Source organism: Taudactylus pleione, unplaced genomic scaffold (genome assembly GCF_031769625.1).
Source record: "Taudactylus pleione unplaced genomic scaffold, aTauple2 ptg000672l, whole genome shotgun sequence".
Lineage (NCBI taxonomy): Eukaryota > Metazoa > Chordata > Amphibia > Anura > Myobatrachidae > Taudactylus > Taudactylus pleione.
In genome coordinates, this window is record NW_028285074.1 from 70,287 (window position 1) to 131,900 (window position 61,614).

At 42.3% G+C, this 61,614-nt stretch overlaps 2 protein-coding genes across 2 annotated transcripts; one reads left to right on the plus strand and one right to left on the minus strand.

The window, feature by feature from the left end:
• Nucleotides 1-27,357: 27,357 nt before the first annotated feature.
• Nucleotides 27,358-29,107, plus strand: LOC148478166 (lutropin subunit beta-like). Its single transcript, XM_088455845.1, has 2 exons — nt 27,358-27,528; nt 28,877-29,107. Exons 1-2 carry the CDS (start codon nt 27,361-27,363, stop codon nt 29,105-29,107), a joined length of 399 nt encoding a protein of 132 aa, XP_088311971.1. The 5' UTR covers nt 27,358-27,360.
• A 2,453-nt stretch (nt 29,108-31,560) lies between these two features.
• On the minus strand, nt 31,561-51,382 carry RUVBL2 (RuvB like AAA ATPase 2). The gene is made up of 15 exons (XM_088455847.1): nt 51,062-51,382; nt 49,455-49,503; nt 47,092-47,147; nt 45,778-45,919; nt 45,091-45,220; nt 44,850-44,916; nt 43,984-44,090; nt 42,673-42,766; nt 42,468-42,591; nt 41,864-41,958; nt 41,619-41,737; nt 41,027-41,146; nt 40,180-40,309; nt 38,521-38,635; nt 31,561-31,728 (listed from the first exon to the last, which is right to left on the minus strand). Exons 1-15 carry the CDS (start codon nt 51,074-51,076, stop codon nt 31,703-31,705), a joined length of 1,389 nt encoding a protein of 462 aa, XP_088311973.1. The 5' UTR covers nt 51,077-51,382; the 3' UTR covers nt 31,561-31,702.
• Between the last annotated feature and the right edge of the window lie 10,232 nt (nt 51,383-61,614).

Below are 61,614 nucleotides of genomic sequence, written 5' to 3' on the forward strand. Positions count from 1 at the left end.
TTAAATACTCTAGAGTCAAGAGTTAGCGATGTAGAAGACAGAGTCCAAAACATTCAGGATGGCACCTCCTCCCATTCTTCTACTATTCAGGCTCTCCAGGATAAGATTGATGACCTGGAGAATCGACACCGTAGAAATAATCTACGGTTCATTGGAATCCCTGAATCGTATAAAGGCCCACAACTCATTGATTTTCTTGCCAAGGATTTACCTTTGGCACTAGATATCATTGATAATTTGGGTACCCCCCAAATAGAGAGGGCTCATCGCTTAGGCTCAGAAAAGCAGGGAGAAAACAATAGACCCCGTCCTGTCATAGCAAAGTTTTTAGACTATAGAGCTAAGGAACAAATTCTGACAGCATATAGAAAGTCTAATCCCCTGTCAATCCAAACACATAAAATTATGATTTTCCAGGACTTTTCAGTATTGGTCGCTCAGAAACGCAAAGCTTTCTCTGAGGTATGCAGCTTTCTTCATTCCCAAAATCGCAGATTTGCTCTTCTATACCCGGCCAAATTGAGAGTATTTGAAGATGGCCGCCCAATATTCTTTGAGGACCCTGCACAAGCAAAACGCCATTTTTTGCCTTCTCATTTACCTCCTAGATCACCCTGATCATAAAGGAGTAAAAAAAAAAAAAAGTTTAATACTAGAAGGATAATAGTGGATAACACTGTAAAAAACGCATAATTAATATCATTGTGGGAGGAGGAGAGAGGGAGGGAAAGAAGAAAAAGAGAAGAAGAGATACACTTTTACCTTTATTAACAAAAAAAAAATAATAATAATATAAAAAAAAAATCTATATATATAAATATATACCTCTACAAACTCATCTTAGAGAGTTACATCATAGATTAATGACAAATATAATAAAATATCTCAATTAAGATATTATAGTTTAATGTGTTCAGAAAATTAATACTGTGAAGGGTTATACATCGCTTTATAAGATCAGATACCCTTACCCCCTTAGGGTGAAATTAAAATCTATGTTACTGTTGGTTTGGTGGATAGTCTGGATAAGTGCAGTCAATCCCAGGCTGCACCTGTCCTCTTTTTTTGTTGGTTGGAAAAATGAAAAGTGGAGAAATGTGAAGCAAGGAGTCATATGTGGTTTTGTTGTATTTGTATTCTATCAATGTTATGTGCAATATGTGATGTTTTATGTTGAAATCCGTCTGGCGATTGCCCAGAGGCCTACATGCACCAAAATAATACTGGACCTTCCCCATACGGCAGATATTTCTTGGGAAACTAAAATACTCCAAAATGTAAATGTCGATTGGAAATACGAACACTAGACCTCGAACAGATGAGGTGTCAACCCGTAGCCCAGTGGGATTAAAACTTGTCTCGTGGAACGTTGGGGGATTAAATTCACCTATAAAACGTAAGAGGGTCATAACGCACCTTAATAAACAACATCCTGACATAATATTTCTACAGGAAACACATTGGCAGTTGGGGGATGAGGCTGTCCTCCGAGCTCCGTGGATAGGCACATGTATCACGGCCTGTCACCATAATAAATCCAGAGGTGTCGCAATTATGTTCAAACATGATTTACCATATAATATCTTGAATCAAATCATAGATAAACATGGGAGGTTTATAATATTAGATATTGAAATTAGACACTCTAAGTTTACTTTGATAAATATATATGCACCAAACTCGGGCTCCCAGTCTTTTTTTAACCACTTAACCAAATTATTACAACAAAGAGATAATTATCCATTAATTATGGGTGGAGACTATAATATAATACTGGATCCACACATGGACAAGGCCCCCCCACCCCCTAGACAAGATACAGCTACTTGGAAAATACTCCCATCTCTACTAAATACACTAAATTTGATAGATCCTTGGCGGCTGCTAAACCCTACAGATCATTCATATACTCATTTATCAGCAGCACACGGCTCCTTGTCCCGAATCGATTATATCCTACTGTCGGACGTTTTGATGGCTAGACTAGAAAAAGCAGATCTGGACAATATAGTAATTTCAGACCACGCCTTAATATCAATAAATCTAACCTTTCCCTATGATATATATCGAGATAACATTTGGCGTTTTCCAGTAAATATGACTTCATCAGAGGATTTTAAAATATATTTAAAGTCAAAGTGGTCTAATTTTGTAGATGACAACATTGAGCACTGGGACAATCCTAGCCTAATGTGGGAAACATCAAAAGTTGTATTACGAGGACATATCATTAGCTACATGGCCAAACGTAAAAGAGACATGTCAGCGAATAGACACTCCCTGACCACAACGATGCGCCAAGCATTTAATGAATATACCACAGATCCCTCCCCAGATAAATTAAGCCAATATAAACAAGCCAGACAATTTTTAGAGGATTTTCTCGTTATCCAGGCTAAACAAAACATAGAGATCTCTAAACACAAATATTATAGGTGGGGGAATAAAGCAGGCCGTTTTTTAGCTAATATCGCTAAATCAAGAAAACCTAGGAACCATATCAAAGCCATTATTAACCCCACAACTAAATCCCTTGTCACTGACTCACAGAATATTCTTTCATTATTTAATGAATACTATTCCACCCTTTACTCCTCGTAAACCATTGATATTGAACAGCAGAAATTGTTGTTAGATGAGGCACGCCTTCCCGTGCTTCAACCTGATCAAAGAGAGGCTCTGGACGCTGACATTACTGAACAAGAACTCAGAGATACCATAAAAGCATTACCGGCTAAAAAAGCCCCTGGACCGGATGGTTATTCCGGGGAATACTATAAAATTCTCCAAGATGATGTCTCCCCATTATTATTGGATCTCTACAGACATATCCACCGTAATTACCCTTCTCTTCCGTACTTTAATAACTCACATACCATTCTTTTACCCAAACCGGAGAAAGATCCTCTTTTATTAGGTTCCTACCGTCCCATTTCTTTGTTGAATGTAGATTTAAAAATCTTAACAAAAATAATGGCCACACGTTTACAAAATATGTTACCGTCATTGCTAACCGAACACCAACTAGGATTCGTATCCGGCAGACATTCAGTAAAGGGTATTCGTGCTGCTTTAGCCGCTACCATTGCATCTAGCAAAATACCTAACGCTCAAAACATGCTTCTAAGTCTTGACACCCACAAGGCGTTCGATACGGTCCTTTGGCCACACTTATTTGAAATTTTTTCTCGAAGACAATTTACCCCTGATTTTATCGGACTGATCCGGTTTTTGTATAATTCACCCACTACTTCATTACTAATAAATGGAATATGTGGCTCGCCGATAAAACTGGGACGAAGTACGCGTCAAGGATGCCCACTTTCACCCCTACTATTCAATCTTGCAATAGACCCTCTTCTCCGTATTCTTCAACAGTGGACAGAATTTCGTGGGATTAAGATAGGCACACATAATATCAAACTTACAGTTTACGCAGACGATGTTCTGTTATATATTGCTGATCCTCAATTTACCTTGACGAAAATTATACACAGGATTGAACAGTTTGGTGATATTTCGGGGCTTAAAATTAATGAAAACAAATCTACTGCGATGTTATTACATCCCACCCTGCACATCCCGTCGTGGGGTTCCTCATTCTCATTTTCCTGGGCCTCTTCACATTTGGATTATCTAGGTATCCAAATACCAAAAAATCCCGCTCTTTTATATGAAAAAAATGTCACTCGTACTATTCGAAATATTACAGACGAGCTTCGCAGTTGGCAACACTTAACACTATCATACTTGGGGAGAGCGACTTTAATAAAAATGATGACATTCCCTCGCCTTCTATATGTGTTACAGGCACTACCTATTTTACTCACATCAAAAGACATTCAACTTATTAATAAACTATTTAGGTCTTTTATACGGCAGAATGGTAGGGCCCGTATAAGTCTAAGGAAGCTATGTCAACCTAAGGCAAACGAGGGAATAAACTTCCCAAATATTCTTGACTACAATCACTCATCACTGTTGAGGATATTGATAGATTGGCTGCACGATAGGGAGGTTTACGCTAATACATCAATAGAGTCACAATTCCTACCCACTATGGATTTAAAATATTTTTTACACATACATGATCAAGAAGTACCAATAGAAATCCAAGATAATCCTTTGCTCATGACAACTAGACGTCTGTGGCATATTTTACGTCACAAACAACGACTGAACGCATACAAATCAATATATCTCCCATTAGTGCGTAACTTGGATTTCCAAGAAGGAAAGGCAACATATCCCTTTACAATTTGGAGGGTCGGAGGTGTGCATACTGTAGGTAATTTGATGGCACTAGATGAGAAAAGACCCCTGACGTTCCCAGAGGCAACGGAAAAATTCGAGACATTAAGGGTATATCCCCTGGCATATTTCCAGGCAAAACATTATATCACATCAATAATGCGGGTATTCTCACCCTCTGACTGGAATAATCCATTAGACAGATTAATAGGTAGACAGAACCCCAACAAGAAGGCCATATCTATATATTACAAATTTCTTGGCGAAGAATTGGATCATACATTGGTCAGCCAAGGTATGCGACAATGGTTGACTCAATTCCCAACCCTCACAATAGAAGACTTAGTAAAAGGGTTATCAAGATCACGTACAATGCTGAGTGCTAGTACATATAATGAGTTATTTTTAAACATTTACCATAGAACTTATCTGTCTCCCCACAGAAGATACAGAATGGGTCTGTCAAACACTCATACATGTCCTAGATGTGATGCAGTAGAGGCAGACTTATATCATTGCATTTGGCAGTGTCCAGTAGTCCAGGGCTTTTGGAGAAAAGTCAAACAAGACGCTGAACGACACTTAGTAAACTATGTACCCTTCACTCCTGAATGGGCGATATTGGGTATTTTCCCAAAGGGGCAGAGACTTACCCAAGGTAGCAGAAAACTACTAATAGCAATAAGTGCTGCAGCTAAAAAAACTATATTGCAGGAATGGATCCAGTCCACTCCCATAACCTTCACACTGTATAAAGAAAAATTGCAATTTATCTTCAGAATGGATTGGGTAGAGACCATGTTTAATAGAGAAAGGAAGGCCTCCTCTTTTTTCGAGACTTGGGAGAGTTATATCCCCACCTTGTCAAACACAATGCAAATGCAAATTTATAACTGTATGCGAAAAACACAGTGGTATGAGTCACAGCTATTGTTAGGAGACTCATTAATTTAACTACTGATAAGGTGGATTGTGCACTTAAATAGAGAATGTTGGCATGATTGATGGGCGGACGCCGGACGGAGATTTACTATGTTATATGTTTTCATATTTTTGTATTGAGAATTATTTAAATACAAATATATGTTGTATATATGATAAGAAATAATTGATAAAATATTTCTAAATGTTTAGTAAGAAAAGAAAAGGAAACATTCATAATAATTGTGTGACAGCATGTAAGACTGAGATTAAGATTAATGGAAAAAGATCTAAACAGTAATGGATTTCAAGTATATAATTTGAACTCGGTGTTATATGCATATTCTTTTCTTTGCATGTCTATTATGTATATGTAAATGATTTCCTTGCTTCGGTTAAAATAAAAATATAAAAAAAAAAAAAAGAGTAATGGTGGAAATAGGAATAGTAGGAACAGAAAGAGTAATGGTGGAAATAGGAATAGTAGGAACAGTAAGAGTAATGGTGGAAATAGGAATAATAGGAAATGTAAAAATAATGATGGAAATAGTAATAGTAAGAACTGTAAAAGTAATGGTGGAAATAGGAATAGTAGGAACTGTAATAATAATGGTGGAAATAGGAATAGTAGGAACAGTAAGAATAATGGTGGAAATAGTAATAGTAGGAACAGTGAAAGTAATGGTGGAAATAGGAATAGTAGGAACAGTAAGAATAATGGTGGAAATAGTAATAGTAGGAACAGTGATAGTAATGGTGGAAATAGGAATAGTAGGAACAGTAAGAATAATGGTGGAAATAGTAATAGTAGGAACAGTGAAAGTAATGGTGGAAATAGGAATAATAGGAACTGTAAGAATAATGATGGAAATAGTAATAGTAGGAACAGTAAGAGTAATGGTGGAAATTACTCTTACTGGTTCTACTATTACCATTTCCCCCATTACTCTTAAGGGTATATTTACTAAAGGGCGGGTTTTTAGAAGTGGAGATGTTGCCCATAGCAACTAGTCAGATTCTAGCTATTATCTTCTAGAAGGTGCTAGATAAATGTTAAGTAGAATCTGATTGGTTGCTATGAGCAACATCTCCACTTCTAAAAACTCTCACTTTAGTAATTATCCCCCTAAGAGTAATGGTGGAAATAGTAATAGTAGAACCAGTATGTTGACTCTTTAAGTTGCTTTTGCTTTCAGTCAGTATCTCCAACTCTCCTAGTATGGGATAAACTGTACCAGGGCCGGACTGGTGTGTGGAAGTGGTGCTGATGGGCTGGACCAGCCTGAAAGCCTGGCTGGGCAGCTGCAGCTCTCGGTACTGTGGTCAGCTGACATGCAGAGAGACAGGCGCACAGAGAGGCCACACCCTGTGACTAGTTGCACGCCCCTGTAAGGTGTGACCACACCCCTTCTTTGTACAAGGGATGCCGGGCTGTTCTATAGCCCCAGGCTGCCTCTGCCCTCTGCACTGTACATAGAGTCATCCAATGGTGGTCAGCACCCATTTTACAGAGCAGGTCTGCAAGAGCTGGCTCCTTACCTATAACAGACCAGAAAACCATGCACATATGTTCTTTCTTATCAGTTGTAGTCAGGGCCCGGCATCGTCTTTATGTCCGGTGTGATTACAGGTGCAGAAAAGTCATCATTACAGGTTTGGCAGAAAGACTCAATTCATTGTCCTACAAAAAGAACCAGGTTGTATATTTGCTGCCATACACTGGTGACAGGAGGCTCCCATGCTTGGTTTGGCTACATTTTGGCCTAAACCAACAGTGACAAACATTATACTATTCAGGGGCCTCAGACGTTACTATAAATTGGGTCATATGGTGGGGTCCTGAGAGAGGGCCACAGTTCGCCTCCAAGAAATTAGGTAAAGGTTATTTGCTCAGTAAGGGTTCTATTCATTATCACTTAATTTCTACAAAAGCAGGTGAAAATGACCAAATATCTCCTGCTTACCTTCTTCTCACGGAATGGCCGGCTGTAATTCATCAGGCTCCGAAAATACAATATTTTTGGGACTTGACTGCAGAAGCATTCGCCATCTTGAGATGGCGTCTGCTTCCTGCTTGCAGAGCACACCCCACTTCTTCCCTATGGAAAGGAGTCCCGGGTGCGAAACGGGCTCCTTTCCGATCCCTCCGCCCCTGTCCGGCTCCTTCCGCAGGACGCCCGGGGCTCTTGTGCGCCTGTGTGAACTCTAGGTCTCGCAGGCGCACTAGTTTCACTGCTCCGAAAGGGGAGACAGCTGATTCCAGAGCAATGATGAATTGCTCCGGCGCTCGTGTCGAGTTAGTATGCTAATTATCAGGGTCTCCGATAATTAACATAATGAATAGACTCCTAAATTAGTAAAACAAAAGGACAAATCCAGGATGTATATAACAGCCAGATGTCCCTGCATACCAGATATGTAGAGTAAATTGCAATAATACCACACAAGTCACACTATGACAGGCTGCCTGTCCTGTAACGTCAAAACACAAGGTGACTATGATGTAAGATCTGACCCAGCTACTTGTGCCCAGGTATGCAGCAACCGCTATGCAGGATAGCTAAGGTTTAGGCCCTGCCCCACCTGCGGTGTAGCTGAACGGGCAGGGTGTACTTATATAGTGAGTCAGCTATCAGCTTGACAAGAAAAGAAAAAGAATCCACATGTTTCTCACCTCACCCTTGGAAGCAATTTATAGCAGGAACAGTACGAGTAATGGTGGAAATAGTAATAGCAGGAACAGTAAGAGTAATGGTGGAAATAGGAATAGTAGGAAAAGTAAGAATAATGGTGGAAATAGTAATAGTGGGAACTATAAGAGTAATGGTGGAAATGGTAGTAGTAGGAACAGTGAGAGTAATGGTGGAAATAGGAATAGTAGGAACAGTAAGAGTAATGGTGGAAATAGTAATAGCAGGAACAGAAAGAGTAATGGTGTAAATAGGAATAGTAGGAACAGTAAGAGTAATGGTGTAAATAGTAATAGCAGGAACAGTAAGAGTAATGGTGTAAATAGGAATAGTAGCAACAGTAAGAGTAATGGTGGAAATAGGAATATTAGGAACAGTAAGTGTATTGGTGGAAATAGGAATAGAAGGAACAGTAAGAGTAATGGTGCAAATAGGAATAATAGGAACTGTAAGAATAATGGTGGAAATAGGAATAGTAGGAACAGTAAGAATAATGGTGGAAATAGTAATAGTAGGAACTATAAGAGTAATGGTGGAAATGGTAATAGTAGGAACAGTGAGAGTGATGGTGGAAATAGGAATAATAGGAACTGTAAGAGTAATGGAGGAAATAGTAATAGTAAGAACTGTAAGAGTAATGGTGGAAATAGTAATAGTAGGAACTGTAAGAGTAATGGTGGAAATAGTAATAACAGGAACAGTAAGAGTAATGGTGTAAATAGGAATAGTAGGAACTGTAAGAGTAATGGTGGAAATAGGAATATTAGGAACAGTAAGTTTATTGGTGGAAATAGAAATAGTAGGAACAGTACGAGTAATGGTGGAAATAGGAATAGTAGGAACAGTAAGAGTAATGGTGGAAATAGTAATAGCAGGAACAGAAAGAGTAATGGTGGAAATAGGAATAGTAGGAACAGTAAGAGTAATGGTGTATATAGGAATAGTAGGAACAGTGAGAGTGATGGTGGAAATAGTAATAGTAGGAACTGTAAGAGTAATGGTGGAAGTAGTAATAGCAGGAACAGTAAGAGAAATGGTGTAAATAGGAATAGTAGGAACAGTAAGAGTAATGGTGGAAATAGGAATAGTAGGAACAGTAAGAGTAATGGTGGAAATAGGAATAGTAGGAACTGTAAGAGTAATGGTGTATATAGGAATAGTAGGAACAGTAAGAGTAATGGTGGAAATATTAATAGTAGGAACAGTACGAGTAATGGTGGAAATAGGAATAGTAGGAACTGTAAGAATAATGGTGGAAATAGGAATAGTAGGAACTGTAAGAATAACGGTGGAAATAGGAATAGTAGGAACAGTAATAATTATGGTGGAAATAGTAATAGTATGAACTATAAAAGTAATGGTGGAAATGGTAATAGTAGGAACAGTGAGAGTAATGGTGGAAATAGGAATAATAGGAACTGTAAGAGTAATGGTGGAAATAGTAATAGTAAGAACTGTAAGAGTAATGGTGGAAATAGTAATAGTAGGAACTGTAAGAATAATAGTGGAAATAGGAATAATAGGAACTGTAAGAATAATGCTGGAAATAGTAATAATAGGAACTGTAAGTGTAATGGTAGGAACAGCAAGAGTAATGGTGGAAATAGGAATAGTAGTAACAGTAAGAGTATTGGTGAAAATAGGAATAGTAGGAACTGTAAGTATAAAGGTGGAAATGGGAATAGTAGGAACAGTAAGAGTAATGGTTGAAATCGGAATAGTTGGAACAGTAAGAGTAATGGTGGAAATATGAATAGTTGGAACAGTAAGAGTAATGGTGGAAATATGAATAGTAGGAACAGTAAGAGTAATGATGGAAATATGAATAGTAGGAACAGTACGAGTAATGGTGGAAATAGGAATAGTAGGAACAGTAAGAGTAATGGTGGAAATAGGAATAGTAGGAACAGTAAGAGTAATGGTGGAAATAGGAATAGTAGGAACAGTAAGAGTAATGGTGGAAATAGGAATAGTAGGAACAGTACGAGTAATGGTGGAAATAGGAATAGTAGGAACAGTAAGAGTAATGGTGAAAATAGGAATAGTTGGAACAGTAAGAGTAATGGTGGAAATAGGAATAGTTGGAACAGTAAGAGTAATGGTGGAAATAGGAATAGTAGGAACAGTATGAGTAATGGTGGAAATAGGAATAGTAGGAACAGTATGAGTAATGGCGGAAATAGGAATAGTAGGAACAGTAAGAGTAATGGTGGAAATATGAATAGTTGGAACAGTAAGAGTAATGGGGAAATAGGAATAGTTGGAACAGTACGAGTAATGGTGGAAATAGGAATAGTAGGAACAGTAAGGGTAATGGGGGAAATAGGAATAGTAGGAACAGTAAGTGTATTGGTGTAAATAGGAATAGCAGGAACAGTACGAGTAATGGTGGAAATAGTAATATCAGGAACAGTAAGAGTAATGGTGGAAATAGGAATAGTAGGAACAGTAAGAGTAATGGTGGAAATAGGAATAGTAGGAACAGTAAGAGTAATGGTGGAAATAGGAATAGTAGGAACAGTAAGAGTAATGGTTAAAATAGGAATAGTAGGAACAGTAAGAGTAATGGTGGAAATAGTAATAGCAGGAACAGAAAGAGTAATGGTGTAAATAGGAATAGTAGGAACAGTAAGAGTAATGGTGTAAATAGTAATAGCAGGAACAGTAAGAGTAATGGTGTAAATAGGTATAGTAGCAACAGTAAGAGTAATGGTGGAAATAGGAATTTTAGGAACAGTAAGTGTATTGGTGGAAATAGGAATAGTAGGAACAGTAGGAGTAATGGTGGAAATAGGAATAGTAGGAACAGTAAGAGTAATGGTGGAAATAGGAATAGTAGGAACAGTAAGAGTAATGGTGTAAATGGTAATAGTAGGAACAGTGAGAGTGATGGTGGAAATAGGAATAATAGGAACTGTAAGAGTAATGGTGGAAATAGTAATATTTAGAACTGTAAGAGTAATGGTGGAAATAGCAATAGTAGGAACTGTAAAAGTAATGGTGGAAATAGTAATAACAGGAACAGTAAGAGTAATGGTGGAAATAGGAATAGTAGGAACAGTAAGAGTAATGGTGTATATAGGAATAGTAGGAACAGTGAGAGTGATGGTGGAAATAGGAATAATAGGAACTGTAAGAGTAATGGTGGAAATAGTAATAGTAGGAACTGTAATAGTAATGGTGGAAATAGGAATAATAGGAATTGTAAGAGTAATGGTGGAAATAGTAATAGTAAGAACTGTAAGAGTAATGATGGAAATAGTAATAGTAGGAACTGTAAGAGTAATGGTGGAAATAGTAATAGCAGGAACAGTAAGAGTAATGGTGGAAATAGTAATAGTAGGAACTGTAAGAATAATAGTGGAAATAGGAATAATAGGAACTGTAAGAATAATGCTGGAAATAGTAATAATAGGAACTGTAAGTGTAATGGTAGGAACAGCAAGAGTAATGGTGGAAATAGGAATAGTAGTAACAGTAAGAGTATTGGTGAAAATAGGAATAGTAGGAACTGTAAGTGTAAAGGTGGAAATGGGAATAGTAGGAACAGTAAGAGTAATGGTTGAAATCGGAATAGTTGGAACAGTAAGAGTAATGGTGGAAATATGAATAGTTGGAACAGTAAGAGTAATGGTGGAAATATGAATAGTAGGAACAGTAAGAGTAATGATGGAAATATGAATAGTAGGAACAGTACGAGTAATGGTGGAAATAGGAATAGTAGGAACAGTAAGAGTAATGGTGGAAATAGGAATAGTAGGAACAGTAAGAGTAATGGTGGAAATAGGAATAGTAGGAACAGTAAGAGTAATGGTGGAAATAGGAATAGTAGGAACAGTATGAGTAATGGTGGCAATAGGAATAGTAGGAACAGTAAGAGTAATGGTGAAAATAGGAATAGTTGGAACAGTAAGAGTAATGGTGGAAATAGGAATAGTTGGAACAGTAAGAGTAATGGTGGAAATAGGAATAGTTGGAACAGTAAGAGTAATGGTGGAAATAGGAATAGTAGGAACAGTATGAGTAATGGTGGAAATAGGAATAGTAGGAACAGTATGAGCAATGGCGGAAATATGAATAGTAGGAACAGTAAGAGTAATGGTGGAAATATGAATAGTTGGAACAGTAAGAGTAATGGGGAAATAGGAATAGTTGGAACAGTACGAGTAATGGTGGAAATAGGAATAGTAGGAACAGTAAGGGTAATGGGTGAAATAGGAATAGTAGGAACAGTAAGTGTATTGGTGTAAATAGGAATAGCAGGAACAGTACGAGTAATGGTGGAAATAGTAATATCAGGAACAGTAAGAGTAATGGTGGAAATAGGAATAGTAGGAACAGTAAGAGTAATGGTGGAAATGGTAGTAGTAGGAACAGTGAGAGTAATGGTGGAAATAGGAATAGTAGGAACAGTAAGAGTAATGGTGGAAATAGTATAGCAGGAACAGAAAGAGTAATGGTGTAAATAGGAATAGTAGGAACAGTAAGAGTAATGGTGTAAATAGTAATAGCAGGAACAGTAAGAGTAATGGTGTAAATAGGAATAGTAGCAACAGTAAGAGTAATGGTGGAAATAGGAATTTTAGGAACAGTAAGTGTATTGGTGGAAATAGGAATAGTAGGAACAGTAGGAGTAATGGTGCAAATAGGAATAATAGGAACTGTAAGAATAATGGTGGAAATAGGAATGGTAGGAACTGTAAGAATAATGGTGGAAATAGTGATAGTAGGAACTATAAGAGTAATGGTGTAAATGGTAATAGTAGGAACAGTGAGAGTGATGGTGGAAATAGGAATAATAGGAACTGTAAGAGTAATGGTGGAAATAGTAATATTTAGAACTGTAAGAGTAATGGTGGAAATAGCAATAGTAGGAACTGTAAAAGTAATGGTGGAAATAGTAATAACAGGAACAGTAAGAGTAATGGTGGAAATAGGAATAGTAGGAACAGTAAGAGTAATGGTGTATATAGGAATAGTAGGAACAGTGAGAGTGATGGTGGAAATAGGAATAATAGGAACTGTAAGAGTAATGGTGGAAATAGTAATAGTAGGAACTGTAATAGTAATGGTGGAAATAGGAATAATAGGAATTGTAAGAGTAATGGTGGAAATAGTAATAGTAAGAACTGTAAGAGTAATGATGGAAATAGTAATAGTAGGAACTGTAAGAGTAATGGTGGAAATAGTAATAGCAGGAACAGTAAGAGTAATGGTGGAAATAGTAATAGTAGGAACTGTAAGAATAATAGTGGAAATAGGAATAATAGGAACTGTAAGAATAATGCTGGAAATAGTAATAATAGGAACTGTAAGTGTAATGGTAGGAACAGCAAGAGTAATGGTGGAAATAGGAATAGTAGTAACAGTAAGAGTATTGGTGAAAATAGGAATAGTAGGAACTGTAAGTGTAAAGGTGGAAATGGGAATAGTAGGAACAGTAAGAGTAATGGTTGAAATCGGAATAGTTGGAACAGTAAGAGTAATGGTGGAAATATGAATAGTTGGAACAGTAAGAGTAATGGTGGAAATATGAATAGTAGGAACAGTAAGAGTAATGATGGAAATATGAATAGTAGGAACAGTACGAGTAATGGTGGAAATAGGAATAGTAGGAACAGTAAGAGTAATGGTGGAAATAGGAATAGTAGGAACAGTAAGAGTAATGGTGGAAATAGGAATAGTAGGAACAGTAAGAGTAATGGTGGAAATAGGAATAGTAGGAACAGTACGAGTAATGGTGGAAATAGGAATAGTAGGAACAGTAAGAGTAATGGTGAAAATAGGAATAGTTGGAACAGTAAGAGTAATGGTGGAAATAGGAATAGTTGGAACAGTAAGAGTAATGGTGGAAATAGGAATAGTTGGAACAGTAAGAGTAATGGTGGAAATAGGAATAGTAGGAACAGTATGAGTAATGGTGGAAATAGGAATAGTAGGAACAGTATGAGTAATGGCGGAAATAGGAATAGTAGGAACAGTAAGAGTAATGGTGGAAATATGAATAGTTGGAACAGTAAGAGTAATGGGGAAATAGGAATAGTTGGAACAGTACGAGTAATGGTGGAAATAGGAATAGTAGGAACAGTAAGGGTAATGGTGGAAATAGCAATAGTAGGAACAGTAAGTGTATTGGTGTAAATAGGAATAGCAGGAACAGTACGAGTAATGGTGGAAATAGTAATATCAGGAACAGTAAGAGTAATGGTGGAAATAGGAATAGTAGGAACAGTAAGAGTAATGGTGGAAATAGGAATAGTAGGAACAGTAAGAGTAATGGTGGAATTAGGAATAGTAGGAACAGTAAGAGTAATGGTGGAAATAGGAATAGTAGGAACAGTAAGAGTAATGGTGGAAATAGTAATAGCAGGAACAGAAAGAGTAATGGTGTAAATAGGAATAGTAGGAACAGTCAGAGTAATGGTGGAAATAGTAATAGCAGGAACAGTAAGAGTAATGGTGGAAATAGGAATAGTAGCAACAGTAAGAGTAATGGTGGAAATAGGAATTTTAGGAACAGTAAGTGTATTGGTGGAAATAGGAATAGTAGGAACAGTAGGAGTAATGGTGCAAATAGGAATAATAGGAACTGTAAGAATAATGGTGGAAATAGGAATAGTAGGAACAGTAAGAATAATGGTGGAAATAGTAATAGTAGGAACTATAAGAGTAATGGTGGAAATGGTAGTAGTAGGAACAGTGAGAGTAATGGTGGAAATAGGAATAATAGGAACTGTAAGAGTAATGGTGGAAATAGTAATAGTAAGAACTGTAAGAGTAATGGTGGAAATAGTAATAGTAGGAACTGTAAGAATAATAGTGGAAATAGGAATAGTAGGAACAGTAAGAATAATGGTGGAAATAGTAATAGTAGGAACAGTAAGAGTAATGGTGTAAATGGGAATAGTAGGAACAGTGAGAGAAATGGTGGAAATAGGAGTAATAGGAACTGTAAGAGTAATGGTGGAAATAGTAATAGTAGGAACTGTAATAGTAATGGTGGAAATAGGAATAATAGGAACTGTAAGAGTAATGGTGGAAATATTAAGAACTGTAAGAGTAATGGTGGAAATAGTAATAGTAGGAACTGTAAGAATAATGGTGGAAATAGAAATAATAGGAACTGTAAGAATAATGCTCGAAATAGTAATAGTAGGAACAGTAAGAATAATGGTGGAAATAGTAATAGAAGGAACAGTAAGAATAATGATGGAAATAGTAATAGTAAGAACTGTAAGAGTAATGGTGGAAATAGGAATAGTAGGAACAGTAAGAATAATGGTGGAAATAGTAATAGTAGGAACAGTGAGAGTAATGGTGGAAATAGGAATAATAGGAACTGTAAGAATAATGATGGAAATAGTAATAGTAGGAATAGTAAGAATAATGATGGAAATAGTAATAGTAGCAACAGTAAGAGTAATGGTGGAAATTACTCTTACTGGTTCTATTATTACCATTTCCACCATTACTCTTAAGGGCGGGTTTTTAGAAGTGGAGATGTTGCCCATAGCAACTAGTCAGATTCTAGCTATTATCTTCTAGAAGGTGCTAGATAAATGTTAAGTAGAATCTGATTGGTTGCTATGAGCAACATCTCCACTTCTAAAAACTCTCACTTTAGTAATTATGCCCCTAAGAGTAATGGTGGAAATAGTAATGGTAGAACCAGTTTGTTGACTCTTCTTTCTTATCAGTTGTAGTCAGGGCCCGGCATTGTCTTTATGTCCGGTGTGATTACTGGTGCAGAAAAGTCATCATTACAGGTTTGGCAGAAAGACTCACTTCATTGTCCTACAAAAAGAACCAGGTTGTATATTTGCTGCCATACACTGGTGACAGGAGGCTCCCATGCTTGGTTTGGCTACATTTTGGCCTAAACCAACAGTGACAAACATTATACTATTCAGGGGCCTCAGACGTTACTATAAAGTGGGTCATATGGTGGGGTCCTGAGAGAGGGCCACAGTTCGCCTCCAAGAAATTAGGTAAAGGTTATTTGCTCAGTAAGGGTTCTATTCATTATCACTTAATTTCTACAAAAGCAGGTGAAAATGACCAGATATCTCCTGCTTACCTTCTTCTCGCGGAATGGCCGGCTGTAATTCATCAAGCTCCGAAAATACAATATTTTTGGGACTTGACTGCGGAAGCATTCACCATCTTCAGATGGCATCTGCTTCCTGCTTGCAGAGCACACCCCACTCCTTCCCTATGGAAAGGAGTCCCGGGTGCGAAACGGCCTCCTTTAGGATCCCTCCACTCCTATCCGGCTCTTTCCGCAGGACGCCAGGGCTCTTGTGCGCCTGTGTGAACTCTAGGTCTCGCAGGCACACTAGTTTCACTGCTCCGAAAGGAGACAGCTGATTCCAGAGCAATGATGAATTGCTCCGGCGCTCGTGTCGAGTTAGTATGCTAATTATCAGGGTCTCCGATAATTAACATAATGAATAGACTCCTAAATTAGTAAAACAAAAGGACAAATCCAGGATGTATAAAACAGCCAGATGTCCCTGCATACCAGATATGTAGAGTAAATTGCAATAATGCCACACAAGTCACACTATGACAGGCTGCCTGTCCTGTAACGTCAAAACACAATAAAAGCCAAGGTCAGCGCTATAATAAAAACATTGTAAAGGTAGGTTTTACCTGGATTTGGGTATAAAGTGGATGACCGCGGCTGGAGTCCTAAATGTATTACTGCTTGCAATTTGTGAAAAAGTTGCTGGAAAGTGCGATCTGGCCTCGGCCACTGGCAGAACGGTCACTCAGCTCGGTAGGGACGTGCCGAGGAGCCACAGTGCTATCCAGCTACTTGTGTAAGGTGACTATGATGTAAGATCTGACCCAGCTACTTGTGCCCGGGTATGCAGCAACCGCTATGCAAGATAGCTAAGGTTTAGGCCCTGCCCCACCTGCTGTGTAGCTGAACGGGCAGGGTGTACTTATATAGTGAGTCAGCTATCAGCTTGAGAAGAAAAGAAAAAGAATCCACATGTTTCTCACCTCACCCTTGGGAGCAATTTATAATGTAAAAGTCTCAGTACGAGACTTCCGGTTTCGGCTTCATGGAGTGAAGATGTGCTCCGTGCTGCTCCTTCACATCGCCGGCAATATATATATTATACAAGTCCGCTCCCGGACTCCAATATAGAAGTCTCGCCTCGGATCACTCACAATCGAGCGTCAGCCCTATAAAATGGACAAATTTCTGGCCAGTCAGCCCAACACGAGGGCCCCGCTGCCGCAGCAACAGAAGCGCCGTGCTGACAACAATATGGCGTCGGACGCCGATGCCTGGACATCTCCGGCTTCAAAAAAGGCTGCAGGGAGCTCTGCTGGCAGTGACCTACCACAGGTATGTGGTAATCCTGATACACCTATCTCATACGATGAAATAGTGACGGCAATAAACACCACGATGACCCCTCTATTAAACCAAGCAGTAGCAGACATCACAGCGCAGATCCATACCCTTACACATCGCGTTGCAGATACTGAAAACCGCATAGGCTCAGTCTGCCATGATTTGGCCGATGCGCAGTACACTATAATACAACTAAAAAAAGACAATCACCAACTTTGGAACAAGGTCGATGACCTTGAAAATAGGTCACGACAGAACAACACGCGGCTAGTCGGGTTACCGGAGACCGTTAAAGGCCTTTCACTCCACCAATTTGTGCGTGCTACTCTTCTAAAGCTATTAGGCATTGAAGAAGAATGCCGAGATCTTATTATTGAACGAGTCCATCGAATTGGTCCCACTCCAAGGTCAGCGGAAGGACGCCCACGAGTGATTTTGTTTAGATGCCTAAACTACATACATAAGCTGGCGATTTGGCAGGCCTCCCGAAAACAAAAATCTATTGTTTGGGAAGGGAAAAAACTTCATTTTTCAGGATTTTTCTGTTGAACTGACAAGAGCTAGAAAAGCATTCTCTCCTATATGTTCCCGATTGGTCAAAGAAAGGAAGAAATTTGCTTTAATTTACCCAGCTAAGCTTCGTATTTTTCGTGGTGATACTTACCTAGATTTCTCCAATCCAGAAGATGCACATGCCTTTGTCCAAGAGGAAAATCATGAAAATGCTCCTGATATATCGGATCCTGTTACCTTGCCACCATGAGAGATCGCGGTTCTTAAAGGTCCCTCCGTATTGCTATAATTTGTGAATCTCTTTGAATCTCGTGTATGGGCTTTGATTTTTGGAAAAGTTACAGAGTCAACAGTGGCTAATATCTTTCTTATGCCGGTTTGGACACGCTGTTCTATATATATATGCTGTCAAACAATCAAAAAAAAAAAATAATAATAATAGGATGGTTCGACTAATTGAATTGCTTTACAATGAGATCTATATGTATTCCTATTTTGCTCTGGCGTCACCTAATGAGATCTCAGTTTAACACGTTAAAAAATTGCTTTATTACTTATGTGAATGTGGTGATAACCTGTTTAGTTTAATAGCCGGTCAAAAATGGGAGCGTTACCCGGAAAGTGTTTCTTATTCTGATGCAGATATTATCTGTGTGTATTGTATTCTCCCAGAAGTCCCATGTAAATTCTCTGCTTTGGCCAAAACCATTGGCTATAGTTTTTTGTTTTTGCATGTGTATGTCTATCCAACATTGTGTAGTCGATCTCCTTATGTCTCTTCCCTCCCCCTCTCCTCGTTTATGCTTCATATTTGTTGATATAGGGAATATGCTTTCTCATTTATACAGCATTATATATCAAATATGTCTCAATTGACTATAGGGACCCTAAACATAGGTGGTATCAATTCTCCATGTAAAAGAAGGAAACTTCTTATATACTTATCTAAACACAATATAGACATCGCATTCATTCAGGAATCTCATCTGGTCCCTGCGGAAACAAATAAACTCCAAATGCTGGGATGGTCGTTGGTTGCGGCAGCCTCATATAATTCTAAAGCACGAGGAGTAGTTATTCTGGCCACAAAATCTCTCCACTTGACAGTATCGGCTATAGAAGCTGATCCTGACGGGAGATATGTCATAGCTTTTGTGTCTTATCAAAATGTTTCATATGTCCTGTGTAATGTGTACACCCCTAATGTATATTCCAAAAAATTTTTCCTAACACTCTTGGCTAAAGTCATTCCTCATATGGACCTTCCCCTTATAGTAAGTGGAGATTTCAATTTAGTGTCCTCTAACATATTAGACAAATCTCAAAGTAGGTCTAAGGTAAAAAATCTACCGAAATTGGGGGTTACCTCATTTGCTTCCAAGCTGCTTCTAGTAGATGTTTGGAGAGCATTGCACCCCATAGATAAGGAGTTCACATGCCACTCTGCGACTTATAATACCTTTTCTCGGATAGACTACATATTCTTATCTGAGTCCCTTCTTCCCAGAGTGTCAATTATAGAAATAGAACCAATCACTATATCAGGTCACGCCTTGGTTTGGTCAACAGTTAATATCGCGGTAGAGAAAGGATCTGTCTCCACATGGAAATTTCCCTCGCATTTAGCTCACTCCACTAAACTTAAATCCAGATTGGAAACGGTTTGGGAAGAATTTAAGTTTAATAATCTTACATACGCCACCTCGAATCCCCCTCTTTTTTGGCAAGCTGCCAAATCGGTAATTAGAGGAGCTATAATCTCTTATGTTTCTTCTGTACACAAGAAATACACCTCTACATATATTAAAATGCAATCATCCCTATCGGATGTGTTCCAAAAGTTCAAAATCTGTCCTACACAGATAAATAAACACACATATTAAACTGAAAAAAATAAATTCGATGAATTTTTGCAAACAATGGGAAATAGATTTTTATTCTTTGTGAATCTTAAATATCATAAATTTGGTAATAAAACAGGACGACTTTTGACTAATTTATTAAAAGGTACTCAACCTCCTATGCTAGTTAAACCTCTAAAAATGTCAGATGGTTCATATACCTCATCCAACTCTCAGATTACTAATATGATGCACAACTTTTATGCAATTCTCTATTCACATCCTACTCCTCCTTTAGACCCAGAGAATAGTTCTATATCCTCTACACTTGACCCCAATATATGGGAAAATATTGTTTATCCTCAAATCCCCCTTGAAATGGTTCAATCTCTGAACATACCAATTACGCTAACTGAAGTTAATACTGTCATAAAAGGTCTCAAAACCACCAAATCTCCTGGACCGGATGGCTTTAGTGGTGATTTTTTCAAACTTCTATTACCTAAAATAGGGGAAACTCTAGTTGATGTATATAATTCTATTATAACAAAGAAAACTCTCCCACTTTACTTTAATATGGCCACCATAAAAGTCTTGCCCAAATCTGGCCGAGATCTCTCCTTACCAAGCTCATACAGGCCTATATGTCTTTTAAATTTAGACTATAAAATACTAACAAAAATACTATCAGAGAGACTTAGGCCTCTTTTACCCAGTATAATACATAGTGATCAAACAGGATTCATATGTGGTCGCCATTCTGTTGTAAATATAAGACGTGTGCTGGGTAGTATGCAACATCTAAAATCCTCCCAAACTTCAGACCTTAATCTCAATATATCACTTGATGCCGAAAAGGCATTTGATCTTGTACTCTGGCCCCACTTGTTTAATTCGCTCTATAAATTTGGTATTCCACAACATTTCATTGACATAATTCAGGCTCTGTATACTGGAGCACAGTCCCACATAATATGTAACGGATATAAATCATCACCATTTCCCATCCAAAAAGCAACTAGACAGGGATGTCCACGGTCACCACTTCTTTTCGCCATAGCAATAGAACCTCTCGCCATTGCTATACGCTCTCATAATTTCATTAAAGGCCTAGAGATAGGTAAAAAAAATACTTAAAGTCGCATTATTCGCAGACGACATGTTACTATTTGTCTCAAACCCGATTAACACGATACCAGTCATTATTGACTTAATACATTCATTTAGATTCCTATCCGGATACAAGATAAATGTAGACAAGTCAGAAATCTTACCAATAACGGGATCCATATCCCAAATGACACATTTGAAACATATCCCCATCATAAACCAATTTGGGTTTAACACCTCAAAGATTAAATATTTAGGGATATATATTCCTTTCGACTTATCTCAGTTATATTTCGTAAATTACACATCAATGCTTTCTAAAATATCGCTTTTATTAGAGGGCTGGAAATGCCTCCCCTTGTCGCTTTTAGGTAGATTAGCAGTGGTGAAGAGTATAATCTTTCCTAAGATATTTTATCTAATGCAGATGATCCCATTACCCTCTCTAAAATGGACCTGAAACGACTTCAAGGAATGATTTCCTGATTCTTGTGGCAAGGGAAACGTCCACGGATAGCTATGTGTAAGTTGACTTTGACCAGGTCAAGGGGTGGTTTGGGAATCCCAGACTTCGCCGCATACTCATTATCCACCTCTTTTAGATACATAAGTAACTGGATATTGGAGCAGAACTCTTATACTGACTTTTTATTAGACTCCGCTTTATTTTCACCTTTTCCTCCTGGTGCTCTTCTCCATACTACACGAATGTGAAGATATCCCTCCTCATATCCTAAACATGTGAAGATATCCCTCCTCATATCCTAAACATGTGAAGATATCCCTCCTCATATCCTAAACATGTGAAGATATCCCTCCTCATATCCTAAACATGTGAAGATATCCCTCCTCATATCCTAAACATGTGAAGATATCCCTCCTCATATCCTAAACCATATAATGTTTCGAGACACATACTTTGCATGGTTCTCCATAAATAAAAAACTCAACAGAAATCCTCTCAGCTCACCCTACATACCGATTTGGGGAAACCCAAACTTTCCTCCATCCCTCCAGAACGCTAAATTTCGAAATTGGCACTTGAAAGGTTTAAAAAGCATAGCCAAAGTTTTCGACCCAGGGGGCAATGTGATGACATTTTCTAGTTTGCAATCCACATACCATATTCCTACCCAAGAATTCTTTATGTATCTGCAATTGAGACATTACATTCAAACGCTTCCTAAAACAATGTCCTTTCTTACACAAACAGATCCTATATCCTCCTTGCTAAAACATATCCTATTAATCCCCTATAAGACGAAAATGTTATTCTCCACTTTAGTAAATCTATCATATAAAACCCAATGGGACCAGATGACACTTTCTTGGAGTCAAGAAACACCATCCGCACCTATATCTGAAGATTTATTTCTATATTATGATAACACGTTACGAATATTACAATCTTCCTACCTCCAAGAAGTACATATAAGGGTTATATTCAAAGCTTATATAGCTCCCGCTCAGCGAAAGCACATGGTTGCCCTGGAAACAGGGCAATGTGTAAAATGAATAATGCACGGTTTCTTCATTGGTTTTTGGGACTGCTATAAAATTCGAAAATTTTGGATTAAAGTGTTAACTAGTTTAAATTCTTGCTTTTCCTTGCACCTACATTTAGATTGGCTAGCATGTCTCTGCTCCAATTTTAAAAACTGGGACTTAGGATCTAGAAAGAAGACTCTGATTCCACTTTTAACAATTTTCTTAACCGTAGCAAAGAAAATAATACTCATCCATTGGATATCCCCCTCTTCTCCCACCCTAAATGAGGTGAAACAGAAGGTTCTTCAAATATTATACTTTGACAGGAGATCCGCCATCCCAGATATTGAAAATGGAGTAATCAAATTTTATAAGAAATGGGGCTTATACATCGACACTCTGAATCGACAGACGGAAGAGCATATCTTTAAAGTATTTAATTCCACTGATTGGTTTCTACATAGAAGCCTATTGCTATCAAATAACTAAATATGGTCATAATAATTGCAGAATTGATGTTCTAAGGCAGGGGTTCCCAACCACGGTCCTCAAGGCACACTTACAGTCCAGGTTTTGAGGATAGCCATACTGGAGCACAGGTGACTTAATTAGTACCTCAGTTATTTTGATTAACCATCTGTGCTCAAGCCTGGATATCACCAAAACCAGGACTGTTAGTGTGCCTTGAGGACCGAGGTTGGGAATCACTGTTCTAAGGTGTTTATCTTTCTATTGGATACTGTCATGTGTTCATAGGGGCAAACTTATACTTTACTCCTCAATACAATAATATTCATATTTAAAAGAAAAGACATATTCCCAAAAAATTATTAGGCATATTTGTTTGTTCATATTTCGCCAAGCATTTGTCTGATGATTATTCCCATGTCCCTCCCTCCTCCCTCTTGTATCACGTGTTTGTTTTGTCTCATATATGTCCCTCCATTTTATTCAGGCATAAATGTCCTTATCATTGACTTTTTGGTCTCCAGGTTCTATGGAGATCAACATGTTAAGCTTCCTGTAGAGGTTTGGATATATTATACACACTAGCTATGTCGTACATTATATGTGTATGTTTCTGTATGTAATGAAAAATACGTCAATAAAACAGATTTGACAAAAAAAAAAAGTCTCAGTACAGATGTGGGGACTTGTTTTTAATTATCATATAAAAACCCATTATCCAGCAAATAATACAACTAAATATCTGCTGCTGTTTAAGTGATCATGTGTGGAGTTTGTATGTTCTCCCTGTGCTTGCATGGGTCTCCGTCGGGTACTCTGGTTTCCTCCCACATTCCAAAAATATACAGGTAGGATAATTGGCTCTTGACAAAACTATCCTGTGTGCGCATGTGTGTGAGCATGTGCTAGGGAACATGGGGCCTGATTCAGAGCCGGACGCTATTTGCGGACGGTCGTTCCAAAAAAGGGGCCGGCTATTTAAATTGAGCGCTCGCTCGGTTTGTTGACGCCTCTATGTCTGAGCGAGCGTCCGAAAAATGCGCTCGCTATTTTGTAAAGACGCCCCTTTGCCGTTCGCATCACACGTCATCTCCGGTATTTATTAGATTAATCGGGAACATCGAAAGGCATCTGAACTGCTCGCAGTGCTTGTGGTAGGATTTTCTTACCGCTATCACTGCGAGCAGTTCAGGCTAAAAGACAACCAAGTGACGTGGTCGATGACGCTGCTTTACTAATAATGCACTCTCATTAAACGCCCTTTTGACCATTAGGCACGCCTGCGTTCGGATCTCCACTCCCCCGTTTTCAAGCACCTTCCCCTGTTACCACCCACAAACGGTACATTCTGTCAATCAAATTAGCAGCCCCTCGCTGTTTTGCGAGCGCACGATTTCCGACCGCAATGACTGGTATGCGCATTATGACCCATACGCATGCACAGTTGTGCGAACATCGCTCAGAGCGAACGAGCGGCCGCTTACGAGCGGCTCTGAATCAGGCCCATGGAGTGTAAGCTCCACTGGAGCAGGGACTGATGTGAGTGGTCAAATATTCTCTGTAAAGTGCTGCAGAATATATGCGTGCTATATAAATAACTGGTAATAAATAAATGTCACGAGCGGGAATACCCCTTTAGGACCCAGCAGTAACCCCCACGGGCCACTCTGAGGATTACTCTGCTGTCTGATCATTGGGCAGGATTGCAGCAGGTGGCAGACTGCATTTGGCCCACAGCTGTAGTTTGGACACCCCTGGTCTAATGGTGCATACACACGGTCAGATATGATGAACGATAAACAATTGAACTATTTTTACTACGATTTCATCCAACGATGAACGATTTCTGACAGTGTTAAAATGAATGAAATCGTCCGAATCTGTCTGCAAACCCAGTCGATGCCAGAGATCGTTATGTGACATTCGGGAACGCGTATCGTTGGTCGATGCATGCCCTACATGTCAAAGATACGAGCGATTGAACAATTTTTACAATCGTTATTGTTCATATCTGATAAGAAATCTGACTGTGTGTATGCACCATAAGCAAGCTTTCCTCAGATCTAGTTTTACAGGCGTATTCAATGGAAAGATTGCATTAATTTTTCCTTTTATTGATGCAAATTCAATGTCTGAAATTCTACGAAATGTGGAAAATCTAATAAAAAGGAAAAGAAGATGGGTAACATGAGTTACTGCCAACTCGTTCTAAATATAGCATTTCCAGTTGGAAAACATTTACTGTGTTCAGTCTGAGATACATGATAAGAACATCAAGGTTTGGTAACAGAAAAACTCGCCTCATTGGCATCAGATTAGGACACGTTCGTCCTTTCTGGATTAATCTCATCATTCACTGCGGGATTTAAAATATCCGTCAAATATCACTTAGTAATGATTCACTAATCTGTACCGGGGAAATGGAATAAGAAGATCCCTTCAGCCTTCACACCCCCACACAAGGACCCACAATAGCAGATGGGGAGGTGTCATGTCTGAACATTTAAACAAGGGCTTCATTCAACAAACGGACCACTACGGCCCGGGTACCGAGCATCACCATTAGCCTCCTCTTGGTGTTCTCTATCAGAAGGTAAGTCTCCCGAACACCACTTTTAAATAAAGAAAAGACTAGTACATGGACTAATGGCGCCCTAAAGCAGAGGATCCCAAACTCCAATATTGCAGTCCAGGTTTTAGGGATATCAATGCTTGAGCACAGTTGGTTATATCAAATTGACTGAGGTGGTAATTAAGTCACCTGTGCTCAAGCATGGATATCTTTAAAACCTGGACTGTAATGATGGCGTTTGGGAACCTCTGCACTAATGAAAAGACAGGTAAATACTGGTTTATAGCATTTAGGTGCCACTGAAACGGTTAGGGCAATAATGTATTATTGTACATTCCTATAGTTTTGTAGCTATCCTATGGAAGTATAAGATCAGCTATGTTCTGCACGGTATGCTTGCACAGGGAACAAAAGAAATTAACAACAAACAGACATATAAGTACATATATAAACATACACGTGGAGGGAATGTTTTGCATATAGTATTTATTTTTCTTGTACCATATTGTTCCAAATCGGCAAAAAGTCCTGACGTTTTTGGGGAAATCAGCCTAACACCCCCCAAAAGGGGTGTTCACTATGGGTACCCCCGATTAGCCCTGTTAAAGCTATTTGGGGTCTTTGTATGGTCTCAATAGGCGCTATTTAGCGTCTTTGGGACAGGGGTGAAGAATAGCATTTAACAATTTTGGGGGGGGAAATAAGTAGTCCCATCAAATTTGGGGTACATGAAAATGGGTGCAAGCATATTTTAATGTTGCTAAAGTTAAGCATTAAAAAGCACCTTCAATCCCCCCCCCCAAAAAAAACTCCCCCATACTTCCAGACCCCCTAAAGGCTATTTTGCTAGTTTTTGAATTTGTACCCTCACTTTGAACTTTTCCGCCCATTTTTTCAAATTGCCTTTTTGGGGTGTCCTTTGTGGGGGCTTTTTTGCACTTTTTGACAGTTAGCATCAAAGGGGGTGTAAAAAGGGTTATGGGGGGATGGCGAAATTTTGCACCCCAATTCTGCACTTTTTTTTCCGCCGGGTATCCATTGGCGAAACTTTTCCGCTGGTTACAAGGCGCAAACTTTTCGCACCGGAAAAAAGTTGGACAAACTGAATACGGGGATAAGTGGAATCGGCAAAAATTAAATGAAACGGCTTTTCGCTCCAAATTGAATACGGCCCTGTGTGTGTTGCATTGTGACTGCACCAGGAAATAAGATTCACATTGTAATTTAAAGGGGAAAATAACAAATGTTTAGATTTAATTCTAGGTCAGCTTTTATTTGTATTGGACTCTTTATGGTGAATGCTACGTTGACATTTATTAATAACACGGACAATATTTTCTCTGTTAGTGTGTTGTGTGAGTATACACACCTGTGCTTGTGTGTAGAATCTAAATAAGACCCCGTGGGGCCCAAAGACAGACACTGGTTTGGGCTCCCTCTCTGTCAAAACAAATCCACATAGAAGCAGGTTAGAGCACCTGAGCCCTAGGCAGGAACATAGGCTGCTTAGTGATCCAGCTCTGCTCCCAAGGTAAATATGGTGCATCCGATAGTGCTGTACAGTTGGAGGGTGAAAATGCACCCACGTCTACATAAGCCCCTTATAGTTCATGTGCTGACCTATCATGGGATTGAGACGACCAAAATGTAAAAAGCAAAGTTATTTTAGAGACAATAGCTATTAATAACACCCATAGATATACATGTATAAAATAACTATAGGCAAATGAGCAGTTGGTCATGGTTTTGGCCTTTTGCTCACTAGACTTCCTATCAATAATCCTACGGTTAAATTCAATGTATGGAGCTTCCCATCTTAACACTCTTTAGATCATCTACTTCGGTCAGTGTACGACGGCTTTGACATACAAATGTAATTTCACTAAAAAGAGATGGCAGGGTGTTACTCACTACCTGCACCTCCAGTTGTATTTCAGGAGAGAAGCTTCGCTCTAGGCAAACTTTACAGACAATACTGACATTACGCTGGGTGGGAGGTTTATACTTTGGCACAGCGAGACTCTGCACATTGTCCCAGCTCCCTGGAAAATGATTTTGCAGTGTTGCCTCCCAGTTGTGCACGTGGTGTTATCATTACCAGTAAGTAACTTCTATTTACACTCTTATCCATCTAGGATGTTTAGTTCTCAAGTGATCGTACAACTTCTGGTTGTTTACTTGTCTGCTGTGCAAGGACACCGGCCATGTCATCTTACCAACACCACCATCTCTGCCGAGAAAGACCACTGTGCGAGGTGCATCACCTTCACCACCACCATCTGTAGTGGCCACTGTCAGACATCGGTGAGTCTTGTCTTATGTATGTATGTTATTGGGAAGACTGAATCGTTAGCAATTTGTGACCAGTTAAGACTAAGGGAGCTATGTTTTAATAAACGTGACAGTGTCTCTCTCACACACACGCACTGATGCACTTAGTGCTTCTTACAGTCACGCTCTCACAATACACAGTCTCTCTCACACAATGTGTACAACACCGACACTAACCTTTTTTTTCTGTGTTCTGCCTGCAGTTTCCTCTCCAGCATCTGGCAGTCAGTGTGTGTGTGTGTGTGGGGGCATGTCTGTGTCCCAATTGGCTGAGACTGTATGACCCAGACAATTACAGCACATCGACCCTGCCGAGGAGTTCCTGCACTGGTCAGGGAACTCCTCAGTGTTACAGGGCACTGGGAGCACAGCAGTTGTATGGACCAGTCACGCCACCTGATAGTGGGGTTATCCCTCAAGCAGGGAGTCCACAGGGTATTTGCCAGGCCAGTCCAACCCTATACGTTATTATCACCACCACTAAAACCATCATTCATGCACTATTCATTTCTCATATTGACTTTTGCAAGATCATTGTTTTATTAACAAAACTGACACTTCAACCCATCTTTAATAACTGACGGACTGATCATTTCCCCACTAATCCGACCTTCTCTGCACTGGCAGGCTGGTATCTCCATGATACAAATCAGAATTCTGCACCCGCTTACCATGCGCTACCCCTGCTGTACTCTCTGTTAGTGACCTATGGCTATCACACTCCCGTATCACAGCCTCCTACACTCGTCCCAAAGGCTTGTCCTGTGCTGCAATCAGACCTGTAATGCACCAGCCTAGACTAACTTCTGACTTACACAGCATTACGTGTGACCTGAAATACCCATCACTCCATTTTCTCAATGCACTTTACCTGTTTGCATACACTAGATCAGTGATTCCCAACCTCGGTCCTCAAGGCACACTAACAGTCCTGGTTTTAGTGATATCCATGATTGTGCACAGATGGTTAAATCAATATAACTGAGATACTAATTCAGTCACTTGTGCTCAAGTATGGCTATCCCTAAAACCTGGACTGTTAGTGTGCCTTGAGGACCGTGGTTGGGAACCCCTGCACTAGATGGACGACTGGTTCATACAATTGTAAAATCATTCTCTAACAGTGAAGACTGTACACAGTGGGGGCTGCACAACGTAATGCATGGCAGTCCCAGATCTATAGCAGAATGTATATTATCCTTCTTGTCTGAAACGCATGGAATATTGGTGACATCCGGAAAAGAAAGGCGATGGGTACAGTAAGCGACACCTACTGAATAGGCATTGTGATTAACATCATTGCTGCATATTGTATCCACAGGATGTGGTGTTCAAATCAGCCCTTTACCCAATCAAGCAGCAAATCTGCACCTACAGAGAGATCCGCTACGAAACCATTAAGCTGCCGGATTGCCTGCCCGGCACAGACCCCTTCTTCACCTATCCTGTGGCCGTGAGCTGTGACTGCGACCAGTGCAAGATGGACTACAGCGACTGTACCGTGGAGAGCAGCAAGCCAGACGTCTGCGTGAAGAGCCGCATGGATATTTAATCCTAGTCACATAAACACATGGGCACTTACTCAGTTGTCGTTGGTCACCAACCTTTTTATACATCCTGTATATTTAAACAAAATTAAAATGTGATCTTTTTGCATTTTTCCATCAGGCAGTAACACCTGTGTATGTGTGTGTGTATATACACATCTATAGTAAGGTGCAACCCTAATAAATGGAAGTGCGTCACACATCACTACCTCAGTCTTCGTAGTATTGTGCAAAATCATTGAAGTCTCCAAATGTTATAGTTCTTAAGACGACTGAACTCAAGAACTGAAATGTATAAAGCATGGTGTAACACTGTTCTATTTAACCGTGTGATCTTCCACAGGAACTTTACTAAAGAGTACACGAGTGAGGTTATGTCATCCTCATTTAATAGCAAGATTTAGGAGAAAATATTAAAGTGATTAAAGGTGCACATCCGCTAGCAGCCCTAAAAACAACTGCACGATTACGACATTGTAATCGCGCAGTCGTCTGACAGTCTGATGTGCCTATACTGACCGAGCAGTTATTCAGTGTAGGCACATCCATCATCCCCTACCATGCTCAACCTGACGTTATTGTCAGGTTGTTCAGCCGATGATTGATGTCGGAAACGTCCAGTGGGAGCGCGCATTGCTGGTCGTTTCCGACATTAATGTGCACGATTCTTGAGCGATTGAACGAGAACGATATCATTCAATCGCGCAAACAAATAGACAAGTGGATGTGTGCCTTAAATGGCTTAATCATCTGAAAAGGCACATATAGGATAATTACAGAAACATAAACACCACTAATTATTAGGGATGTGCAGGCTCGGATAGGTTCGAGTTTGCACGTTGAGTTCGGATTTTTCCCTCCAAAAAAACGGAACTCAGAAAGAGGCTAAACGTCATCTTACATGGACAAACATCATCATTCCTGGACTTTGTCCAGGAATGATGATGTTTGTCCATGTAAGATGACTTTGTCCAGGAATGATGATGTTTGTCCATGTAAGATGACGTTTAGCCTCTTTCTGAGTTCCGTTTTTTTGGAGGGAAAAATCCGAACTCAACGTGCAAACTCGAACCTATCCGAGCCTGCACATCCCTACTAATTATGTGATTGAATTCACTGATCTGTGTAGAACATTCCTGGTGCCAGAGACTGTAAGCCAATCAGAATTGGGAAGGCTTTAGGCTTCGGTGCACAACCAATAGGATGACATAAAAAGCCGCATTGCTCCCCTAATGCTGTTCATTTAGTAGTTTAAAGAGAATGGGAATCTAGCATAGTGGACAGACCTAGGAAAATAAGTGTTATGCTGTATTATGTACATTTCAGTAATACACAAGCTTTGAACCTCCTGCCCGGGGGCCTTATAAGGCCCTTGGAATAATTTGGTCTGGCCCTCTGAGCTTTTTTCGGCTAGCCTCATTTGGCTAGAATGGCACCCTGCAGCCAGAATCTATGCAGCACCTGGAGTGTCCTTAGGATGCTTCAGACAGTCACACCGTTGCCCTTACAGCTCCTGCAAGGAAGCACTGTCCCTGCTCAGAGTCCAAAGTATTGCTGTAATCACCGGCCCCGCCCCTGTGTGACATCACGCGGAGGGGGCATGGCCTGAACCAGGCCAGCAAATGTTATATATATCAAAATGGCACTTGGCAAAAAAAAAAAAAAAAGGTTCCCCACCCCTGAACTAGAGGAAGGTAGCCCCCCTCCTAAAAAAATGCATCGTCCGACTGCATTTCACTTCAGAGGGAAAGTATAATAGACTGTTGCTTCAAATGAGAATAGCAAGTATGACTTTCATGGAAATCTATACATGAAATCTTGTATGCTATGGAGCTATAGGGTACACCTGAAGTGACCCAAGTGTTTCTACTTTCTTTTCTTTGCTGCGGGGAACAAGAGCTTGTACAAGTTATACTGAAAGGACCAATGCATCATGGGTACTGCGACTGTCCTGAAGACTGAAGTGTCGGCACACAAAGCCGACAGGTGTGCTAGGCTGACATCTCTGCCGATATTGCCAGCTAGCATGCAGCAAAATCAGCAGTAGTGGTGGTTGTGTCACAATAGGGTTCCCTTCTCTATACACTTTGTGCTTTAGTATTCCTATTTATAATGCAAACACAACTTTACCTATTAAATAACTATCTTCTACCATACACAAATGTGTACAAACCTTCCCAATCTATAACAGAATCTAACACACGTTTGCACTTGTACAGGATCTTGGTAGAACAGAGTCGGCACAAACCGCTGTTGTGTAACCAGCCCTGATACACAAATCCCAAATGGTTCCTTGCTGTATTTCTAAATAACCACACATAGAAAGAAATATTGGCTGCACATAGAATAAGATGGTGACTAGGGGGAGAACATGACCTCTCAGGACTTAATGGGAGGCTTTGTACAAGGATATCCAGGATTTACTGGAGTGGAAAATCTCTAATAACACCAACAAATGTACAGTACAAAGACGGTATTTATTATATATAAAAGAATACAGAAAGCAAATGAAGGCATGTAACACGAGCTGACTGGGCCAAAGGAGGGGAAACAAATAGAACAAAACGGACAAGACGATAGATGAACCATTCCAGCAATCATCAGGAGGTGTCCATAGTATCTCCTTCTGCAAAGACAAAGAAAAGACCAGTCAGATGGGTATGCGGCCGACTTGTCGCCATTCATCAGGGCCAATTTATTAACGAGTTTTATCACTCACAACGAGTGATAAATATCATTGCATATGATAAATGGTGCTCCAGCCAATCGGCTCCCAGCTGTCATCTGTTTGAAAAGTGTCAGTTGGGAGCCGATTGGCTAGAGCACCATTTACCATACTCAAAACGCATTGATAAATGAGGCCCTGAGGTCGACAACCAATATGTACATATATTATTATTATCGTTTATTTATATGGCGCCCACAAGTATTCCGCAGCGACTTACAAAGTACATAAACAAATAGGTTGAGTTACAGTACAGTACAATACAATACAGGACATGGATAATATACATTGCTACACTCACGACCATAACACCCAGATAAGCAACAATGCAAAGCAACCAAGTGTTAGGTGCCCTGGTAGAGAGTAAGAAGTAGATGAAGGTAGAGTAAGGAGAAGCACAAGAGGGTAGAGGAGCTTACACTCTAAGTGTAGATATGCATTTTAGGTCAATAATGTTAAAATGTCACCAGAAGGTGACATTTAACATTTCGACACCAAAATGTTGCTTTCTAGGGTTAGGCTAAAATAAAAACCATATGTTGACGTATTTAAAGCCGCCTTTTTAACCAGGTCGCCCTAATTGTATGTCTACATACTGATTGTCGACCTAATGACCATGTTGATTTTCTGTCGACATTCAGTACCTGTACACATTCTGAATGTTGACAAGTTATACCACACCAGTCAGAAGCATGTACTGTGTATCATTAATCGTGCAGCATAATCTACATGGGTTAGACTTACCTTGTTCCTTATGGGTGTCGGGATTCTGACTGTCTGGATGCTGCTGTTGGTATTGTGACCAGCGGCATCCCCACCGTCGGGATCTCACACCCAACCCCTTTCATGTCTGTACCCAGCTTAACTTAGAGATGTGATTGTTCTGAAGGAACAGAGGAGACTATTCTCATGAATTAGCCCAGGGCACAAAATGGCTGCCCTCATGCTGTATGCGACAGGAACACTTTCGTCCTTAAGTTAGGAATAAGAGCAAATTATGGGAATAAGAGCACAAAACTGTTGCATTGCCCATGGGGTAGAGTTAGAATGTGCAGAGATATTTACAGTTGAGAAGTTCGTGTTCTAGCTTTATTGTAAATGCAGTCAGTGGTTTCCCTGCGTGCAAAAAAAAGTAAATGCATCGGCGCCCCCTGCTTTGCAAATTGCTCTTACTTAGCTCTTAGCGGGAACACTAAACAGGCGCCTTAGTAACTACCAAACTGCTATCAGCATTAGATGGTGCCATGACTAGAATGGCCATCAACATCCTTCCAGGAAAAATGTATAGGAGGTGCAGACATAGCATGCTGTGTACACCCCATCCAAGGAGGCAGAGTGGGAGCAGCCATACGATCCACAAACTGCTTCATTACCTGAGACAAGAGGAGACCCAAGAAGGCTCTTGTCCAGGGACAGGTAAAGGACTGGTGAGATGGCTCTTTATGACAACACACAAACCATACTTAATAAATAAATAAGCCATACATGATTTACATGAAACCAGCACCGAGGGCTCCCCCTTCTGTATTCCTTTATCTTTTGACATGTTCAATATAAAGGCAATAGTTGCAATGTTATGTGACAGCCTTCACAAAATCCAAATGAATGTTAAGTACTCAGAGAAAAACCTCCACCCCAAGAGGATGGAGAGAAAAGACAGTGACAGTAATAATTGACAGACAGAAATAAAAGACAGTATCAATACAGCAGCTAGCAAAGAGTCACATAATGCATATATAATAAAATTACAAATCAACTCTAAATCAACCACACAACCACAAAGGAATGGTAGGATATAGAGCACTATATATCTTAACCAAGGGAGCGGTATACAGGGAGACTGACCCAAACCCTCCTGAGACCAACAGCTACAGGGCGCACTGAGCGTCTCATACACATGGAGGGTAGGTGGAGCAACCCAGGCGCACAAAACCCTTCGTAGGGAGGTCTGGGTCAGTGCTGTTGAGGGAGTGGCTACCTCTCCCTAAGCTGCGCTAACCAGCCGGGTACGCTGGCCTCATGGCAGCAGAAGCATCTGCTGCCGATCCCCGGCGTCAGATAAGACCCCGGTGGTGTAGTGAGGACGCAGACAATCCCAGGCCCTGACAGCAGTGGCTTCTGGTGCATCTCTGACACCAGAAGGACTGCCACGCGCGATTCCCTGTAAGCGAGGAATCGCCTTGCCAGACATCTCCATGCGTCCGGTTGCAGTCCAGGTCGCAGCATTGCGGCTAGCAAGCTTAGCCATGACCCGCCAAAATCACTAGCCCAGTTACTGGTGTTGCCTCTCGGTGGAGGTAGATGGAGTCGCAATATATGCATCTTAATTCAGACGCTTAGTACTGCCAACCCAAAAACAAAATAAAAGCTTAGGACTGCCAGAGCAGTCCCGTTACAAAGGTGATCCCGTCACACCAAACGAACAACTGAAATCCTACGGCTAGGGGGGGCACATATGGAGGAGGACCCAGAGGCATCCTCAGAGCTGAAGCTTTAACCAGAATATCACCAAGGTATCCCTGTGGATCCCCATGGACCCTGAAGAAATATTAACTTGTAGCATGAATGCGTTTTACGATGTCCGTGAAGGGGCTAAAGCTAGCCACACACTAGACCAACTTTCATCCAACTAGTTGATTGGTTGGAGTGAAAATCTGGTAAGGAATGGGAGTAAATGATGATCAGCAATTTGCTCCTAAATGCCAGAAAACAGATGAAAATGGTCGTCAGACAAGTTTGTTAAATGTTTGATCTAAACAATTTGTTCAAACAGTTTTTGTCCATTTTCCGGCATTTGGGAGCAAATTGCTGATTGTCATTTGCTTTCATACCTTACCAGATTTTCATTCCAACCAATCAATTAGTTGGATGTAAGTTGTTCTAGTGTGTGGCCAGCTTTAGGCTGTCAGTGAAAGACAACAGAGCAGTGTAATAAACAGTAGAGTTACAACCGAGCAAAAAAAAAAGGAGCATATCTGAAATAAAATAGCAACACTTGCCATTAGTTTTGTAACAAATGTTCATGAACAAGTTTCCCTATTACTTTAGGTTAAAGCAGATGTTTCCAAACTGTCCTCTAGGCACCCTAACAGTCCAGGTTTCAAATACAACCATGCTTGGGCAGAGGTGACTTCATTAGCACCTCAGTCTTTTGATTTACCCATCTGTGCTCAACCATTAATAGCCTTAAAACCTGGAGAGTTAAGCTGGCCACACACTAGACCAACTTACATCCAACTAGTTGATTGGTTGGAATGAAAACCTGGTAAGGGATGAAAGCAAATGACAAGCAGCAACTTGCTCCCAAACGCCGGAAAATGGACTAAAAACTGTTGTTTGACCAAATTGTTTTGAACAATCATTTAACAAACTTGTCTGACCGACCATTTTCATCTGTTTTCTGGCATTTAGGAGCAAATTACTGATCATCATTTACTCCCATACCTTACCAGATTTTCATTCCAACCAATCAACTAGTTGGCTGGTTGGATGAAAGTTGGTCTAGTGTGTGGCCAGCTTTAGGGTGCCATGAGGACTGAGTTTGGGAACCTCTGGGTTAAAGGCTAATACATTTCAGATAATTTCCCCATCCTTTCACCTTCAAGTGATTTAGATCCACTAACACACTGAGCCAACTTACACCAACATAAACATGCGCTTACAATAAACAGTTTTTATTAAAGAGGTTTGAATGCTTGTGGCTGCTCCCACTCAGAAGCAGAGAGGCAAGTCCCAGCTCACAGACACAGCTCTCTCTCTCTACTGGCTGGGCCCCACTAGCGGGCAGGTATCTGCCTCTCTCACAATGGTGTGTGAACAACGCATGCTTTGATTATAATCTTCAAAGGCCTAGACGATTCAGAATTAATTTTAGTCAGCCCAATCCTGAATTTTAATTGCGGATATTAAAATTTTCATAATGTTGGCTAGAGTTCCAATAGATCACAGGTCTTTTTGAGAGCCTGCATTTCACATCCTCAATTTATTAGGGCCCCATATAATGATTGAGGATATCATGAAAGTATCTGCCATCCCTGTGACACAAACAGACCTCCAAAAAAAAAAAGAAAACACATTTGAAGCAGATTAAAAGGAGCACTCCTCTCCCCCACGACACCATGCACCCGCCAAAACTCACTGCACGCTATTCAGCAGCGGGTTTTTACGAGATCGATGCTAATGCCTCAGCTGATGGGTCTCCTACTGTGAGGTCCACCGGCTGCAGTGCTAATCCGCCAATGTGCGCAATTAGATTCACCATCAGACACATTGGTCGCACCATCTAAGATTGCACCTACCCTATGACAGATGCAATCTCTCAGTCTGAACATCACCGCTGGGGTCAGTGCAACTGCAATTTCTCTTGCAGCGAGGCTGGGGAACACTGGACCATGGGGACTGTAGGTTGGGGCTGGAGCTGGCACTTGAATTAAACTAACTTTAAAAACATAAGCTCCTCCCCCTGCAATCCCACAATTCCAGTGTTCTTTAAGTGCCTGAGGAATAAGGGCACGATGTTACTGGGCTGCTATGCTGCTCGTTATTGTAGCTTAGTTTTTCATTTTATTTGTAACATTTATTTTTTACTTTGCAGTTAGGTAAACTGTGCGCTGCTTACAACAATATAAGAATTTAGGACAGGTCAGGGATCCTCTACTATACGAGGTACAGGTGGAGATTGGTCTTGGAGGAGTCTTCCTCTTTCCAGGGCTCCATAAGCAGTTCCGCATACATAGCAACTTGCAAAGACTTGCGCTCTCTCGAAGGGTGAGGAACTACTGTCCTCTTCGACTCATTACTGCTGTGCACCACTCTCTAGGCAGTTTGGATACGGATGCCCAAGCGTTGGCGACGGGAAGTCATTACTTCCCCAAATCTCTCTCCAGTCTCAAAGGAGGCTAGGAGACTCCAGATTACGAGGTCTCCATTTCTCGCACATTTGCTTCCAACTATGTATCCAGGTGGGAGCACCTCCCACGATTGTCACTGCGGAATATCTTTAGCTCAACACATGCCCCTTCCTGTTTGGGGCTCAACATCCTTTAGAACCTGACTAGCTGAACCTTGGAGGGTTGTCTGTCTGTTTTCATAGGTTCGGGGGATATTAGCCGGCCTTGGTAAGCCTTGATATAGGTGGTACGTGCTATAGTCACTTCTACTGATGAAGTTGTCGCATGACTTTACAATGGTTCGCCCTGGGATTCCCTGCTGGATTGGCGGGACAATTTCCCAGCGGACTGTGTGGGAGTCCAGGCAAGATGGAGCTTATGGACTTCAGCTATGGCCGTTTGGGCTCGAAGGGCCTTTAGGCATTCATAACCAGATTGTTCCTGACAATTTTCTGTTTGGCAGGAACGTTCTACATAAGCCAGTACTGGATGCCGTATTCCCCACAGGTTGAGACAACGCTTTTGTTCTGGCAGTAGTCCCTACCGGCGGGGTCTGCGTTTCTAAGTTTACGCTCCTTTCGTGGTGGTGCGTCCTGGCAAGGTCAGTCTGCCATAAGCTGATTCTACCTGGGCAGTTTTTCTGGTACCACTCACCGTCCTGGGATCATGGCTCCAAGGTAGCCTAGTGCCTAATTGGGTATCTCTTATACCCAGTTTGGGTGCAAAAAAGTAGGACGGTTGCTCCAGATCAGCGACCATTGCGTGACATCCTCAGGTACCTGGGTGCTAGGCATCATTTGCTAGGGTTCCATCATGGACCTCAGTGGTACACTGCCAAGTTATTGCTTTTGGTTTTTCAACATCGCTCTCCCCAAGGCAGCAGTGTGCATGGTGGCATTTACAGTGCTTTCGTTCCACTCCTATCGACCGGCATTTTTGCTCCAGTTCCACCACAGGCACGGATACTGGGGTTCTATCTCCTTTCTGGTTCGAATGCCGGACGGTTCATTCTGGCCGACCTTGTATCTTCGTGCCTGTAGCACCAGGGGGTGGGTAGTTCAGTTCAAATGCACTCCCTACGATCAGAGCCCCACAGCACGGAGGCCAACACATGCTCGCTAGGCGTCTGGAACGCATATCTTCACTGTTTTGGGCAGGTCGTCTTTCTTCCTCAGTCCAATCTGCCCCCAATCTGTGCCGGACCCTACCGTTTGCTAACACAAGGAGACAGGGCTCCACCAAAGAATTAAGGGCGGTGATTCCGCGCATAATGCACATAGAAGGTATTACAACTATGCCCTTTTCGGATGTTCTGCTTGTGACGAATACTGTTCTGCACGGACCCCGGGTTCCCACCGAGAACCCCAGATCAGTAATGGCGTTGCGGCGCCGGTGGGGTGACGGAGCGGCAGCACAGACGTCCAATGGACAGTCTGTCGCTGCATGCTCTGTGGAGATTAAAACTACCACAAATCATAAAAACAAAATGAAATAAAATAGCTTTAGGGGCTGCTAAACAGCCCCTCTGCGATAACAGTGACCCGACTTCAGCCAGGCACCTACTCAAACTGAGGTGCTTCTGGCTCGGGGTTATAGGGAGAGTGGACCCAGTGCATCCTGGGAGTTGAAAGCTTTAAGTGTGTGGTGCCCGGATTTTGGTCCCCAACCTATACCCCAAGGTCTCCCTGTGGAGCCTATGGACCCTGAAGAAGAAAATGTTAATAGGATATTCAATTCATAGGAAGATAAACATCTGCACGTCTCATTAACCAGCAATATATTCCTTGGCCTCACAGGCACTTACTTATTTCATTGAACATAAAGGCATCCTGGTATTCTTTCATGTACTGTGTTGATCGGGATTTATCAAGGAACAGAGAGTACACTCGCTTGATGTCTTCCACCTGTACATCGTTACCCTGCAATACAAAAGTGGTCGGGTTACAGCCATAGCCCCCTACTTGTCATACAGCGCCCAAAACCAAAATAAGCACTGCGCACTCCTCACAGCGTCTGAAACGATAAACTCTGGACAAGAAATCTTGTCCTCTGCTCGTGCAGATCTACATTTCATCAAGGCCATGCCCACATCTATGGCAGTCCATGAATCAGGCTATGGACAAGTACCAGTGTTATAGTACAGTCAAAAGGAGCGATAAGGTAACAAATCTGCTTTGGAAAGTTGTGTCCCAAACAAAAGGCAAATTCAAGATTCCACCAGCATGGCACATGTCTGTGGACTTTAATGAAGTGTTGTCACAAGGCATAAGGTGCAACAATACCGCCCCCTGCAGTCACAACATCTAATAACATCAGAAGAGTCCTAATTTCATGCTGCACTAGTGAGGACAATGCTTCATAGTATTAGCTAAATGCAATGGGACTTATTTGGAGTCACACGCAAGTCTGCATGCGTCCGCATTGCGCTATATTTTTTTTATACACAAACTGAGCATGTCCCGCAGCAGGAACGCGCAAGTCAGAGCACCTACCAGTCACTCTGAGTATCACAGATGCTTCTGAAGATGGGTGTTACGGAGTGGCAAAAGGGGGTTACACAAGAATAAGCATTCCAATGGCGTGAGCCAGAGCTGCGAGTTAATGAGAGTAGTGCACGCTTTTTATAGTTGCATCTTCTGCGCCAAGAATGGAGGTGTACGTGCCGATACAATACAATTCCATTGTAACTGCAAGGGATGGTGCTCTATATTACATTCAAAAGGCACAATGGGTCTCATTCAGACCCGGTCACAAGCGCTGAGCGCTCGCAACTGGGTCGATGCTAAGGCCCTGCGCACGTGCAGCGGCCGCACTGCGCGTGCGCAAGCCCCGGAGCGAGAGAGAATTTCTCTCGTTCCGGAGCTCACTACAAAAGGGGCTGCTGTCGATGTTGATCGACAGCTCGCCCCGTTTTGTACGCAGGGGGGGGGGTGTGTGTGTGTGTGTGTGTTGGGGGGAGTGGCTACACAAACTGAGGCGTTCCGTGCCGTTTTGCGGGCGGCCGCACTGACATCAGCAGTGATGTCAGTAGATTGTTTTACAAATATAAACTCTGAGACTTCCTACAACATGGCAGCGACTAAATTAATTTATTTCCATTAAGCTTTACAAGCCGTAGCTTGGGCCGATACCGCGCTTGGCTATGTATGCTGCAAACCATGCACTGCACGACAGCCAGGTAACCCCGCCCCCAGCGTGTCGTACGGTGGTGGTAGCGACTTGCTATGGTGGATGCTTTCAGTGGCAGTAACTGACATCAGTCAAGAGGGATGGGAAGGAAAATGCAGCACGTTATACAAAAGAACAGTTGGTCTATCAAGAGGACAACCTAGAAGTCACTGCCAGCAGCGTGGATCAAAAAACAAACAAAACCGGAGTCTCAGTGGCCCATTCACAGTCTTGGCCTTAAACCAATTGTCAGGCGGAAAAAATAAGCGATACTTTTCATGGTACCGTGACTCACCTTCCTCTTCCTGCAAACCAGACTTGCAGCAGTAATGAGCTGCATTGCATATCTCAGAGAGGCCTCCCGGCCGATCCGGGTCAGAACACCGTAGGCATCCTCGCACATATCCACATCTTCCTCTTCACATCTACACAGAAAAAAAAAAACCCACACAGATGTAGCGTCACTTCTGTCAATAGATCATGATTGAGAGACCATGCAGGAAGCACAAACTGAGTACATAGCTGGTAGTAGAGTGCTTGATACCTAATGGCCATGTAATATGTACTTATTTACCCACCATTTATAAAATAAACCTAGATGTTTGCAAATGAACACAATGGTTGAAATGTGATACATAGGTGTAATTGTTTCACCAGTATCTGCCATATTAAGACCATATCATTGTTCCTATGAGACAGACCTGGTTATACTTCTACAAGGTAGACAATGCATATCAAGATAGAAAATACAACAGTAACCTGCCCCTACAGCAAACAATTGTCTGATTTAGTACCAGGGGGTAGATTTACTAAGAAGTCTGTTGTCATAGCTAATTATCATCAGTGGTTTTGACCGATAGCAGTTCTACTTATTGCTAGTTTAAAACTAACAGGATAACAGGCTTTTATTCATTTCTGATGCAGTGTTAAATCATCGGTCAAAGCTGCTGATGATCGGTGGCTCTGACAACCCAATCCATCGTAAATCTACCGTTTTCCATGTTAAAACCATTTCAAATGCTCTCATACACCTGGGCTGTATTAGTGCTAGATCAGCCCTCAAAGCTGGAAGAGTCTGGCTGGCGGTAACAAGGGCTAAGCCTACAGTCACAGGGCTAATAGTACAACCGAGTCTCTCGTACCGGATCTTCAGGATCTGCTTGGTCTCCTTATCATTGTACGGTGACGTGGAGATGATCAGTAACCGGTCCAGTAAATCAATAGGGATACCATGAGGACTCTGGTAATTTGTGCCACGAATCCTGTATGGGAAAACAAGTATTAGTAAATCTGCAGCGTTTAAAATGATTGGATGATGTGTGAAAAGATTATCGTCACGACCAGAATTTATATTTATCTATCTATATCTATCTCATAGTAGATAGAGATGTGTGTGTGTGTATATAATATACACTATATATATATATATATATATATATAATATGTTACAGACCCACCTGATCAGGTTCACCTTGATGTGGTAGATGGGTGATAAGGTTTGTGGCCAAACATGTGCCAGGAACCTTATTTATACTCAATGTTCATTGTAGACTATCAAAAATTGTTTTGATTCTTCGTGCTCAGAGTGTGCGCCTGCACTTTTTTTCCTGCAAGGCACTACAAGTCTCAGCATGGCAGCACCTCTTAAGCTTAAAATAATGGTCCAGCCCCCTAATGCTGAACATACACTACATAAATGTGCTAACACAATGCCACCGTTATATTCTCACGCACCTTGTAATGCCCCTGTTTGTGGCCATAATGAGAACTGGGGCCATGTCACTTTCCAGAGCCCGATTCAAGAAAGAGAAACACTCAATATCCAACATGTGAACCTCGTCTATGAACAGCACCTAATGGATGACAGACCGGAAACGTAAAATCGGACATTTAAAGAGCGCAGAGACTATAGGAGGCATTCGGCCATCACGGCTTCAAACATGTCCTTGGTATCCAACAAAATGGCAGAGAATACGTACCCCGGGGATAATCTCGGCTTTTCCTTCCTCTCGCCACTCTGCCACCTTTGCATTGATTTGTTCTCGGACCTCCGATTTTATTTCTCCTGTATCACCTGCATGGTGAAGAAAAGTCCGGACACTAGTTTTGTGCACAAACCACAGCTACACATGAGGAAGAGGGGTACCCGAAACACTCAGAGGTGGCGAGCACTATGGGCAGAATCTTCGAGGTGGGAGTGTGCAGAGGTAATCAGCTGGCAGAACGAAGTGAGCATGCAGGGGCGTGGGCTTTATAGATGAGTGGGAGGAGTTTGAATTATGTTCTGAAGGTAGAGGGGAAGCAGACACAGTACGTTTGGAAATTAACAATCTACATTGGAAGGGAAAGGCAAAGATTAAATGCTGATATTATGTAGAACTGCCCGACATCAGTCTCTGCCCTGATCTGTACATCTTGCCCAGCAATGCATAGAAGGCAAATAGGCCATGTTGCACCAGTGCATTGGGAGACACACAAGTATCATGGAGGTATATCTAATACTGAAGATAGAAGTCAGGGGGAACAGACAGATGTGGTCACAACCATTTATCTTTACACAGACTAATTATCCTGGAGACATACCCGAGAAGAGTGCCAGGAATCCCTGCGTCCGGCTATTAATGACATCGATTTCATGTAACGACACTGTATGGACCACTTCCTTGCGCTTTTGGAGCTCCCCATCTGGGCACTGTACGAACTTAGTCTGGATAAGGACAGGAGTGTACATTTTAGGACCCCCTGAAAAACCCTGGATGAAATATAACTCACCACAGTGCAGTCATACCTGGGATCCCATGGCGTCATAATCCCGCGCCCTGGTGAACGCACGGCCCAGCTTTGTAATCTTGCCTGTTGCTTTATCAATGGTTATGACATCCCTATAAAACACCACAGTAAAGATGCATCACACATACAAATTGACCCCTTACAGAAAACTAATCTGCAAAAATATATATACATGGTCTATAATTCAGCTGCAAAACACCACAAGTCCGAGGACGATATACACCCAGAGTGTACATATCCCTGGTTATACACTCAGTCTGTACTGTTACCTAATGGGAAGCCCTGACATATCCCTGGTTATACACCCAGTTTGTCCCTTTACCTTATGGGAAGCACTGACATATCCCTGGTTATACACCCAGTCTGTACTGGTACCTTATGGGAAGCACTGACATATCCCTGGTTATACACCCAGTCTGTACTGGTACCTTATGGAGAAGCACTGACATATCCCTGGTTATACACCCAGTCTGTACAGTTACCTTATGGGAAACACTGACATATCCCTGGTTATACACCCAGTCTGTACTGGTAACTTATGGGAAGCCCTGACATATCCCTGGTTATACACTCAGGCTGTACTGGTACCTTATGGGAAGCACTGACCTATCCCTGGTTATACACCCAGTCTGTACCGGTACCTTATGGGAAGCACTGACATATCCCTGGTTATACACCCAGTCTGTACTGGTACCTTATAGGAAGCCCTGACATATCCCTGGTTATACACCCAGTCTGTACTGTTACCTTATAGGAAGCCCTGACATATCCCTGGTTATACACCCAGGTTTGTCCTGTTACTTATGGGAAGCACTGACATATCCCTGGTTATACACCCAGTCTGTACTGGTACCTTATAGGAAGCCCTGACATATCCCTGGTTATACACCCAGTCTGTACTGTTACCTTATAGGAAGCCCTGACATATCCCTGGTTATACACCCAGGTTTGTCCTGTTACTTATGGGAAGCACTGACATATCCCTGGTTATACACCCAGTCTGTACTGGTACCTTATAGGAAGCCCTGACATATCCCTGGTTATACACCCAGTCTGTACTGTTACCTTATAGGAAGCCCTGACATATCCCTGGTTATACACCCAGGTTTGTCCTGTTACTTATGGGAAGCACTGACATATCCCTGGTTATACACCCAGTCTGTACTGTTACCTTATGGGAAGCACTGACATATCCCTGGTTATACACCCAGTCTGTACTGTTAACTTATGGGAAGCACTGACATATCCCTGGTTATACACCCAGTCTGTACTGGTACCTTATGGGAAGCACTGACACGTAGGAGCTTACCCAGCCTGGACTTTTTCCTTTGTCAATGATTCAATCATCTTTGTTCCCAGTTCATAAATGGTCTCCATCTCTGTTGTTTTCAAGATCAGTTTTCCCACTTTGGCTCCCTTACAGGCAGAGATAAAGGCAACTTTAAAGATGCAATTTTTTTTATTTTTACAACCAAAGATACAAAAGTTAAACAGGTAATTGGTCAGATTTATAACAATGAACTGATGCAGAAGTGGATGCGCAGTGAAAGTTGTAAACGCAGCTGGCAGCTTTCCAAAACCATATATTACATGAAAGGTCGGGCCAACCTGTGTCTCTCCATCTTTTGTGAAACTACAAGTTCCAGCAGTCCCTCCCACTGATCAGCTGATAAAGCATGCTGGAATTTGTAGTTTCACAATGGCTGGAGAACCACCGATTGGTGAGGCCTGGTCCAAGTACTTGACCTATGGTGGGCATGTATTTACAGCCTGAATGTAGTCATCTCCTGGACAACTAGACAGAACAGCAGTAGCTAGTTACAGCGATTATCTCCTAATTACCAAGACTAAAGCCCCCCCCCCATACATCAGCAATTGATTGCAGCAATTGTGCAATCGATTCTTTCCCTTTTTCAATCGATTGCAGAATTCCCACAATCGATTGTGTATAACAATCTTTCCCTTTTTCAATCGATTGTGGGAATTCTGCAATCTGCAATCGATTGAAAAAGGGAAAGAATCGATTGCAAATTGCACAATTGCTACAATCAATTGCTGATGTATGGGGGCCTTTAGTCACATTTTCACACATTACTATACACACGTTTTCTTGTGACCACACGGCCAGTGATCCCATGCAGATGTGGCAGAAAGTAACACACATGAAGAACTCACTGTTCCGGTTGCAGGCCTGTCAATCTGAACCTCCACAACTTCACCTTCAATTATTTCTGTTTCCTCCCTGGAAAAAAAAAACGCAATATATTTAACTCGTCTGATGGGCATAGTATGATCCTACATTGGGGGTTCAGGGCAAGCTTCCAAATTATAATCATGGTTCTTGTAACATAATGGATGCACAAATTAACAACGTATATAAAACACACTGACTTGGGCCCAACATTGAATCACTTACTTGATTCTGACACCGATAGAGCGCCGGAAAGCCTGCGTCAAAGCTTCTGTTTTGCTCATCTCCAGGGAGAAGATCTCGCTGCCAGCGATGGCAGTAAATGGTGTATCTGGGCCTAAGGCTTGAGCCATACCTGTTACAGCAGACAGAGAAGTCAAACAGTTGTTCACAAACATGACTGACCACTTTGTATACAGTACAGAGCTTATTAGATCTAGATTAGGATTCACAGCCTACTCATGATTTGCTGATTAACAAACCACAGAGCTAGAGTTAAGCTGGTAAACACCATATGATGGTGCGATCTAACATCGGTGCGACGAGATGCGATGTAACGATACATCGTTCACACCGTACACTGCACAATCCAGCACCTCGCCGTTCATTGCATCATACCATCTGTCGTGCAAAACAGCAGATGAGATGAAAAGATGAACGACGGAACGGTCATAGACACTATACAATGTCTAAGAAATATTGCTCTGATCCGCATCGGGACAATGTACCGTACGATACATCATATAGTGTGTACCCAGCTTTATACTATATGACTTGTTGCTGGAGAAAACGGCCACGAGTTACATTTTCCCGTATAGGGAATCATCTCATGACAAAGTTATAAAGTTTATGCAAATGAATGGCAATTCTGTAATAGCATTACCCACATCACCCAAAGGACAACAGTAATACCCATAGCAATGGCGGTTTTTCCTGTGCCGGGTTGCCCAGCTATTAATACGGCTCGTCCTGCAATTTTTCCTTCTTTGATCATTTCCAATATTACCCCAGCGGCTCGTCGGGCTGCCAGCTGTCCAACCATGCCTTGTGATACCTGCAGAGAGACAAGTAGGCTGAGAAGCAGAGACGAGGCGGAGAGAGAGGCTATGTATGGCTTTAAAACTAGTTCCTAGGGCACATCGCTGCTTGCTGGGAGCTACTGTGGAGGCTCTTCTGTACATAGGCATTACAGTTCTAGCACAGAAACACCCACAATAAGACTAATGTCACCATAAGCATTTGTATGTGTGATCCTTCCGATCTCCACTCAGAGTCCTTCTATTTGCCTGCACAGAACAAGCTCAGGGATCCCGCCATGTCAGCACTGTCAGGCTAAGCAGCTGCCGTGTGCCTTCACTAACCAATCACTTACTGCAAACACACAAATGTTTCCGTCATTCATGATTGGCTTTAGTAAGGACCATCGTGAAGAGACGACGTGGCCTTAGGCAGGTAGGCCTTAAAAACTATAGATTTCTATTTTATTATAATATTGTTCAGCATGAAACTAAACCAAGTGCCCATAACAAATGTAATATGGTTTATTAGACCAGGGGTAGACAAACCGTGGCACTCTGGCTGCTGTAGAACTACACTTCCCAGCAGGCCCTGCCACAGCTTTAGTTTGCCCTAATAAAACGGTGGATGCTGGAATGTGTAGTTCCACAGGTTGCTAACCACTGTATTAGACCATGTCTATTTTCATTTCCTTCATTTTCACAGTTGTGATGAAAAAATATATAAAATAAATAATATTTAAGCGACTACAAAAACATGATAAAAAAAATAAATGAAAAAAGACGATCCGTTGCACAAGCTCCTCCCAATAACTTGCTAATAGTCCAAGGGCAATAGATTAAATATTTGTTTCTGCGGCCTTCCAGCTGCTCTGGAACTACACATCCCAGCATGTCTTGCCACAAGTTCGCTATTCGGGCATACTAAAACTGTGGCTGGGCTTGCTGGGATGTGTAGTTCCACAGAAGCTGGAAGGCCACGTGTTAAATACCCCTGCTTTAGGTTTGATACATATCCCCCTGTGTGTCAATTGTTCATATAAATAATAAAAAAGTTAATTTAATAGACAAGGCAAATAAAAATATGCTATAACCCACGGCAATCAGATAGTGTAACTTGCTCTAGAGGACAAAGTGAATATTGGATGGTTATAGGTGGCATCACAATCGGACCATATTATTAAACAAGAGCTCATATTGTTGGCATTACCGGCCGTGGTTCCAGCGCATCATCCAGTCCAAGCCCTCGGATGTGAGAATGGGCACCTATCAAACAAATTACACAGTGGTTTAAAACTATTATCTTAAAAGGTACATAAGAATATTCATACAAGGTATTATATGCAATATTCATATTGTCATATGTCATATACACCATCTAAATACAAATGAACATTATTATACACCACACCATAATACATTTGACATATATTTTGCTTTCTGTGCAAACAGTTCTGATACGATGGGCTATATTTACTAAAAGCCAATTTTAATAGATTTTGATAGATTTAAGGGCCCGATTCAGACCTGCTCGCTAGATGCGTACGCACGCTGCCAAAGTATGCAAACCCTGCGATCGCACAGCAAGACAATAGCACGTCCACTATGTCTTGGCGTGCGATCGCCGTGTGAATGCAGACGCCCACCATCCTGTCTTAAGACGCCCACTTTCCCTTCGCAATACACGTCATCTCCAGGAAATGTATGCAACTATCGGTAACATCGAAACCATCGGATGCATACGGTGAGTGCTTCAATGTAAACTTCAGCCAAGTAACGTGTACTATGACGCTGCGTCTTAATTATGCACGGCTCTGAAACGGCGTTAAGACGCTCAGGTACGCCTGCGTTCGCACCTCCACTCCCCCATTTCCATCGACCAACCCATCACCACCCACAAATGTCTCGTCCTGTCACTCAAGCTAGCGAGGTGTCTATGCACAAGTGGCCATCGCATGGACTGGTTTGCGCACTGAGATGCATGCGCAGAATGCAAACATCGGGAGGCTGCGTGCGAACGCATCCTAGCAAGCGGGTCTGAATCGGGCTCTAAAATCGATAAAAAAATTTTTTAAAAATAGATAAACATTGATGTCGTGTCTCTGGGGCTAAATCACAAATTTACTAATGCTTAAAAAAAACCTGTCCATTATTAAATGTGAGATTTAGACCCAGAAACACAATATTGATGTTAATCAATTTTAAATCGCTCAAAATGGACCTTTAGTAGATATACCCCCATAAGTCATCATTAGCATCTGCACTTGGGGTGGTGTAATTTGGGGCTGGGGGTGAGAGGAACGGGAAGGGAAGAGAGTAGGGGGAACTGCAGATTGGGGTAGTATCGCCTAAAGAGGTTAACAGTTTATAAAGAATCTGACATGGCAACGTTATGCTGGGTACACACTGGCCAACATAGTGGCCGCTCACTTGAATGGCCGATATATCGCGTGTGCGACAACCGGTGACTACCAGCGATATATATCTGTGAACGACATGTACACACACATCGCGTCGGCTGTGCTGCACAGTCCATGCCCAATATATCTGCAGATATACAGGGGCATCATGCTGCGTGTACAGGCGATCAGCCGACCACCTATACACTTGTAGCACGGGCCGGCGGTGATTGACGTCACAACTGGGCGGGCATTTACATGTACCCACCCAGTTGAGCTATCAGTCACGACAGATCGTACAGACTGTATGCAGAATATTTGTTCTGCGCAGTCTGCAGCTATATCCATCAGGTGTGTAGCCACCTTTAGAGTAGGAGACAATAGGACTTCTAGATATCATGGTACTTTGAGGCTGTATTATGTTGAAGACTAGTATTGTATTCCAATGCTTTGTATTATGTCGCCGCCGACCATCTGTGTGGCTAATAGTGTACTTACCCTATAGAGTACATTACGCCACTTCATGGTTCACTTGTAACATTACTAATGCAGTATAACACACTACTGTGGTACAAACACGGGTGGTAACATGCACGTGATGAGAAAAATACACAAAAATAAAATGTTACACTTATACTATTAAAATAAACGCATTATAGTGAGTATTTAATGGGTCACTAAACTGCTTAAGTGTTTTTTTTTTCTAAAATAGATGACAAAACTATTTTTTCATGTACAGAAGTAATTAAGAAACACACTACAAACAGAAAATTGTATAAAATGAGAACATTTTAGTGGATGTAATGGTGTATAGCACAATCCCAAATTCCTACAGCCAGAGGGCATGTGAAAGTTTGGGTGTTGCTAACTGACGAGCTTATCACTATGGAAACAGCTTGTTGAGTGGTTTCTACGGGAACATTCTTACAGACTGACACAGGAAATGATCAACAGGATCTACAACTACGATAACATGGCACATGCAGGAGTAAGAATATACTTCATTACATTAGTTCAGTAAATTATAAAGACCGTATAACTGGGTGGTTAATGATTAATTTATTTTATTTTTTTTAATATTAAATCAACTAGTTTACCTTATCTAACAAGAATACTAAAGAAATAAAAAAATTTTTTTTTTTTTTTTTAAATGAATAAAACATGAAATACTTACCTATTCTCTCTATTCTGGTTACATCTCGTACTTCGGGGACCTTGGTTGTCTAGGGAAAAATATTAAACATTAGCTATACAATATGGTCATGTAAAAACTGCACAAAAAACGTACTGCCCTGGTATATTCATGATTTTGCATCCCTATAGAACAGAGCAATTCAATTGTTTTCTGCACCCATTAGTTATTGCACTTGTTGCGCAAAAAAGCACTATAGCCGATATGTGCGCAGCCAGGCTTCTCAGCCATGTCTGGCGGCACATTGCGTTGAACTGAATTCCCCCATAAGAGGTTTATCAAAGACATTCAGCCCCAAATATTGTGAAAACTCAGGACTTTTCTTTTGCAAGATGTAGGGCCTCTACCAACCCCTGCAGGAGGCGTGTATGTATGCATGTATGTATGTGGGTAGAATATAAACACAAAATGACTGAACTGCTGCTATGGGCAATGACAGTCTTCCGCTACAAGTGGTGAAATCTTTATACAAGTATCCCACAACGTCATTAAACATAACAGGCAAAATATCCATCACCGGTAGAATTACTGCTTCTCCCCATTCCGATTTCCCTTCATCCCCAGAACAAACTGTATACACACTATGCAAGCCTCCAAACGACAGCACAATATATAGTATAGTTGGATCGTATGCGATTAATCGTTACGCCTGTAAACACTACACAACCATCTCTGGGTTCAGCATACACACTCCTCGGTTTGCTCAAAATCATTAAAGATATCTTCTCACCTGCCTCAAGAAAATTGAGTTAAGACGCACAGGAGCGCGCTATAGTACACACACACTAGACGATATTACGAACAGTCCAGCACAGGCCACGCAGGCACAGAACAGTCCAGCACAGGCCACGCAGGCACAGAACAGTCCAGCACAGGCCACGCAGGCACAGAACAGTCCAGCACAGGCCACGCAGGCACAGAACAGTCCAGCACAGGCCACGCAGGCACAGAACAGTCCAGCACAGGCCACGCAGGCACAGAACAGTCCAGCACAGGCCACGCAGGCACAGAACAGTCCAGCACAGGCCACGCAGGCACAGAACAGTCCACGCAAGGATTCCAAAATCATACAGTATCAGGCATAGGGATTGCTCTTTTTGAAATATTAATCTTCAAGGTCCATCCCTAAATCAGACCCATTTAAATGTCATAGCAGCAACAACCAATGCTCAGGACACAGCAGCAGCTTGCGTTACCTGCGGGACAGGTTTCATGTATTCCCCCAGTACAGCACATAAGATAGATCAGGTACTGCATGTAATCATGTCCTCCAATGTTACACAATCCAGCAACCAACAACACGTCTGATGCTTGATAAATACCCAGACCCAAAATGTACAAGGTGTTATAGACACACAGCACTATGTGCTTCCAGCATTTAGAGTCCCCTGTCCCCGCACAAGGAGCCCGGCACAGCGCCGAGCCCAATGCCCCACACAGGGAGCCCGGCACAGCACCGAGCCCATTGCCCCACACAGGGAGCCCGGCACAGCACCGAGCCCATTGCCCCACACAGGGAGCCCGGCACAGCACCAAGTCCAGGCTGTAACACGGCCTAGCTGCTGATACCGGGTTCCACTGTCTCTTACCGCCATAGCCGCCATGCTGCTGCTGCTGCTGCCTCGCAACCGCCGGGTACAGGAGAGGTGTAACACTGATACCGTTCCGGCTGGAAACAGCTACCCCCGCTAAGCGTTCCAGACCACACGCCCACACGAGGGGGGACAGACTCGTCTCATGTATAGCTAGATTAGAGTACATAGATTAGATAGATAGATATGAGACAGACAGATTTCATTGCATCTCTAAAGCAATACAGAGTGCTATCCAGGCGGAATGGGCATGTGCCTCCTGTCAAAATACTGACAGCGGCATCCCGATGGTTCGTATCCTGACAGGGGTCGGGCAAGTATACTAACCCTCCCTTCTTGTAGCATCACCCTCCACACCCCGCACCCGTCCCAAACCCTCCTCATTAGTGCCTAAACTTAACCCTCCCCCCTTAGTGCCTAACCCTAACCAGTGGCAAACGCAGGATTTCTAGAAGGGGGTTTCCAAATGCTTAAGTTTAGAGCCAGTGTGGCCTGTCAATGAAGAGGGCAGAATTAGTACTTAACCAGGTTTAATAAGCGTCATACATAGTGTATTGTGTGTCATAATTCCAGCATATACAGGACCAGTGATCACAGTAAGCCATTAGATGCGGCAGTAGCACAATCCTGCCTGAGCTGAACGTATTTATTTTAGATGTGGGCACCATTCCAGACTATTGGAGCAAGCCCGGGAGCCTGGAGGAGCAGCAGAAGAACCTAGCACTGCCCTGGACATATATGTACATATTGGGCTCTATAGCAGTGCATCTCTAACAGTGCATGTTTTCCAGATCTAGTTGGTGCACAGGTTATTTATTACTGGCTGATACATGTTAAAAGATCCACAGGTGGTGCTAATTATTTCATTGTGATACTGAGAAGAACATGCAGCACTAGCAACAATCTATTATATTACTATTTCTATTGTGGTCATAGTGTGGGCTGGAGAGGGGAGTTTCCAGGCAGACGGAAACCCCCCCTGCGTTTGCCTATGCTAACCCCCCCCCCCAGTGGTGCCTAACCCTTCCTCCAGTGGCGTATCTATAATGGGTGCAGTGTGTGCAGGTCCAGGGGGGCCCCGCACCGCACACACTGCACCCATAATTTTTTTTAACTTACCTGTCCGAGGTCCCGCGGCGGGTGTTACTACTGCTCAGAACACCGGAAAAATGGCCCCGGCGGCCATTTTCCGGCGTTCTGCGCATGCGCAGTAGACTCCGGGCACACTCTAGTGCCCGGAGTCTACTAATGCTCCGGTGGCTGGCCAGCCGCGTCAGTCGGCTGCCAGCCACCAGGAAGAGAGGAGGGGGTCCCGCACGAGGAGTGCACACGGGCCCCCTCCTCTCATAACGCCCCTGCCTCCCCCCTACGGGTGCCTAACCCTAACCTCCCCCCCCCCCCCAAAACAACCCTAACCCCGCTATGCTGCCTCTAACACTAAGGGCGCCCCAGATTTACCGTGTTCGGGCTGGCAACCTTCTGTGTTCCAGCATCGAGATTAAGATAGGCGTCAGTATTTCGACACCTATCTTAAATCCCTTGTCGGGCTTTCCCTGTCGGGATTGAGACCGGTCAACAATGTTTATATAGACACCAGATGTTAGGCAATAGGTTGACAGGTACAAATGGTCGACAGGAAAAGATAGACAGATATGAGATAGATAAAAATGGGATTGAAATACCGACGGTTCAAATCCCGACTATGGCAGCCCGACAGAGGGACATCCCGACGCCGGCTGGTTAGTACTCTAACCCTCCCTTAGTGATGCCTAACCCTAAAACTCCTGGGGGGGGGGTGCCTAGCCCTAAGTCCCTCCGGGGGTGCCTAAACCTAACCCCCTCTTCCCGCACCCTAAACCTAACCCTCCTGGGGGGGGGTTCCTAACCCTTACCTAGTGGTGCCTAACCCCCCCTTTCCCAAGCCTAACTCTAACCTTCCCCGGTGGGGGGGTGCCTAGCCCTAAGTCCCTCTGAGTGTCCCTAAACCTAACGCCCCCATTCCTGGGCTAAGTAGTATACTTACCCGGCTCTTGATGATCGGGATGGTGGGGGTCGGGCTTCTGGTGTCCGGATTAAGATAGACGTCGGTATTTCAACGCCTATCTTAAGTCCTGTGAGAGACAGATAGATAGATATGATATAGATACATACATAGATATGAGAGACAGATAGATATGAGATAGATACATACATAGATATGATATGGATATATATGATAGACAGATACATAGATAGATATGAGATAGATAGATACGAGATGGCTATATATGACAGACAGATAGATGGATACATATATACTGAGATAGATACATACATAGATATGAGATGGCTATATATGATAGATGGATACATATATACTGAGATAGATACATACATAGATATATACTGAGATAGATACATAGATATGAGATGGATATATATGACAGACAGATAGATACATAGATAGATTTGAGATTGATATATATGACAGACACATAGATATATTAGATAGATTTCATTGTAACCTTAAAGCATTTACTATACAGAGTACAATATGTAATGTGCTATCCGGACTGAATGGGTATGTAGTGTCGGCTATCGGGATGCCTCCTGTCACAATACCGACAGCGGCATCCCGATGGTTGGTATCCCGACAGGGTCGGGTAAGTATACTTACCCTCCCTCCTTCTCCCCCTAACCCTCCCTTCTTGTAGCCTAATCTTCCCCACCCCGCACCCTTAATCCTCCCCGTTAGTACCTAAACCTAAGTTTCCCCCCATTCGTGCCTAAACATAACCCTCCCCCCTTAGTGCCTAACCCTAACCCCCCCAGTGGTGCCTAACCCACACCCCTGCGGCTAACGCTAAGGGCGCCCTGGACTTACCTCATTCAGCCTGGCGTCCTTTTATGTTCTGGCGCAGAGATAAAGATAGGCGTCGGTATTTTGACGCCTATCTAAAATCCCTTGTCTGGCTTCCCCTGTCGGGATTGAGACTGGAGGCATCGCAGCCGCTGGTCTCACAACTACATCCCATCCAGACTATAAGTAGACACTTTAAAATTCAACATTGGCTATATAGACACCAGATGTTAGACAGGCAATAGGTCGACAGGAAAATGGTCAACACACAAATGGTCAACACATTTTTATTGTTTTTTTAGGGTTAGGCACTTACCGGAAGGGTTAGAGTTAGGCACTAGAAGGGACAGTTAGGGTTTAGGCACCAAGGGGAGGGTTAGGGTGAAGATTAGGGTTAGCAAAAAAAAATGTGTCAACCATTTATGCGTTGACCAGTTTCATGTCCACATTTTGATCATGTCAACCATATAACGTGTCGACCTTTTTCCCATGTCGACCTTTAGTGTATCAACATTTTGTCCCTGTCAATCTATTGCCTGTCTAACTTCTGGTGCCTATCTAGATACTGTTTATCTTTTATACCACACCCATGTAATGTACACCTGCACCACAATAAGTATCTTTGAAAAAGCAGCACTTTGGGGCAGGGAAACGCGTTAGAGAAACCAAGCATCATCACCCCTACTTTTCTATACTATATATTGGAGGAACCTTAAAGGATTATTGCACAATCCTAAATCATATGGAGTACACTGGGAGTAAGCCTGCATACTACAATTTGGGACATTACCACATATGAACACCGTATCTTTTGAGAACCCAGACTATTACCGGATGATCAACATCTAAAAGGGACATCCCTCTATCGGTGAATATTACCATCTATATACAGCAGACTGTCCTATGCTGTTCATTTTGGCCTCCCAAGTGGTTTTCCTTCAGGAGCTGTGTATACTCAAGCAAAGTATGGGCTAAAAGTTGTGGGTGAGATCAGTGGGCCTGATTTAGACCTGGTCGCAAGCGCTGTTCGCTCGCAACCGGGTCGATGGTGGGCCAGTGCGCATGCGCGAGACACGGATAGCGACGGACACTCCGTCGCTCCGGGTCTCGCAGCAAAGGGGGCGTGCTGTCGATGTTGAGTGACAGCACGCCCCCTTTGGTGGGCGGGCCGGGGGAGCGGCTGCCCAAACGGAGGCGTTCCCATGGGAACGCCTCCGTTTGGGGGCGGCCCCACTGACATCACGAGTGATGTCAGTGGGAGTGATTTCGGCTCTGTTAGAGCCGAAATCTCTCTGGGGCTTGCGGCAACGAGACCCTACCACAAGGGTCTCGTCGCAAGCCCGATGGTCGCTCTGTTCTACTGAACAGAAATCAATTTTCAGTATTTTTAATTCTTTGGCACAATCATTTATGTATATGAATAAATTGTATATTTTTGATATCTAGACAATTGCTATACCGTTTTCATAATTTTTATGTTCTAACAATTCTAGCACTACTTTTTGTTTATTGTGTATATGTATTAGTAGGGAGTGACTATCCCGCTTGTAGTAGCCGCTTGGACAACATACTCATATCAGCGCCTGTGTAGCATCAGTTGGTGCTTTTTCCTATTTGGTTGGGATGTAGTTATAATTCCCACAGTTGGGATGCCAGCGGTTAGAATGCCGACTGTAAGTACTGGGGTCGGGGAGAGTTAGGATTAGGCACTAGGGGGTGTGTTAGGGTTAGGCACTGGGGGGGAGGGTTAGGTTTAGGTACCTGGAAGGGAGGGTTAGAGAGAGGGGGAAGGTTAAGATACTGACCGAAAGGTGTCGGTATCCTAACACTGTTGGGATTCTGACCACCGGAAATCCCATACCAAACCCTTTGGTTACATGATTGGGAGCTGCCATGCTGATGTCTCTTAGAATGGACGGCTATGTAGCTACTAAGAGCAAATTACATGATGGTAAGGTAATGGTACAGGAGCTGTAAAGCCTGCCGCAGTGCCTGGAACATAGTGGAGTAAGATGGTGCATGGGGCCCCTGGCTGTACGAATGTGAGGTTAGGAACCCCAGGCTGATAGTCCGTGCCGCTGTAATGTAAATAATGCCTTTTTATATACTTTTTCCACCGAGAACCTGGGACACTGACCACAGGTTGGAGCCAGTTTTTACCCCGTTCGCAGAGGACCTAGTCTTCTGATGTCATCCCCAAGCAGGGACGTTTTAAGAGAGTAGGCGGCCCGTGTGCAGCCTCCGTTTGGGCCCCCTTCTCTCTGTCAGCGGCTCAGAACGCAGTAGATTCTGGCTTCATGCCAGAATCTACTGCGCATGCGCCGGTCTTCGAGAAAATGGCGCCCGGGCCTACTTTCCCGGGGACATCTTTTCTGTGCATGTGCAGATCACTGGGAAAATGGCGCCATTTTCCCAGTGAGCGTTTGCTGCTCTACAGCGCCGGTCCGGAACTACGGGATCGTCGTGCGCATGCGCTCTGGGCCACCATCGACCCGGTTGCGAGCGCTCAGCGCTTGCAACCGGGTCTGAATCAGGCCCTATGATCCATAATTTGCAGACACATGTTGCGATCTCCCTGCCGAAGGAACCGGAGATCTGCAAATAAACAGTGGTTCAGAATGGCACCAAACACGGTCTGCTTATCATGTACTAAACCTGAGATCTTAAGGATATTAAGAAAAGACGCTAGTTAGCGTTGTGCGTCTACGTGTTTGTGGAGTACACCGTGGTACGTGTTTTGCAGGATTGTTCATATATGTTTTAGTAAATGTATGTATTTATATAATGAGGACTTTTAACATTGTTCTATTGCGTGGGAATCGCACGACGCTAAATAATAACATCGCCGTATGTACTGATACTGTGTGAGATTCGCTAAAATGGCGTTGGGCGGCCATTCGCAAAATGGCGTCGTGCAGATTTTAATTTTAACAGATTCTGTCTCAGCCAATTTTCCGGCTTCGACAATGATTACCTGTGGGTGCAGGGTGTGCGGTGTGGGCCCACCTGGACCCAGGTGCCTGTGTGCACAGCACACCTTGCACCAATTATAAAGACACCTATGTCTCCAAGCACTACTGAAGCCAGTCAATCCGCTCGTTTGAGGCATGACCCGAGTCATGCCGTTCACACAGCACTGTTGCCCATGTCCTTCCAGGGTCAGATTCAGGGTTGAGTCGACCTGAGTTATTTTTATAGACCATTATTATGCCCCGGCAATAGCCCGGGTTATTTGGTGGAAAAGTTGTACACGCCAGCATCCATATAATGTATGCCTGCATTAAAATTTTGTTTTAATATACACTGTATAGACAAAAGTGATTGGACACCCTCGCGCAAGTGAAATGCATACCATTGCACACGAGTTCCAAATGGCCACTAATGTGACGGTTTCGACTAGAAGACTTCGTAGGGAGGCTCATGCAGTTCCACGGAAACAATGAATGTTTTCATCAGGACGACAATGCCACCTGTCCTGTTTCCAGGGAGACGCTGGACTGGTATACAGAAAATTTGGTAACCCAGATGGACTGGCCAGCTCAGAGTCCAGATCTTAACCCCATTGAGAACCTCTGGGACGAATTGGAGCGATGGGTGCATTCTAGGCCGACTTGACCTTCTTCAGTGTCACAGTACTTAAGGCAGAATGGCAAAACATACAGCCTGCTGTTGTCCAGGAACTTGTGGAGAGTTTGCCAAGAAGGGTGTCTGCAGTAATCACTGCACGTGGTGGACCAACAATGTACTGACGTCAATAAAATCTTGTTGATCTATTTACTGTCAGTGTCCAATAACTTGTAGTTGTTTTATTTCAGACATGTTTTCTTCTTACCCTATGCTACAGATACTGCCTCGTGTTTCAGAGTAACCCATGTTGCAAATATTGCCCCATATTGCAAAGACTGCTCTGTGTTACAGATATTGCCCAAAGACCAGGGACACCAGTCATACTCCTGAGATTTGATATAAACATTATTAGAAGAATACAAAGAAGATATTTATAACTTATAAACATCTTCTTTGTTTATTGTAATCATTTTTATAGTTAACACTCACCAGCTTTGGAGAGCTCCCTGGGACTGCAGGGAGACGAGAGATGAGGCAGCAACAGCTTAGCCTCGCTTCTGTATAGTCAGACACTGCAGAGCTGGGGCGGGGCCACACCACAGGCAGTAAGCTGCACAATATGAGTGCTAATAGAGGCATGCCTCTGAGTATGGGGGTGTGCCCTGATGTGTCATGTGACCAGGAAGTGCACTGCAGTATTTAGAGATCATAGCTCAGTCAGCACTTCAGCGAGTAGACACAGTGATGCAGGTAGGAGAGACTCCCAGCACTCAGACCCATCTCCATGTGTGCCACCCCAGCCATTGATCTCACTGCACGCCACTGCCAGAGACTGCCCCAAGTTGCAGAGAAAACCCGATTACAGCAACTGCCCGTGTTGTAGAGAACACAGTGGCAGATCTAGACTTTTAGGGGGGGCAGTTTACAGTTTAGTCCCGACGCCTCCCCTCTCCAGTCCTGACTCAATTAAGTAGCCCCCATTGAAAGCATATTGGTTGCTAAGAATATTGACTTGGCCACACAGGCATGACCATCACTATTGGGCAGAATAATGAGAGAGGCGACTGCATGCCACAATCTTTACAAAGCAGACGTCCATATCCGATATCTGCTGTGGTACTCCCACATACATCTGGGTGGTACTTAATATGTGCTGGTACCCCCAAAAATGGGTGTTTTCGGGGATATACCGCAAATATTTGTTGAGAAATAGGCCCCTATATAAAAGGCACTTAAAAAATTATAATTTAATTATATCTATAAATATATATTATGAATAGTTGGCTTATTAATTAAAAGTGACAAAAGGTTGCAGGGAAGAGACATACCTAACCATCAGTGTCTGACTGAGCTGCTACCAGTGCCATGGTGGAGTGAGCAGCCCTTGAGTCACTGTGACAAACCAGCGGCAGGACAGAGAGGAAAAAAGATACGTTGGACAGGATACAGAAGGGGAAGGGCGGGCCTGAAAAAGAATGCATCTGATTGGTGGTTGGTCCCATGGGAGGGGCCTGAAACCGGGAAACAACACAGCAGCACTAGAGTTAAGCTGCCCATGATGAAGACGTGATTGTGGCGGGCTCGCGGCCGCTATCACAGTCCAAGACTCCCGGTTGCTATGGCGAAGCACATGTCCTCCTGCCCCCCAGGCCAGCCCTGCCTGTAAGACGCTACAGCGGGCAAGCTTAGTGAGGGTTACACAAACCCGACAGTAATATGCCAGCTGTCACTGTAGTGAGTCTTGAGCAGGAGTAGGACTGCCAGGACAGTGCGTCCCGTCGCAGTGGAAGCAGCAGGGTACTAGGGTTGGTGATCGCCCCCCCCCCCTGGATCCGCCACTGAGAGAATGCCCCATGTTGCATAGAATTTCCTTGTTTTACAGCGACTGCCCTGAACTATTGACAACGTATCGGCCTAGTCTTTATTATTATATCATTTGTTTGCAGAGAATAGCTTATATTACAGAGACTGCCCCATGTTGCAGATATTGCCCTGTGTTGCAAATATTACCCCGTGTTGCAGAGATTACCCTGTGTTGCGTAGAATACCGCATTGTGAGACTGCTTGGTGTTGCAAATGTTGTAAATATTGTCAAAAGACTGTCCTGTGTTACAGAGAATGCCTCGTGTTACAGAGAATGCCCTGTGTTACAGAAAATGCCTTGTGTTACAGAGAATGTCTCTCGTCACAGAGAATGCCTCGTGTTACAGAGAATGCCCTGTGTTACAGAGAATGCCTTTTGTTACAGAGAATGCCCGGTGTTACAGAGAATGCCTCGTGTTAGAGAATGCCTTTTGTAACAGAGAATGCCCGGGGTTACAGAGAATGCCTCGTGTTAGAGAATGCCCGGTGTTACAGGGAATACCTTGTGTTAGAGAATGCCTCTTGTTACAGAGAATGCCTCGTGTTTTAGAGAATGCCTCGTGTTACAGAGAATGCCTCGTGTTAGAGAATGCCTTTTGTTACAAAGAATGCCCAGTGTTAGAGAGAATGCCTAGTGTTAGAGAATGCCTTTTGTTACAAAGAATGCCCAGTGTTACAGAGAATGCCTCGTGTTACAGAGAATGCCTCGTGTTACAGAGAATGTCTCTCGTCACACGAGTGCGACTTGCGCCGCCGGGAAGACACAAGCATCTGGACGCTGGTATGGCCTGTGCCGCCGGGATGACAAGCGGCAGGAAATGCTGGAGTGCAACTTGTGCCGTCAAGATGACACAAGAGGCAGGAGACGCTGGATATGGCATGTGCCGCCAGGGTGACACAAGCAGCAACGCTGGATAATGGCCTATGCGGCCGGGATGACACAAGCGGCAGGTGATGCTGGATTGTGACTTGTGCCACCGAGATGACACAAGCGGCTAGACTCACTGGAGACAGGCTAAGTTACAGGAGTACCGTTGTCCAACAAGACGCGGCTGCGGCTTGGGACAACAGTGTGAAGACATCACAGAGTGTTTCCAGCGCCATGTATCGGCACATAAGCAATTCAGTACACAGAAGCTGCATAAAACACAGAGTGTGTCCAGCACGGTGTGTCAGTACAGAGACTGATTAGTGTACAGAAGCTGCATAGATATGGCTGCAAGAAACATGCACACATGAGCTACACCCAGGATGGGGTTTATCAAATTGCAAGGTGCAGAAAATTATACAATCTGGAAATTTGCTATGGAAATGTAATTAAAGCGTGAAAGGTTGAAGATTACAGTAGACCCAGGTGCAGATCCAAGCCCAGATTATCAAGGTTTAGAAGAGGAGAGAAAAAAAAAAAGGAAAGAAAAGACTCCTATCAGGGCACACTCCTGTGCTGTATTGATGGCTACAGAATTAGTATAGGAGAAATAGGACAAACTGATTACATCTAAGTGAGATCATGATCATATGTGAAATTTACATTAATGTCTCAATTAGCAGACAGACCACCATATATTTATCCATTTAATATATCTGAAATAGATGTATTGATGTTGATATTAAAACTAAAGTTTATTAAATTCTTAAAATGAAACAGACACTCGAAATCAACTTATTATACAAAGACAGCATAGACAAATAAGAACATTAATAGTGTATGATACACTATATCTATTAACAGTGATCCACTATATCCAGGTCTATTTGACAGTACTGGAAGTATAGTTATAAATATTTGCTAATGATATACACAATTGAAATCGACAATTCATCGAAATGCCACCCTAAATAGTACACATGCGATACTTCACTAATCACAGAAACCATGCATATGGTGCTGGGGGTATAGTTATAAATATATGCACAATTGAAATAGATAATTCATCAAAGTACCACCCTACCTAGTACACATATTAAGATGCAATATTTCAATGATCACAGGAAACATACATATGGTATATCTAGTGAATGTAGTCCCTCAGTAATCCACCGGAACCAGTGAAAAAATAATACATAGGATGAGCCCACCGCAGCCTTCTAATGTGATATTAGTTAATAAAGGTGTAATGTACTGTTATCTAGGGTAAGATATTCTAAGGTTGAGTGGATCCACCTGTATATTTAGATATACAAATAACATAAATATAAAAAACATGTATCACAATTGACATACAAATACAAAACTAAAGGCGAAATAATAAACAAATACATACAACATACAAGAGGTATA

Excerpts from the sequence above, each read along its gene's own strand:
- LOC148478166 (XM_088455845.1), top strand. The coding sequence starts at position 27,361 with ATGTTTAGTTCTCAAGTGATCGTACAACTTCTGGTTGTTTACTTGTCT. Across the intron at positions 27,529-28,876 it reads GTGGCCACTGTCAGACATCG|GATGTGGTGTTCAAATCAGC; the intron begins GTGAGTCTTGTC and ends TTGTATCCACAG.
- RUVBL2 (XM_088455847.1), bottom strand. Across the intron at positions 45,920-47,091 it reads ATGCGCTGGAACCACGGCCG|GTATCACAAGGCATGGTTGG; the intron begins GTAATGCCAACA and ends GTCTCTCTGCAG. Across the intron at positions 45,221-45,777 it reads AAAAACCGCCATTGCTATGG|GTATGGCTCAAGCCTTAGGC; the intron begins GTATTACTGTTG and ends CTGCTGTAACAG.